The following is a 72089-nucleotide window of genomic DNA, read 5'->3' as shown; positions in this document are numbered from 1 at the left end:
TCTTGACTTATTAATTAGGTTATTTTGGTTTGGGAGTAACTTACCTGCGGGGCAAGAGGGGTGGTAAGCTTCAATGGTCCCTGCTCCTCCGGCTTGGTCTGTGCTGTGTGCTTGTACCCCCGTGAGGTGGGCCCCATCGTTGCTGATCTAGAAACCTTAGCGGTTACACCTTACTAATGTGATCCTTTGTAACGGTCTCGTAGTGCGCTTGCTAGTCATCTCACCTAAGGAAGTGTGATGAACCACTAGCGTAGCTCACGACTTGTGGGTAAAGTTGTGCAACCTCTCGAGAGTGTAAAACAGGTATACTAGCCGTGCTCACGGTTATGAACGGCCCAGATCCTCTGTCTGATTAGTGGGGTTTATCTTTTGGTGGATTGGCTTGGTCTTCAGTAGACTCATGATTAATTTTGATTAATAATTATGTAACTTGGGTTATGGCAATTCATCCACTTGTAGTAAATAGCCTTAACAAAATTTGCCAAGATTAAAAGCTAATGCAGTTGAGTCAGCTAACCCTAGAGCCTCATAATTCTTGTTATACTTGTTGAGTACAAGCTACGTACTCACACTTGCCTCCTCTACTCTTCTGTTCTCTTTGGGATATCTTCGACTGCTGCTCAGTACCAGGCAATATGGAGGACTACATCAGCGGACTCGATGATTTCTAGGCGTTGTCTCCCAGCCGACGTCCCTGTGGCGCCCTATTCTTCATATATTTATTTTACGCTTCCGCATTCCTTGAACTGATTCTTGATTCAGTTGTAATAAAGATATTCATTTATAATTTATACGCTCTTATTTCGAGATACGTGTTGTGATATCTTGATGATTCTGTTGTATATATGCGTGACTTGATCCTTGCGCATATATGATTGCTCGGTTTATGTTCTTATAAATCGGGTGTGACAACGGGCTCACATGAGGAGCTATATCGACTACCCCCAGGGTCGTTGCACCCGAGGTAGTGTCTACTACCTAGCCTATGAACATGGATGGCAATCCGGAAATCATCAGGCAATAATAAGTATAGACATCATTGACTGATATATTACAAGGAGAAGTGTACTTGTCTTTACAATATCTCAATCCTGTATTACACTCTCTACTATTTTTTCAGCTACAGGCTGGGCTTCTAGGAGGTACTCACTGAACTGCTCTTCAGAGCAGTCCACAGCTGCACCCTGTGTGAGTACCTCTAGTCGAGCCTATGGCCAAAAGGACTTCACAAGACCTAGGGTGTGGCTAACACGTGTGGTGGGGGCTTCGGCGATGAAGCTGATGATTTTCTGCGGAGCTCCGAGGAGTCGCTCCAGCAGGGATCGCCCGTCTGCTTCGCCGCCTTCCTGCGGATCCATCATGTCAACAAGCTGTTGGGCAACCACCTTTAGGTCCTCCAACTCCTTCTAGCGCTGCTCCTTTTCTTCGCTCAGCATCTTGATCTGCTGAAGGCAGTCGACGAACTGTTGTTCAGTATCGGCGATCACCTTCTGCAGCCTCTCGACATCATCTGTACGGCGATACAACATATTCTTTATGTTAGTAAGCAACTCTTCTTTATATGTTAAGAGTTTCCTAAGCTCTGCGGTGAAGACAGTTTTCAGAACTCAAGACAAACTGCTAAGAGAAAGTACTCGAGTGAGGAAAGTGCTTGCCTTGGTGCGCCTTTTCCTACTCTTTAAGCTGTTCTTGGAGCTCAGAGTTGGACTTCTCAATATTGTGGAAATCGTTCTTGACAAGCCATGTTTCTCGTGTCCGCTCTTGCTTCAGCTTGTCAAGCTCTCTCTGAAGATATATGTTTTTTCGGTGTTCTTCTGATATGCATTGATCCTTTGCTTGGAGTTCCCGGAGGCCACTCTCGACTAGCTTGTAGTCTCCGTCATCGATTCTACATGGTATGCAATGATTTAAGTGAGATGGTGCTTGAGTTAAAGATTTTATTTCATGATAAAGTTGCAATCCAATAAATTAATGAACATAAACTCATGTAACAAGGGGGTGGGATTCATAACTACCATCCATACTTAGGTTATGTCATTTTAATGGAATTACTTTGAAGTAATTCGACCAGTTTGATTTTTATTTTGAAAACTATAAAGATTCTGACCTTGAATTTTTGTGAATAAGTTTATTTTCAATAAATAAGCTTATGGTGAATTTTTCATAATTTTCTGGAAACAGAAACTAAAACATTTGAATTTGAATTCAAACTTTAAGTTTAAATTCAAATCCTGAGTTAACAGAACTTTAAATTCTTGAAAATTTAATTATAAACCAATTATCATCAAATTAGGTTATGGTAAAAAGTTTTAAACATAGAAGCCTTAGGAACATGCTTAATTAAATTCAAATAATTTCAAATTTGATTTGCAAAAGTTTAAAAGAATTTAAACTACAGAGAAATACTAAGCTTGAAATTTTTACATAAGCTCACTCATGACCTAAAGAAACTACATACCAAAAATCACAAGAAAATAAGCTAGTATGCAAAAGTTATGCATAAGATACCCTTTTACCTTAAGTTTATTTAAAATCAAAAAGCATTTAGTCTCAAACCAAACTTTATTAACAAAAGTTGTAGAGCTTGACTTCTAGTTTCCAACAGAACCGGTTTGACCATTTTTGGAGTTTCCTACAATTTCCTATCGATTCCACATGAAATATCAAAGAAGTTTACACTTGGGCCCTCGGTTACTTGCACAGAGACCCCTAGAACAGAAAAAGAAATCACAGATACGCCCTTGCCGGCTCTCGACGGCGACCGGCGGCTCTGTCCACGGCGTTCTGCGAGCTGGGATGCCGGAGGGTGGTGGGGAAGTAGTCGAGGAGCTTCTACAGATTGGTGTGGTGCTGTTGGTGCCTTTGGCGGGGGTGGAACGACTCTGTGTCAGCAGGTCGATAGGAGGCCGAGCGGCGGCGGAGCTGGGAGCTCACCGGCGCTGTGGGGGATGTCGCTCGGGTGCAAGAAAACGGAATTTGGTGGGTCGATGAGCTGCAAGGAGTCACGGTGGTGCTCTAGGAGCACTGGATCAGGGTCCGGGGGCGGTGTAGGCAGCTGACGACGGTGGCCAGGAGGCGCGGCGGAGGTACGATGAGAGATGGTGGTCAGAGCAAGCGAAAACGAGCGAAATGTGTGTGTGCAAATGCAAGAGCGAGTGTGATAGGAGCTCTAGGAGGTGTTCGGGGTCTGGGATAAGATGTGGTCGTGCGGGAGCCAGAGCTGACCACCGGCGGCGTGCATGGCGGCCACGGGCGAGGTTCGGGCAGAGGCGGAGGTGGCGTGGCGCGCAGAGAAGAAGGTAGCGAGGAGAGCTACGGAGGCGGGCTGCCGGAAAGCGACACGTGGGGTCACCGGAAAGCGGGAGGTGGCGCTGGATTGCAACGACGGCGAGCAGCGGCGAGGGGCGGCTCGGGCAGATAGCCAGACGGCGTGGCACGGCGGGGAGAGGCCAGCGCGGGGTCGGGAAGGCGGCGGCGAGGCAGGGGAGGACGCGTGGAAGGGCGCAGAGCAGCGCGGGGGTGGCGGGGGCGCTGCACATGGCCGGCAGGAGCAGCACGGCGCGTCGGGCAGAGGAGCAGAGGAGGGAGAGAGAGAGGTACACGAAAGAGGACCGGGTTGTAATTTTCAGAAAGGACAGGGACCCCAGTGTAATGCCTTGATAACTTTCAAACTAGAGCTCAAATGGAAATGGACCCAAAATCAAAAGTGTAGGATTTATCAAAATCTACAACTTTGCTTTAAGGTTCATTTGCAGAAGAGCTAAGAATTTGGAATTAATATAAAACTTAGCAAAGTTTCTAAACTTTACATAAATCCTATTTAAAAACTACACTACATTTACATCCTAGGTGTAGTTTCACCTATATTTACGATTTAAATGCAAGTTTTTAAGTTTTGCAAAACGACCCTTGTGCATTTAAAATTTACCTTCCATACTTACCCCTTTAACACTAAAGGACCTTTATTAATTTATAATTATATAAACAACCCTTTTTCCTTATCATTTGAATTCTTAAACATACTTTCTCCACATTTTGCACACAATTCCACACTAAAATCTAGTGTGTGACAATACTAATTACCTGAGTGTCACAATATCTATCTTGTGCATTAAGTGATAGGAGTTGTTATGAAACCCAGGAACCTATGTAATGTGTCCGAGTCCTTATCGAATAGATGCTCTGCTAATAGGACCGGCAGAAGTCAAGTGATTACTTGTCACTCGCGCGATATAGGAGTTGATTGTTTACCATTTTGAAATCACTATAAGGATCACAGACGGGGTTATGTGCAGTACCAGGATTTGGAATGGTACCCCATCTGTGTTGATCAATTTGATAAGGCCGCAGTGTGTGGTAATGGTGGTCAAGTGTTTGAGAGTACTAGCCACATACCATAAATATGGTACGCGGTAAGCCTAGTACTTGATTGGCCCGGCAAGTGGACATCTCCCACCACTCGATTTTTTTTTGTTTTATGTTCACACGCACCGATGTGTGGGAGTACGTTCTACATAGTAGATAGGAGTACGGTCATACAGTCACGCTGTAGACGTACATCCTGCACATTGGATGTGCGTATGGTCCTGCAGTCACTTGTGGTGGTTTTGATCCACGACCCGAAATATGAGGGGAATGGTTGCCCGGAAAGGAAAGTTTCCGAGCATGTGAGTTAGGATCTCTTGCAAGGCTATGAAATTCAATTTAGGAATCGTCCGTTTCTCGCGGTGATTGAGACTGCTTGATACTTCTGCCATATAGAGTAACAAAAGTAACAGTTGATGGAACAATATTGATTTATGCTTTAATATCTACCTTGCTTGTCTAGTATAAATGCTCACTTAGAATGGTTAATTAAACTAGAACCTAAAAGCTAAAATATGGAAATAAGGACATACTCTTTGTTGCTTTTCAGCAAAAGAAACCTAGAGCTTTTCAACCTCTCATAGTCTAGTTATGGGCTAAGTATACCCAATTGACGGGTAAGCCTTGCTGAGTATTAGTATACTCAGCCTTGCTAGTAATGTGGTTTTGAGGTATGTCATTCGAGGACTCAGTTGCGAGTTCCCCATGGCCCTGCACTTTACCGCCTGGCTGGTTCGTGGAATGGGATCCGTCCCTAGCCGACAATGACCCTTTGGAATGATACTATGCTTTGGGCTAAGTGTGGTGCCTGATTTTGCGACGAGTAGTCGTGTTTTCTTTCCGCTGCCGTCTCTAAATAATGTTTGTTAAAACTTGAAGTTTTCAAACAATGCTTGTATAAGTTTGTTTTAGTTAGGTTTAAAGTACTGGTGTGTAATAACTATTTGGACCTATGTTGTAAAAAAATGTGACGGTGATTGTATCTCTGGACTTGCCTTCGTGCGAGGTACGCTTGACGATCCGGAATTCGGTGGTTTCATCGGGACGTTACCCGACAGACCATTGGATTGTTCCGTTTAAAGTGCGTTGAGATCATGTCGCCTGTATAGCGATGGTCTGTGCACTTGAACCAGAATAATTCAAGTGGATTCTGCCACAGTCCAATCTAAGGCAGACTGCTCCTGGACTCCGAGGTGGACTCGAAGTTGAGTTGTATTGGGCCTCCAAGTGTCTTGGACGTCACTTGTCCAACTCCAAGCTCCTCTCCACGCATCCCCTAATCCTCTCCTTTGTTCCTAATCAAAATATAATCATTAGGTAGTAATTTATTCTTAAGATCATAAAAGAAAGTGCTTAGGAACTAGCTCACATGTAAATTCAATTGTCTCGCGCGAGCTCTAGTGATTGGACCTTGAATGTTTAGCGGAGTGTTGTGTGCATCTGAAGGAGTGATGTCCTCATCATCCTCCCCCTCTTGAATTGAAGTCGTTCTCGACTCAAGCGCATCTTCTTCCCCTAAGTAAGGTCTCAAATCTGAAATGTTAAAGCTAGGACGAACCGCGAACTCGGGAGGCAACTCAAGTTTATATGCATTATCATTAATCTTCTCAATTATTTTGAAAGGACCATCAGCTCTAGGCGTTAACTTTGACTTTCTCAAATCTGGAAAATGATCCTTTCTCAAGGGCAACCACACTAAATCACCTTGTTCAAGTTTAACTTCTTGTTTACCTTTACTACCAGCTACTCTATATTTTTTAGTCATCTTTTCGATGTTGTGCTAAGTTGTTTCATGCATTTTCAAAATAAAATCAGCATGTCCTTTAGCATCACTATGAATTCTCTCACTAGTAGCCAAAGATAGAATATCAATAGGAGTACGGGGATTAAAACCATACACTACCTGAAAAGAACTTACCTTTATGGTAGAATGTGTTGCCCAATTGTATGCAAATTCCACATGAGATAAACATTCTTCCCACATCTTTAAATTCTTCTTCAAAATAACCCGCAACATGGACCCAAAGTGCGGTTCACCACCTCTGTTTGACCATTAGTTTGTGGATGACAAGTGGTAGAAAATTATAATTTTGTACCCAACTTGTTCCACAATGTACGCCAAAAGTGACTCAAAAATTTTGCATCACGATTTGAAACAATAGTAGTAGGCATACCATGCAAACATACAATCTCTTTGAAAAAGAGGTCAGCAATATGAGTAGCATCATCACTTTTATGATATGGTATCAAATATGCCATCTTAGAAAATCGATACACTACAACAAAAATACTATCCCTCCCCCTCTTTGTCCTAGGCAATCCCAACACAAAATCCATATAAATATCTGCCCAAAGAATAGAAGGAACAAGAGGCATGTATAAACCATGTGGATTCAACCGAGACTTAACTTTTTGACATGACGTGCAGCGAGCGACGAACTGCTCAACATCTCTCCTCATCTTGGACCAAAAGAAGTGTGAGGCCAAAACATCCTCCGTCTTCTTAGCTCCAAAATACCCCATCAATCCTCCTCCATGCGCTTCCTCCATCAACAAAAGATGAACAGAACCAACTGGAATGCACAAGCGGTTAACTCTAAACACAAATCCATCATTGATCACAAACTTGTTCCATGTATATCCCTCTTTACAATTCAGCAACACATTGTTAAAATTAGGATCAAGCGCATATTGGTCTTTTATTGATTGAAGTCCAAAAATCCTACAATCAAGTTGGGATATCAAAATATATCATCTAGACAAAGCATCGGCAATCACATTATCCTTCCCTTTCTTATGTTTGATGATATAAGGAAAAGATTCGATAAATTCAACCCATTTAGCATGTGTACGGTTCAGATTATTTTGTGAACGAAGATACTTAAGTGATTCATGATCAGAATGTATAACAAATTCTTTAGGCCACAAATAATGACGCCACGTCTCTAAAGAACGTACAAGAGCATACAATTTCTTATCATACGTAGAATAATTCAGAACAGAACCATGCAATTTCTCGCTAAAATATGCAACAGGTTTACCATCTTGCATCAAAACACCACCAATGCCCACTCCACTAGCATCACATGCAAGCTCAAAAGTCTTACCAAAATTTGGAAGTTGCAGCAATGGCGCGTGTGTAAGCTTGTCCTTCAAAGTGGGAAAGGACTCCTTTTGTGCTTTTCTCCAATGAAATACCATACCTTTCTTCATCAACTTGTGCAACAGCGCAACAATGGTGCTAAAATCTTTGACAAAGCGGCGCTAGAAACCTGTAGGACCGAGAAAACTTCTCACCCGTGTGATGGTTTGGGGTAGCGGCCAGCTCTCAATGGCTTTTTTTCTTCTCATCCACCTCAATTCCCTGTGGAGTAACAACATAGCCAATAAAATAAAATCTATCGATGCAAAAGATGCACTTCTCAAGGTTAGCAAACAAACGTGCATGTCTCAAAGTATTAAAAACAGCACGTAAATGATTCATATGTTCAACCAAAAACTTGCTATAAATTAATATATCATCAAAGTAAATCACCACAAATCAACCAATGAAGGCCCTCAAAACCTCATTCATCAAATGCATGAAAGTACTAGGTGCATTAGTTAAACCGAAAGGCATTACTAACCACTCATACAACCCGAATTTGGTTTTAAAAGCTGTTTTCCATTCATTTCCAAGTTTCATCCTTATTTGGTGGTAACCACTACGCAAGTCAATCTTTGTGAAAATTATAGAGCCACATAATTCATCAAGCATGTCGTCTAGCCTAGGAATAGGATGACGATATCGAATAGTAATATTATTGATGGCTTTGCAAACAACACACATACGCCAAGTACTATTTTTCTTAGGAACCAAAGGCACAAGAACAGCACAAGGACTAAGGCTCTCAAGTACATACCCACGGTCCAAAAGATCTTGGACTTGTCTCTAAATTTCCTTAATCTCCTCGGGGTTGGTTCTGTAAGCAGCACGGTTTGGCAAAGTGGCTTCCGGAATCAAATCAATTTGATGCTCTATCCCTCTCATAGGTGGTAGCCCTGGAGCTGCAAAATGTTAGTGACAGCAGGAGACAAAGAGCTAGCAAAATCATGAAGTAAAAAAAAGGCTCATTTGCATATCAAAGCATAGCATACATCTTCATCAGAAATTTTAGCAAGGTCACATTTTGTTGCAAGCATAACTCCCCCTTTAATTTAATTCCCTCAGCCTTCGAATTAGGTGGTGACTTCTCCTTTTTAGGTGGGAAAATAGAATTAGCAACTTGCTAGTTTTCAGATTTAATATTGTTTGAACTAGTAGCTCTTTCCTTATCAGCTTGTACAATTTCAGCAGGGGTCAACGGAACCAAAGTAATTTTTTTCCCTTATGCATAAAAGTGTATTTATTACTCCTACCATGGTGTGTAGCATCATTATCATGTTCCCAAGGATGCCCCAATAAAAGTGAACAAGCTTGCATAGGTACCACATCCCAATCAACAAAATAAGCATAGGCACCAATGGAAAAAGAAACTCTGCAAGTTTTCGCTACCTTAGCTTTTCCAGAATCATTAAACCACTGAATATGGTATGGATATGGATGCGGTCGTGTGGTCAAGCAAAGCTTGATGACCTAATCTGAACTCACCAAGTTGTTGTAGCTTCCTCTATCAATAATCACACGTGCACGATGGTTCTTGATGACGAAGAAAATTTGGAACAAGTTGTGGCGTTGTAGCCTTTCAGGCTGCTGAATTTGCGTGCTGAGCACACACTGAACAATGATGTTCATGTAGCCCAAAGTATCTCCACCACCAAGGACATGGTCCTCGGCATTATTGGCAGCAACATCATCATCATCTTCTTCTTCTTCTTCTACATCGGAGATGCTGATATAAGCTCCATCTTCTATCACCACATATACCCGCTGACTTGGTCAATCCTTCTTCACATGGCCAATCCCATGGTAGCGATGGCACTGAATGCCGGAAGTGAGTCCCGTCGAGGCAACGGATGAGGAACTTTGGGCAGGAACCTGCAAAGAATTTTTACCTGAATCTGCAGCACGTGTGGAAGGCTTGTCTGGTGCAGCAAGAACGCCACTTGTGGTAGGTTGTTTGACTGCTGATGTGGGCGTCCGAAAACTAGAGGGCTTGACTGGTCCCGAATGCACCAGCGTACATGGCGCAAAGGATGTCCGGACGCTGGTACATGGCGTACATGGCGTTCATGGCACCTTCCCTTTCCTTTCTCCCGCATGGGCCACGCCGGCCCACTCACCTCTCCCTCTCTCTTCCCCTCGGGCCCCCTCCCTCCTTTCCCCTCCCCGCGTGGGCCGCGCACGGCCCAGCAGCCAGCCAGCACCCCGCGCGCCCTCCCCTCTTTTCCTCTCGCTGCGACCCGGGCCCGCATGTCGGCGCCATCCCCCTCCCCGCCCTCGCGCCCGCTCTCCCTCCGTCTCTCTCTGCCTCTTCGGTCCCACGCGTCAGTGTCCCCCCCTCTTCCCCTTTCTTCCCCGGCGCAACGGCCCCGAGATCGCCGGCCAGGCGGCCGACCGCCCCGCGTCCGCCCCGACCCGCACATCAAGGCCTAACCCCGCCTTATTTAGAGCTGCGCCTGCGCCTAGGGTTTTCCCTAGCCGCCACCGTACCCCCGCACGCCTCCAACCCTAGCTACCGAACGCGCCGCCGCCGCCGAGCCACGGGCCGCCGCCGCGCCGTCTCCTCGCCGCCCTCTGCCGTCGCTCGAGCACCGTGGGGTTACCCCGGTGGGGTAAGGATGCTCATCCTCCTCGTTTCTCCCTCGGTCTTGCTTTTCCGGAGCCGCGCGGGCTCACCGGAGCTCCCGAGCCGCCCGCCACCGCCGCCCGGCCGCTACGGCCAATTTGGCCGTCCCCGAACCCCCTAGGTTTATTCACCGTGTTTCCCTCTCTCTGCCCGTGCCAGCCGTACCCCGAATCGAGGCCGGAAGCGTCCAATCACGTGGCCTCCGGTGAGCTCCCGTCGCCCTCCGCCGCGCCCAACGCCCGCCGCCGCCGGGGCCCGGCCGAAGATCCCTCAGCCGCCCGATCCACACCTAACGGTCTGGATTAGATCCAGACCGGTACCCAACCCGAGCCGCTCGATTTGGGACCGACGATCTGGATTAGATCCAGATCGGCAAAAGATCTCAACCGCTAGATTCCAATCCAACGGCTCTAATCAGAGCATACCATTTCAGCCTGACCTTTTTGCTAAAGAGCCCTCGGGTTTTCCTGGAATCAACCCGCACTCCTGCGTAGTTCAAAGATATTTGCGGTCAAGTCCTGTTTTATTTGTTTAGGCCCCTGAGTTCTTCAGGAATAGAACCCGCCGTCCATGCCCTGAGTTTTTGCGGGTTAGACCCTAGATCTCGCCTTTAATTACATTTAGGTCCCTGGTTTTTGCGCAGAACCCCTTAGAACTTCCTGTTTTCTTACAGAAAGACCCCTGGACCTTGTTTTTGCCCTAGATTTCACGTCTTAGCTCCGTTTTAGTTGATTCTTGCACTCACGCGATCGTTGTAACGCGTAGAATAGTTCTAGCATAGTTTTTTGTGCTGTTTCTGTGTAATGTTGTACTGTTTCTTATATTTTGTCCTCGTTTGCATGTATGTGTATGTGCTGGACCATGTTTTGGCGTTGCGATCGTGAGTAGACGTGGAGCCTTTGGACCAGTACCAGGAGCCGCCATTTTCTGAGCAGTTCGAGCAGCAGCAGGAGAGTTTCGAGGAAGGCAAGTATAACATAAACCTCCTATCACTTTTTTTAATACAATTTCATACTACATATTAATTCTGTATGCCTATAAGGATTTTCCTAGCCACTTTTATCCTTTATATAAATTCCTTGGGTTGCATTTTGGTTAGTTGTGCTAGGTGCTGCGCTCTCACACATGTTGGTCCTTTTTAATTAATTTGGCTAATGGTATTATGCAACTTAATTCTGAGAGTGGCCCTCTGTGCTGTGTGCTTGAGTGGCTCACGTCTCCTTAAAAGATGTTTTTAATAGAAACATGGTTTAGGGGGCCAGCACGGTGCTTAGTGCTTGGTTGGCCACTCTCCATAAGGACCGGTTCATAAAGAGACAACCTAGGACAACCGCGCAACCACAAGACTGGAATGGGACGGTCTTGACTTACTAATTAGGTCGTGTTGGTTCGGGAGTAACTTACCTGCGTGGGCAAGAGGGGTGGTAGGCTTCAATGGTCCCTGCTCCTCCGGCTTGATCTGTGCTGTGTGCTTGTACCCCCGGAGGTGGGCCCCATCGTCACTGATCCAGAATCCTTAGCGGTTACACCTTACCAATATGATCCTTTGTAATGGTCTCGTAGTGTGCTTGCTAGCCATCTCACCTAAGGAAGTGTGATGAACAACTAGCGTAGCTCACGACTTGTGGGTAAAGTTGTGCAACCTCTCGAGAGTGTAAAACTGATATATCAGTTGTGCTCACAGTCATGAGCGGCCCAGATCCTCCATCTGATTAGTGGGGTTATCTTGGTGGTTTGGATGGTTCTTAGTAGTTCTTAATTAATATTGACTAATTTTCTTATGTAATTCGGGTATTGGTAATTCATCCACTTGTAGTAAATAGTTTTAATAAAAATCTGCCAAGACTAAAAGCTAATGCAGTTGAGTCAGCCAACCTTAGAGCCTCATAGTTTGTGTTATACTTGTTGAGTACGAGTTTGTACTCACCCTTGCCTCTCTACTCTTCTGTTCTCTTGGATATCTTCGACTGCTGCTCAGTGTTCGGCAACGTGGAGGACTACATCAGTGGCTTCGATGACTTCTAGGCGTTTGTCTCCCAGTCGACATCCCCGTGGCGCCCTACTCATCATGTACTTTATTCTACGCTTCCGCAACTCCTGAACCGATTCTTGATTCGGTTGTAATAAAACAATTCATTTACGATTTATGTTATCGTTACTCGTGATATGCGTTGTGATATCTTGATGATTCTGCTGTATATATGCGTGACTTGATCCTGGCGCATATATGATTGCTCGATTTATATTCTTTATAAATCGGGTGTGACAGAATTGGTATCAGAGCCATATCGACTGTAGGACGAAGCCTAGATATATCTGGATGAGTATAGGACTTCTTTCCCCTTTGCATTGCTTCCGCAAATCTTCAAACACCATTTCCTACTTCTATTCCTTGAGTCTTAAGCCCTTGATTCGCTGTCCCTCTTCTATCCTTTCTGAGAAATAGCTGGAGTTTTCCGTAGATGTTGGCCTGAGTCGTCTAATCCTATAAGCTATAAGTTTAGGTTATCCCTATGAAAATACGCTAGAACGAGTGTGTTAGTCGAGTAGTGTGATAAACTCGACTAAGTTGTGAATATTGAATGTTGTTATTGTGCAAATGTTTGATTTGGATTTTTGGTTGATTGCATAGTCTAGTAGTTAAACTTGTTCATGCAAATCGACCCTAACACCATTTGAACTAAGTAATAAAATTGAGTTAGAACGTTGGGGGTAAAACCTATATTCCTTTCTCTCTGTCATATCCTTCCGAAGTTTCATTTCCGCAGCCGCATAATATCTCGTTCTCATAAAATTTCGTTTGTTGCAATCAGATGGTGAACACCAGGCGCACCGGTTCCGGTTTTGACCAGCAGGAGCAGAACAACCAGAGTACAGGTCAGCCGTTGTCAATGCCGCCACCACTGACCCCGAAGCAGTTCTTCCAGCTCCAGATGCAGATGATGGCGACCATGAACAACACCGTTCAGGCTCTGCAGCAGATCCACGCTCAGCCACCGCCTCCTCCGCCGCCCCAGCCCCGTGACCGGCGTGCGGATTTCCTGAGAGGTCATCCTCCAACTTTCTCTCACGCCACGGACCCACTCTAGGCAGACGACTGGCTTCGTTCGGTGGAGCGCCAGTTGGTTGTTGCGCAGTGCGACGACTGGGAGCGGGTTCTGTACGCAGCAGGGCAGCTGCAAGGCTCAGCTCTTGATTGGTGGGAGTCCTACCCGGCTCATGACTGCGACTCTCTCACCTGGATCCAGTTTTGTGAGCGCTTCAGGAGCCACCATATTCCTGAGGGGATTATGAAGATGAAGCAGAAGGAGTTCCGTGCCCTTAAGAAGGTAATTTGAATGGAATTCCCTGCAACTTCTTTTGAACTTCGATCTATCCTTGACCTCTTTCGTAAGCCTGGCATATTGAGCAATCTCTGTCCTTGTTATCTGTGTTGTCATTTCAGGGATCTATGACGGTGACGGAGTACCGTGACCGTTTCCTTCAGCTTGCCCGTTACGCCCCCGCCGACGTCGCCCGTGATAGCGACAAGCAGGAGTATTTCAAGGAGGGATTGGATGATCACATCGAGTATGCGCTGCTGAACCACCGCTTCGACAATTTCAACCATCTGGTTGATGCTGCCCTCAACACTGAGCGTAAGCCGCCGGGAGATTGAGGATAAGAAGAGGAAGATGGCTCCATCCTCGTCGGGCAGCAACACTCATCCCCGATATCAGCATCCACAGCAGCAGCAGCAGAGGCCGCCCCAGCAGTACCAGCAGCGGCAGCAGTATCCTCCCCGTCCTCAGCAGCAGGCAGGACAGGGTCAGAGGCTTCCAGTGCCTCCGGCTCCACCAGCTCTGAGGCAGGGAGTGCCCGCTCCTCCTGGGCAGCAGGCCGCTGCACTTCCGCGGGTGTGCTTCCACTGCGGCGAGCCGGGACACTACGCCAACGTCTGTCCTCGGAAGGCGCAGTCGGGACAGCAGGGGCGTGCAGCACCACCCAAGGCCCCAGCCCAGGGCAGGGTGAACCACGTGACGGCCGAGTCAACGGCCGAGGCTCCTAACGTGGTTATTGGTACGTTTATGGTCAACACCCATCCTGCTACAGTGCTTTTTGATACTGGTGCTACGCATTCTTTCATCACCCAGTCTTTTGTTGAGCATCATGGTATTCCTACTAGCACATTAAAGAGGTGCATGTTAGTATCATCACCGGGAGGGCAGTTGAGGTCTCATGTCTTTTGTCCCAGAGTCAGTGTGGCCATAAGGGGGGTAGATTTCAGTGCAAATCTGATGGTGCTAGACACCAAGGGTATTGATGTGATCTTGGGGATGGAGACTCTTGCTAAGTGGGGAGTCCGGATAGATTGTGCTCAGAGGACTGTTCTTCGATCAGCACCGGATGGTCAGGAGGTCACTGTCGGTGCTACAGAGCCTTCTGGATTTCTTCATCAGATGGAGGCTAGACCCACGGATGGTATTCGCGTGGTGTCTGAATTCCCGGATGTCTTTCCGGATGATTTGCCAGGTATGCCGCCTGATCGCGACATTGAGTTTTTTATTGATCTCTTGCCTGGCACAGCTCCTATTGCTAAGCGGCCCTATCATATGGCACCTGTTGAGCATGAGGAAGTCAAGAAGACCATCGACAAGTTACTAGCCAAGGGCTATATCCATCGCAGTTTCTCTCCTTGGGCTTTTCCTGTATTGCTTGTAGAGAAGAAGGACGGCGCGAAGAGAATGTGCATCGATTATTGGGATCTGAATGCAGTCACCATCAAGAACAAGCATCCATTGCCCCGTATTGAGGATCTTTTCGATTAGCTTCAGGGTGCTTGTGTGTTCTCGAAGATTGATCTGCGTTCGGGTTATCACCAGCTGAAGATTCGTTCTGAGGATATTCCGAAGACGGCATTCACCTGCAAGTATGGGCTATACGAGTATACGGTCATGTCCTTTGGCTTGACCAATGCTCCGGCTTTCTTCATGCATCTGATGAACAAGGTTTTCATGGATTATCTGGACACCTTTGTGGTGATATTCATTGATGATATCCTGATATATTCCAAGTCAAAAGCAGAGCATGAGAAGCATCTGAGGCTTGTGTTGCAGAGGCTCAGAGAGTACAAGCTGTATGCCAAGCTCAGCAAGTGCGAATTCTGGATCGACAAGGTTCCATTCCTCGGTCATGTAATTTCCAAGGGAGGAATTGCTGTGGACCCCGGAAAGGTGAAGGATGTGCTTGACTGGGTGGTACCGCAGACAGTGAAGGAAGTCCGTTCTTTTCTGGGCTTAGCAGGATATTATCGGAGGTTCATTGAGAATTTCACTAAGATTGCGAAGCCTTTGACTTCCTTGCTAGAGAAGGGTGTTGATTTCTCTTGGACTGATGAGCGTCAGAAAGCCTTCAAGGAGCTGAAGAAAAGGTTGACTACGGCGCCAGTCCTTACTCTGCCAGACCAGAGCAAGAGGTTCACAGTGTATTGTGATGCTTCAAGGGATGGTCTTGGTTGCGTCCTGATGCAGGAAGGCAGAGTGATAGCTTATGCTTCGCGGCAGTTGCGCCGGCACAAGCTAAATTACCCCACTCATGATCTGGAGTTAGCCGCAGTTGTGCATGCTCTGAAGATATGGAGGCATTACTTGTTTGGGCAGAGGTGTGATATTTACACCGATCACAAGAGCCTCAAGTACATTTTCACGCAGAGTGAGCTGAACATGCGGCAGAGAAGATAGCTAGAGTTAGTCAAGGATTATGACCTGGAGGTTCACTATCATCCGGGCAAGGCTAATGTTGTAGTAGATGCTCTGAGCAGGAAGAGCTATGTTAACATGTCCGCGGCTTTTCAGATGCCTCAGGAGTTATGTGAGGAGTTTGAGCAGCTGAGTCTGGGTTTCTTGCATCATATCTCGAGTGAAGCATTCGAGGCAGAACCCACTCTAGAGACAGAGATCAGGCAGCATCAGAAGGATGATAAGAAGCTGCAGGAGATTTGTGAGTTGCTCAAGATTGGCAAGGCACCTCATTTCCGAGAGGATGATCAGGGTACCTTGTGGTACAAGGGACGTATATCTGTGCCAGATGTGAAGGATCTCAGGAAGTTGATTCTGAGTGAGGCTCATGATACATCATATTCTATTCATCCAGGCAGCACGAAGATGTATTATGACCTCAAGGAACGATTCTGGTGGTATGGAATGAAGCGTTCCGTTGCGGAGTATGTGGCTATCTGTGACACTTGTCAGCGTGTCAAGGCAGAGCATCAGAGACCAGCAGGTCTATTGCAGCCGTTGAAGATTCCAGAGTGGAAATGGGAGGAGATCACTATGGATTTCATCGTTGGCTTGCCTCGTACTCAGAAAGGGTACAACTCCATATGGGTAGTAGTGGATCGGTTGACGAAGGTTGCCCACTTCATTCCGGTGAACACTACTTACTCCGACGCTAGACTCGCAGAGTTGTACATTTCCAGGATTGTCTGTCTGCATGGTGTTTTGAAGAAGATTATATCTGACCGAGGATCTCAGTTCACTTCACAGTTCTGGGAGCAGTTGCATGATTTGTTGGATACGAAGCTGCGCTTCAGTACCGCTTATCATCCTCAGACAGATGGGCAGACAGAGAGAACCAACCAAGTGTTGGAGGATATGCTTCGAGCCTGCGCTATCCAGTATGGTACCAGCTAGGATAAATGCCTGCCGTATGCAGAGTTTTCGTACAATAACAGTTATCAAGCCAGTCTGAAGAAATCTCCTTTCGAGGCCCTATATGGTCAGAAGTGCAGGACTCCGTTGTATTGGGATCAGATTGGCGAGAGGCAGGTATTGGGTCCAGATATTGTTGAAGAGGCAGAGAAGTTGGTACAGCAGGTGCGAGAGAACCTGAGGGTCACACAGACTCGTCAGAAGAGCTACGCGGATGTTCATCACCGGGATTTGAACTTTGCAGTGGGTGATCATGTGTACCTGAAGGTCTCGCCGATGAGAGGAATCCGCAGGTTTAATGTGACGGGGAAGCTAGCCCCTCGATACATTGGTCCGTTCAAGGTGTTGGAACGGAAAGGTGAGGTGGCATATCGTTTGGAGTTACCTCCCAACCTCTCAGGAGTGCACGATGTGTTCCACGTGTCTCAGCTGAAGAAGTGCTTGAGGGTGCCAGAAGAGCAAGCACCATTAGAAGGGTTGGATGTACAGGAAGATCTGACTTACACCGAGCATCCGGTGAAGGTTCTGGAGACGTCCGAGAGAGTTACCAAGAACAACAAAATCAAGATGTGCCGCGTTCAGTGGAGTCATCACACGGAGGATGAGGCTACTTGGGAACGAGAAGATGAGCTAAGGAAGACATACCCCGATCTCTTTGCTAGCTAGCCTATCCGAATCTCGGGACGAGATTCCTGTAGGGGGGTAGGTTTGTAACACCCTAATGTAATTTTCCCAAATTTTAAGGAATTTATTTGGGCTTAAATAAAATTTCCAGGGTTTTCTCTAATTTATCTTGCATTTAAAGTAATTTTATAACACAAGGAAATAAAATTTACTATAAGATCAACTTGCTTGTGCATTCATGCCGGCGCATTATTTTATTTGTGTTGGGTGTATAGGGTTTGAATTCAAATAGAATTGTTTGAATAGTTTGAGTGTGGAAAAGAAATAGAAAAGAAGGAAAGGAAAGAAAAGAGAAAGGGCAGCCCAAAACTCCTTGGCCTAGCCCAGCTCTCTCCTTCCCTTTCCTTTCTCCCGCATGGGCCACGCCGGCCCACTCACCTCTCCCTCTCTCTTCCCCTCGGGCCCCCCTCCCTACTTTCCCCTCCCCGCGTGGGCCGCGCACGGCCCAGCAGCCAGCCAGCACCCCGCGCGCCCTCCCCTCTTTTCCTCTCACTGCGACCCGGGCCCGCATGTCGGCGCCATCCCCCTCCCCGCCCGCGCGCCCGCTCTCCCTCCGTCTCTCTCTGCCTCTTCGGTCCCACGCGTCAGCGTCCCCCCCTCTTCCCCTTTCTTCCCCAGCGCAACGGCCCCGAGATCGCCGGCCAGGCGCCCGACCGCCCCGCGTCCGCCCCGACCCGCACGTCAAGGCCTAACCCCGCCCTATTTAGAGCTACGCCTGCGCCTAGGGTTTTCCCTAGCCGCCGCCGTACCCCCGCACGCCTCCAACCCTAGCTACCGGACGCGCTGCCGCCGCCGAGCCACGGGCCGCCGCCGCGCCGTCTCCTCGCCGCCCTCTGCCGTCGCTCGAGCACCGTGGGGTTACCCCGGTGGGGTAAGGATGCTCATCCTCCTCGTTTCTCCCTCGGTCTCGCTTTTCCGGAGCCGCGCGGGCTCACCGGAGCTCCCGAGCCGCCCGCCACCGCCGCCCGGCCGCTACGGCTAATTTGGCCATCCCCGAACCCCCTAGGTTTATTCCCCGTGTTTCCCTCTCTCTGCCCGTGCCAGCCGTACCCCGAATCAAGGCCGGAAGCATCCAATCGCGTAGCCTCCGGCGAGCTCCCGTCGCCCTCCGCCGCGCCCAACGCCCGCCGCCGCCGGGGCCCGGCCGGAGATCCCTCAGCCGCCCGATCCAAACCTAACGGTCTGGATTAGATCCAGACCGGTACCCAACCCGAGCCTCTCGATCTGGAACCGACGATCTGGATCTAATCCAGATCGGCATCAGATCTCAACCGCCAGATTCCAATCCAACGGCTCTAATCAGAGCATACCGTTTCAGCCTGACCTTTTTGCTAAAGAGCGCTCGGGTTTTCCTGGAATCAACCCGCACTCCTGTGTAGTTCAAAGATATTTGCGGTCAAGTCCTATTTTATTCGTTTAGACCCCTGAGTTCTTCAGGAATAGAACCCGCCGTCCATGCCCTGAGTTTTTGCGGGTTAGACCCCAGATCTAGCCTTTAATTATGTTTAGGTCCCTGGTTTTTGCGCAGAACCCCTTAGAACTTCCTATTTTCTTACAGAAAGACCCCTGGACCTTGTTTTTGCCCTAGATTTCACGTCTTAGCTCCGTTTTAGTCGATTCTTGCACTCACGCGATCGTTGTAATGCGTAGAATAGTTCTAGCATAGTTTTGTGTGCTGTTTCTATGTAATGTTGTACTGTTTCTTATATTTTGTCCTCGTTTGCATGTATGTGTATGTGCTGGACCATGTTTTGGCGTTGCGATCGTGAGTAGACGCGGAGCCTTTGGACCAGTACCAGGAGCTGCCATTTTCTGAGCAGTTTGAGCAGCAGCAGGAGAGTTTCGAGGAAGGCAAGTATAACATAAACCTCCTATCACTTTTTTAATACAATTTCATACTGCATATTAATTTTGTATGCCTATAAGGATTTTCCTAGCCACTTTTATCCTTTATATAAATTCCTTGGGTTGCATTTTGGTTAGTTGTGCTAGGTGCTGCGCTCTCACACATGTTGGTCCTTTTTAATTAATTTGGCTAATGGTCTTATGCAACTTAATTCTGAGAGTGGCCCTCTGTGCTATGTGCTTGAGTGGCTCACGTCTCCTTAAAAGATGTTTTTAATAGAAACATGGTTTAGGGGGCCAGCACGGTGCTTAGTGCTTGGTTGGCCACTCTCCATAAGGACCGGTTCATAGAGCGACAACCTGGGGCAACCGCGTAACCACAAGACTGGAATGGGACGGTCTTGACTTACTAATTAGGTCGTGTTGGTTCGGGAGTAACTTACATGCGTGGGCAAGAGGGGTGGTAGGCTTCAATAGTCCCTGCTCCTCCGGCTTGGTCTGTGCTGTGTGCTTGTACCCCCGGAGGTGGGCCCCATCGTCGCTGATCCAGAATCCTTAGCGGTTACACCTTACCAATATTATCCTTTGTAACAGTCTCGTAGTGTGCTTGCTAGCCATCTCACCTAAGGAAGTGTGATGAACAACTAGCGTAGCTCATGACTTGTGGGTAAAGTTGTGCAACCTCTCGAGAGTGTAAAACTGATATATCAGCTGTGCTCACAGTCATGAGTGGCCTAGATCCTCCATCTGATTAGTGGGGTTATCTTGGTGGTTCGGATGGTTCTTAGTAGTTCTTAATTAATATTGACTAATTTTCTTATGTAATTTGGGTATTGGTAATTCATCCACTTGTTTTAATAAAAATCTGCCAAGACAAAAAGCTAATGCAGTTGAGTCAGCCAACCTTAGAGCCTCATAGTTTGTGTTATACTTGTTGAGTACGAGTTTGTACTCACCCTTGCCTCTCTACTCTTCTGTTCTCTTGGATATCTTCGACTGCTGCTCAGTGTTCGGCAACGTGGAGGACTACATCAGTGGCTTCGATGACTTCTAGGCGTTTGTCTCCCAGTCGACATCCCCGTGGCGCCCTACTCATCATGTACTTTATTCTACGCTTCCGCAACTCCTGAACCGATTCTTGATTCGGTTGTAATAAAACAATTCATTTACGATTTATGTTATCGTTACTCATGATATGCGTTGTGATATCTTGATGATTCTGCTGTATATATGCGTGACTTGATCCTGGCACATATATGATTGCTCGATTTATGTTCTTTATAAATCGGGTGTGAAACCTCCACTATGCTACAACGCATCAAACCTTTTTGAAGCTCTGTTATCGCCATAATTTGACTAGGCCAAGGGATGGGCCGAGAGCAACATGGGCTGAAGGAAATCATCGTAATGGTCTGCGAATCGGCTTCTGTGCAAATATGTCAAGGGCCAGGATGGCCGTGTATCTAGTAAGGATAATTTAAATATAGTAAGTTAGAGATTGTATCGTAATCAGCTAGGGTTAGTTAGAAAAGATCAAGTCTCCGGAATATAAATATGTATCGTGAGATTCAATAAATCAATCAATCATTCACAACAAACTCTCGGCACATCACCACCCCTTCCCCAAGGGCATTCTCCAGGTAATCGACATGCTACTCTGATCATGTTTTGCATGATTGGAGCAGCGTTGCGTTTATCTGTTTATCTTCGTGTTTCTCATACTGAAGAGTTTTTGATGGCGAGTAACACTGGTTATCTTAAACGATTATGATACTGCATTGGTTTTGAATAGTAAATCCATGTTCTGCTTGCTGTTCGTAATCATTTAGCTGCTCTTGTACATGATCTCAGGTGCAAGGGTAGCGCCTTGCTCTGTTACTGCTTAGTAGATCTAATCTGTTATGATAGTTCTTTGTGTTACAAGGAATTGGTTTAACATCCATATGATTAGGCCCTTCAAACGGGTTAAATGTTTCGGCTACATGTTTGGTGCCTTATGGTAACCTAATGAGGGATTGTTCCGGGAATCGACTTGTTAGTTGGTTTTTAGGCCTCTCTTTGGGTTAGCGTATTGTTATCTTTCATGTTCGTTAGGCTTAACCACACGTAGGATGCTCCGGTCATACGGTGAAAGCTTTTACCGTCGCAGATTGGATTAGCTTGGCAATTACAGAGCATGCTTTTATCTTTTCTATCGAATTCGTACGAAACGTTCACTTTTTAGTAGATCCGATCGGTTAAACGTGGCAATCGGCTCCTTGTAGCCGATTCTGAATGGTACCCGAAGGTCTAACTTGGTACGAAGACAGGTCCGACCTATTACAGTGACTCCGTCGGCTTCTTTAGCTGATCTCGGGATCATTGTAAGAGCCGATCGCGGCTCGGACTAATGTTTGATATGGCTGTGCATGCAGGAAAATAGCTGACACCTTCCTGATCAGGTATAGGTCAGGTGGCATGCCTAGCACTTCACCAAGCTGGGGCGTGTGCCGGACTTTTGGGCTGTTGACCGAGGGACCAGAACCCACCAGCAATCCCGGAAGCCTCCCGGCTCCTCGTGTTGCCTGTCGCTGCTCGCCGGTGGGTTTTGACCGACAACATATTCTAGCACGCCCGGTGGGACCTCATCGACTACTTCATCGACTTCACCGATTACATCGACTACTGCGTCAACTACATTGACTACTCCTGTGATTACTTCGACGGCATCGACTACAACCGACTGCATCATCTTCTTTGGCTTCATCGACTTCTGTTGTCAAGATGCCGGACGAGAAGCCGATTACTTTTGAGTTGTCCGATGAGCACAAGCAGAGGTATAATAAAATAAAAGCTGCTTTTGAAGCCGATCTCATCGGCTCGTTTGAAAGAACTCATCACCACAACATCAGATGGAAGGAATTTTCATCTGAAGGGGCACTCGACGAAGTGGATCTGTCTACTCCTACGGAAGAATGTATGCGAGCTCTCCGCCAGGAAGTCAACTACATGGTGGCTCACTCATTACATCGACATTCCGAGAGTTTGGTGAACACCCTCGAGCGCGTTGCGGTGTGCGTGGTGCAGGAAATTATGAAACACCAGTACTCTCCAACAGGACCTGCTTTAGGGAGTCACAAAGGGGAGTTGCCTTCTCAATCCAGACCACCAGTGCCTTACGCATTTGCCACCCCAGAGCAACAGAATTCTCCAGCATATGTCATATACAAGGTGGGAGGTGACCTTGTTGATCACCAATTCTTCAGTGAACCACCCAAGGAGGTACCGCATGGATATGTTTGTGCGTATATACCAGATGGTGGTAACCCGGCGCAACCCACGTCGAGAGCAACTGGAGGAACATCTGCAGTCGATGCCGACAAACAGGCATGGCTGGCTACTTATGCAACAGGGCCGAGTCATGAAGGTACGCACTCGACCCCAGGAGTTCATACAGTGGATCAAATTAGTGCCATTTTGAGAGATCAGTTTGGCATTCTCCCAAGAAGGCGAGCGATCGGCTACACCAAGCCATATCCAAGTGACTACGACCTGATTCCTCTGCCACCCAAGTATCAGCTACCTGAGTTCACCAAGTTCAGCGGAGCAGAAGGATCTAGCTCCATAGAGCATGTGAGCCGATATCTGGCGCAGCTGGGGATGATTTCGGTGTCGGATCCATTGCGAGTGAGGTTTCTCTCGCAGTCTCTCACAGGGCCGACTTTTGGATGGTACACGTCATTGGGTCCTGATTTTATCCGCACTTGGAAGCAGCTAGAGGAATAGTTCCATATACAATATCATTTAGAAGCTGCAGAAGCTGGGATTGCTGATTTGGCACAGGTCCGCCAGAAGCGGGGAGAAACAGTGGCAGAGTACATCTAGCATTTTAGGAAAGTCAAGAATCGATGCTACTCGATTCGAATTTTAGAGAAGGAGGCAGTTGAATTGGCATCTTTGGGATTGGTAAAACCAGTCAGAGATCTGGTTTGCCAGCTGGAGTTCAACTCTTTGGCACATCTGGTACAAAAGATGACAGTATACGAGCAGCGTCACCCAGAATTATACCAAGACAAGTTCAAACGTCAAGTAATAATGGTTGACGCTGAAGACTCCGAAGACTTTGAGGATGACCAAGAGATCGCAGTCGTGGAGTGGGCACAGGGGGCAAAGCCCGTGCCCTGCAAGTGGGTGAAACAACAGGGTCCTTTAAAAGGATTTGATTTTGATGTGAGCAAAGTCGAACAGATATTCGACTTACTCCTGAAGGAGAAGCAGTTGAAGTTCCCTGAGGGTTTCAAGATCCCAACAGCCTAGGAGCTCCAGGGGAGGTCATACTGCAAGTGGCATAACTCTTTCACCCACGGTACCGGTGACTGCAAGGAACTCCGGCGACAGATACAATCGGCTATTGAGCAAGGCCGATTAATTTTGGGACAGTACGCCATGAAGGTCGATACTCAACCGTTCCCGAACGTAAATATGGTGGAAGGGTACGACCGACCAATGCATCAACAGTTGGATTTTACGCTCGGTATTAACATGGCAGGGCATGCATCACGTCAGCATACAAGGAGGCAAGAGGCCGATTCCCTCGATCGGCCCCAAAAAGAAGAAAAAGACTATATCACCGAAGAACAAGTCAGGCACGTCAGGAATCAACGACCGATTTCCTCTCATCTTCTGAGAAAATACCAGTATCAGTATCAACAGCGTCTCCAATGCGAGACTGAAGAAGAAGAGTACGAGCGACACACTGGGAAACACCTCAGGAAGCGAGAGGATACACGAGATCATTGGCATTGCCCGTTCTTCAAATACTATTGGGATTCTGGCATGAAGAGACTACCTACCCTTGAGGATTGCCCAGAATGCAATTCTCAGGAGCAAGATACAAGAAGCGCCTTAGTTTTTCAGCTTTTGGGACCAGGGCAGCCCTGTCATGGACAAGCTGAGTCAACCCGCGCGGGGGGAAGTTCAGAAGATGAGGAAGACAAGTATCACCGACCACGCTGGTGCCCTGATGGGCTCAACCGGTCCCAGAAGCGGAGGGTGCAGCGGCTGCGCAGCCTAGAGGAAGCCGAGGCCTAATACTTAGAAACACTAAGGAAGGTGCGGCCGGATTTGGCGGAGAAAGTTCACCACCGCCAAAAAGCAGAGGCCAGTTCTTCCAAGAAGGTATGGCGACCCAAGAAGTCGAAAGCCGATGTGAAGACATCGGATGACGCGCACATGGTATTTGTTCTTCCTGCAGAGTTTCATGCACCAGGCTATGAGGAGGTGCCCGTAGCTCAGCTTGATTTGGGGCCACGGCCAGTCATATTTGAGAAGCCACGAGAGAAGAATTACAGGCACCTGAAGGCTTTATATTTCAAGGGGTACATAAACGGTCAGCCTATCAGCAAGATGCTAGTCGATACAGGAGCAGCGGTTAATATAATGCCGTATTCAGTGCTGCGCAAGTTGGGGCATTCTGTTGGGGACTTGATCAAAACCAACATCACGCTAAGTGACTTCAACGGACAAACTTCAGAGGCGCAAGGAGTCCTCAGCGTGGATTTGACGGTAGGAGGTAAAACCGTCCCTACATCATTTTTTGTGGTCAACAGCAAGGGCTCGTACACCGTTCTGCTTGGGAGAGATTGGATCCATGCCAACTGCTGTATCCCTTCTATGATGCACCAGTGTCTGATTCAATGGGACGGAGATGAAGTAGAAGTAGTCCACGTAGATGATTCTGTTGAAGTTTCACATGCCGCCATGAGTGTCTGGGACGCGGAGGACTAGGAGCCAATCTCAGGGATTAGCTTGGAGGGCTACGACCGCGTGGAAGCTACAAAAAACGGGGTGAGACTAGTCTTATCCACTGGCCTTATAGAGTAGTCAATGGGGTGCCAAAGTTAGTTTGCACCAAAGAAACATGAGAGGCCGATCCCTGCGATCGGCCCCAAAAAATAATAATCGAGTTGTTTTTGTCATCCATGTTATATTATTATACAGTTCATAAAGAGGCCCGCTCGAGCAGCCGGCCATGTGTTGATTGTAAAGTGGTACAAGTTAATGAAAAGAACAAGTCGGCCGATCCCTGCAAAATCGGCCGAATCCTTTTACATCATATTCATCGTTTGTTTGCAGTGTCGACTTGATGGATGAAGGGAAACTAGGATACAGGTTTACATCTGCTGACGAGCTGGAAGAAGTCGATATTGGTCCTGGGGATAAGCCACGGCCAACATTTATTAGCAAGAAGTTAAATCCAGAGTTGCGAGAGGCAATAATAGTACTGCTGAAAGAATATATGGACTGTTTTGCCTAGGATTACACAGAGATGCCCGGGTTGGATAGAAGTATTATTGAACATCAACTCCCTCTAAAGCTAGGATTTCGGCCGTTCCAGCAACGAGCACGACAAATGAAGGCTAAAGTACTCGAAGAGGTTAAGAAAGAAGTCGAAAAGATGATAGTAGCAGGCTTCATCAGGCCATGCAGGTATGCTGAATGGATTTCCAGTATTGTGCCTGTACATTAGAAGGACGGCCGGTGGCGGGTCTGCGTAGATGTCACACCCGATTTATAAGAACATAAATCAAGCAATCATATATGCGCCAGGATCAAGTCACGCATATATACAACAGATTATCAAGATATCACAACACATGTCAGGTATAACATTAATATAAATCGTAAATGAATCAATAAATGAATTATTTTATTACAACCGAATCAAGAATCGGTTCAAGAGTTGCGGAAGCGTAAAAGGAATACATGAAGAGCTGGGCGCCACAGGGACGTCGACTGGGAGACAAACGCCTAGAAGTCGTCGAAGCCGCTGACGTAATCCTCCACGTTGCCGGGCACTGAGCAGCAGTCGAAGATATCCAAAAATAGAACAGAAGAGTAGAGAGGCAAGTGTGAGTACAAACTCGTACTCAACAAGTATAACACGAGCATGAGGCTCTAAGGTTAGCTGACTCAACTGCATTAGCTTTTAATCTTGGCAAATTTTATTAAAGCTAATTACTACAAGTGGATGATTTACCATAACCCAAATTGCATAAGGAATTAATCAGTATTAATTAAGAACTACTGAGAACCATCCAAACCAAAACCACCCGGGGAATCGCCCTCGTCAAAGGTTGATAACCCCACTAATCAGACGGAGGATCTGGGCCGCTCATGACTGTGAGCACAGCTGATATATCAGTTTTACACTCTCGAGAGGTTGCACAACTTTACCCACAAGTCGTGAGCTACGCTAGTTGTTCATCACACTTCCATAGGTGAGATGGCTAGCAAGCACACTACGAGACCGTTACAAAGGACACGTTGGTAAGGTGTAACCGCTAAGGATTCTGGATCAGCGACGATGGGGCCCACCTCCGGGGGTACAAGACACACAGCACAGACCAAGCCGGAGGAGCAGGGACCATTGAAGCTTACAACCCCTCTTGCCCACGCAGGTAAGTTACTCCCGAACCAAAATGACCTAATTAGTAAGTCAAGACCGTCCCATTCCAGTCTTGTGGTTGCGCGGTTGTCCCAGGTTGTCGCTCTATGAACCGGTCCTTATGGAGAGTGGCCAACCAAGCACTAAGCACCGTGCTGGCCCCCTAAACCATGTTTCTACAAAAGCATATTTTTAAGGACGCACAAACCACTCAAGCACACAGCACAGAGGGTCGGCTCCAGAATTAAGTTGCATAAGACCATTAATCAAATTAATTAAAAAGGACCAAGATATGTTGTAGCGCAGCAACCTAGCACAACTACCAAAATGCAACCCATAGGATATATATAAAGGATATAAAGGTGGCTAGGAAATCCTTATAGGCATACAGAATTAAAATGCAGTATGAAATTGTATTTAAAAGTGATAGGAGGTTCATGTTATACTTGCCTTCCTCGTACTCTCCCGGCTGCTGCTCGAACTGCTCGGAAGACAGCTGCTCCTGGTACTGATCCAAAGGCTCGACGTCTACTCACGATCGTAACAGCAATACATGGGCCACACATGCACACACATGCAAACAATAGCAAAACATAAGAAACAGTACATCAACACAATGGAACAGCACATAAAACCGGCCTAGAACGATTCTACGCGTTACGACGATCGTGTGGACATAAAGAGCGCTTAAAACGGAGCTTAAACGCAAAATCTAGGGCTAAAACAAGGTCCAGGGACTAAACTGTAAGAAAAACAGAACTTCCAAGGGGTTCTGGACAAAAACCAGGAACCTAAACGTAATTAAAGGCTAAACGCAGGGGCTAACACGTGAAAATACAGGGCTTGGACTGCGGGTTCAAATTCCATAAAGATCAAGGGCTTCGGTGCAAGAAATAGGGCTAAACTGCAATTGTTATTGAACTGTAGTGGACTGCGGGTTGATTCTTGAAAAGCGCAGGGGCTCTTTAACAAAATGGCCAGGCTGAAGCGGTACATGCTAATCTGGACCACTGGATCTAACTTCTACGGCCCAGATCAGATCTATTTCGCGAAGGGGTATGTGCGCATCGTGGCCGCTGGATCTAGATCTAACGGTTTACACGCGATTCAGTTCGGACGGTCCGATCTAACTGCCGTTTACGGACGGTCCGATCTGACTGCCGTTTACGGACGGTCCGATCTGTCCGAGGGGGTCCGGTCCACTGGATCCTGATCGGAGGGCTGGGACTAGACTCACACGGCGAAGGGGTATCTGCGGATCTGGACGCTTGGATCTCGATCGAAGGGTGCTGGTCCAAGAGGTAAGCGAGATCTAATCCTACACCTCCACTACAGATCGAGCGGCTGAGGGCTTTCCGGCCGGCTCTAGTGGCGGCGGCTACTGGGCACGGCGGAGGGCGGCCGAGGCTCGCCGGAGGACACGCTGTCGGGCGTTTCCGGCCACTATTCGGGGTACGGCTGGCACTGGGAGAAAGAGAGGACGACGGCGAACCCATCTAGGCGGTCAAGGAAGCGGTTTAGGGTTTGGGTTGGGGTTCCCCACGGCAGGGGCGGCTCGGTTTCACGGTGACAAGCGGAACATGCTCACGCGGAGGGAGAGAAGAAGGGAGATAAGCACGGCGCGACCCTTACCACGTCTGGAAACCGCGACGACTGCTGGCGGTGGAGAAGTGGCGATGCCGGAATGTAATTGCGACGGTGCGGCTCGGTCAACGACAGCGCAGCCCTCGGATTGAGCGGCGGAGCGGCAACGCGGGGCTTGGGGGAAAAACTGGGGAAGGCACAGGCGGCCGAGGGGAAACGTGAAGAAGTGGTCGCGGCTAAGAAGGGGGCGGTCCTCGGCGTACGGTCAATCGGGCAACGGAACTCCGCCCTTCCCGGAGTCGTTGCGGCTTGATTCAATCCAGGCACTGCGGCTTCTAGAAGCAAGGGGAAGCTCGGGTGCTGGCCAGGGCGCGGGCTCGGGTACGGCGCAAGGGCTCGGGGCGCGCAGCAGAGCGAGGCCACGGGCAGCGACAGGGAGGCCGGCCGGCGGGGAAGGGAAACAGAGGAGGAGTTGAGCTGGGGGAATGACCGAGAAAGAAGGAATAACTGAGGAAAGAACGAGAATGACTGAGAAAAGAAGGAATGACTGAGAGAAAGGAAGGAATGACTGAGAAAAGAGAGACTACAGGAATGACTGACTCACTTTCCTGTTTCCACTCAAATCTATTGGAATTCAGTTCGAATTTGAACTCAACTTGTATGCACTCAACCAAATAAAACTTATGCACCAGCATGAATGCACAAACATGTTGACCTTACAATAAATTTTATTTCCCGTGTTATAAATTTCTTTTAAATGCAGGATAAATTAGAAAAACCTTGAAAATTTTATTTGAGCCAAAATAAATTCCTTAAAATTTGGGAAAATTACATTAGGGTGTTACAGTAGACTTCAGAGACCTCAACAGAGCAACACCAAAGGATGAGTACCCGATGCCAGTTGCAGAAACGTTGATCAATGCGGCTGCTGGTTATAAGATGTTGAGTTTCATGGATGGCAATGCTGGTTATAATCAAATTTGTATGGCTCTAGAGGATATCCACAAGACCGCATTCAGAGTGCCAGGTGCAGTGGGATTATTCGAGTATGTGGTCATGAATTTTGGGTTGAAAAATACCGGTGCTACATACCAACGGGCCATGAATTATATGTTTCACGACTTGATCGGTAAGCTGGTGGAGATTTACATTGATGACGTGGTGATAAAATCTGCATCGGCTGAGGGGCATTTAGGAGATCTACGGAGAGTTCTGGAACGAACTAGGAAGTTCGGGCTTAGAATGAATCCTAAGAAGTGTGCCTTTGGTGTATCGGCCGGTCAGTTCCTGGGTTTTCTGGTTCATGAACGGGGAATTGAGATTGGCCTAAAAAGTCAAGAAGCCGTAAAAACGATGGTGCCACCTACTACAAAGAAGGAGCTCCAACAACTCATTGGTAAGATAAACTTTGTTAGGAGATTCATTTCCAATCTGTCAGGAAGAATCGAGCCATTCATGGAGTTAGTGAAAATTAATGCCAATGATACGTTCCGCTGGGGGGCAGAGCAACAATAGGCGTTTGAAGACATCAAAGAATATTTATCCAAGCCGCCTGTGTTAGTCCCACCCCAGCAGGGTAAGCCATTTTATGTTTATCTGTCAGTGGGTGACACTTCCATTGCTTCGGTCATCGTACAAGTGCAGGATGGCAAGGAGAGAGTTGTTTTTTATCTCAGCAGGAGGATGCTAGATGCAGAGACAAGGTACCCTAAAATTGAGAAACTATGCCTTTGTCTATTCTTTACCTGTACGAAGCTCCGCCACATCCTGCTTTCTGCCGAGACAATTGTCATCTGCAAATCAGATGTTATCAAGCATATGTTGTCGGTCCCGGTGTTGAAAGGCTGACTCGGTAAATGGATGTTTGCTCTGTTAGAATTTGATATCCGGTACCAGCCTGCGAAAGCAGTCAAAGGGCAGGCGCTGGCTGACCTCGTTGCAGAAAGGACCAGCTCAGACATAGCGGCGCTTTCCATCCGCGCATGGGCAATGTATTTTGATGGATCGGTCTGTAGAGATGGTTCTAGCATAGGTATCTTGCTTGTCTCGCCTCGGGGGGCAACATATTCCTTTTCAATCAGATTGCCAACACCTTGCACCAATAATCTAGCCGAGTATGAAGCGGTGCACAAAGGTATGGAGTTACTTCTCGAAGCTGGAGCAGAAGCAGTAGAAGTTTTTGGGGATTCAAAACTGGACATCTCTCAGCTCACGGAGACATACCGATGTGAGAGCGAGTTGTTGTTTCCCTTGTGGAGACAATACCAGGAGTAAATGGCCCAGTTCAGATATATAAATTTCTACTGGATACCAAGGGTACAAAATTCTGAGGCCAATGATCTTGCCTAGATGGCTTCCGGTTACAAGGACACGGCGGATGGAGCTGATTTTCCAATAAACCTGCTGGATCAGGGGGATTGGAGAGCCCGTATCTTCAATTACTTGAAGGATCCAGCTCGGGGGGCACCTAAGAAGATGCGTTACACAGCCATGAGGCACGTCCTGATAGGGGACGACTTGTTCTACAGGACTCTGGAAGGGCTACTACTTAAGTGCTTGGGGCCGATTGAGTCCAATCGGTTTTTACATGAAGTCCATGAAGGTACGTGTGGTACTCATCAATCAGCCCATAAAATGAAGTGGTTGATCAGGCGCTCGGGATATTATTGGCCTGATATGCTGGAAGATTGCTTCAAGTATTATAAAGGATGCAAGGCCTATCAGAGGTTTGGAAAGATACAAATAGTACCAGCGTCAGCAATGAACCCTATCATCAAACCTTGGCCGTTCAGGGGCTGGGGCATGGACATGATCGGTAAGATTAATCCTCCAAGTAAAGGCCATCAGTTTATTTTGGCCATCACAGATTATTTCACCAAATGGGTAGAGGCTGTGCCTATGAAGTCAGTAACATCGAGGGACATCATCAATTTCGTCAAAGAACACGTTATTCATAGGTTTGGGATCCCTCAGACCATTACAACAGATGGAGGGCAGTGTTTATATCTGATGAATTCAAAAAGTTCGCTGCCGACATGGGAATCAAATTAATCAGGTCATCTCCATACTACGCTCAAGCAAACGGACAAGCCGAAGCGTCTAATCAGAGCCTGATCAAGTTGATCAAAAGGAAGATTGATGAACATCCACGGTGTTGGCATGAAGTATTATCAGAAGCGTTATGGGCTTATCATGTTTCATGCCATGGGGCAACAAGAACTTCACCATATCATTTAGTATATGGGCAGGAGGCCATATTGCCATGGGAAATTACGGCCGGTTCAAGACGGATAGAATTTCAGAATGAGTTGACTGCTGAAGAATATGTAGCACTAATGAGCGACAATGTGGAAGATATTACAGAACTCAGGCTTTGGTCGCTGGAAAAGATCAAGGAAAATAAGGCTAAGGTAGCCCGCGCTTACAACAAAAGGTTAAACCGAAGGAATTCCATGTTGGGGATTTAGTGTGGGAAGCGGTGTTACCATTGGGGACTAAGGATGCGGCATATGGTAAATGATCTCCAAATTGGCACGGGCCTTATAGAGTTGATCAAGCTCTGCCAGGGAATGCATACATGCTTGAAGAATTGGATGGAGTAAAATTTCCGGTAGCCGTCAATGGCCAACATCTCAAGAAATATTTCCCGAGCATGTGGGAAGACGAGTGATGAAGCCGGTGTAATGCATCAGGCTATGGATCAACCCAATCAGGGTATTTTTGAGGGAAGCCGATGTGATACATCGGGCTACAAGTGGATATAGTCGAGTACTTTGCGGCACCTCAAGTTGGTCTGATCGGGTACCTCGTGGTATATCAGGCTACAAGTCAGCATCTATCGGGTACTTTAGAAGCCGATGCAATGTATCAAGCTATAAGGTGGAATGTGATGAACAAGCCATATCTGTAAAGATAGAACGGTGCAGGTCCGCGCCTGGAACTAGAGATTGAATAGCCGATGTCAAGCCATCGACTTTAGAAGCAATAATCAGGCACTACAAGTCCCGGACTTCAATAACAAGCAAAGAAGTCGATTGCAGGTATCTTACCAAGGTCGGCAATAATGGATTCTGTAGCGCGACTTAAATCAGGAAGTGTTGGACAAATCGCATTGGCACATGGCCAGATACGGATGGATTCTGGCAGAATACTCTTGTTATTGGTGAGATTATTTGAAGGGTACTCAAGTTCTTGAGATTCAGTATAAGAAAAGCCTAGGATTGGATCGGGCAATTCAAGTTGAAAGGCCGATGTGATGCCATCAGACTTTAGGAGATTGGATTTACGGATACTTGCTTGCTGAAATAGAAGGATTCATTTACAAGAAATTATTACAAAAGAAGCCGATCTACCGGCTCTGCGCACAATGGCGGAAGATCCTATGAATTACCACCAGTGGGTCCCTAAAGACTTGTGGCGCTTGTAAGGTGGGGACGCGCTGGAGTCGTCATTGCTGTCGCCATCGTCGTCGCCGGTGTTGCTGCTATTCCCGCCATCGCTGCTACGACTGGCATCGTCGCTGGCATCCCCGTCGTCCTCTGAAGTCGATGAACCACCGCACAGGAACCCTCCTGTTGTCAAGTCGTCGTCGTTGGAAGTGTCTTGGGCATCTTCTTCCGAGGAAGAGAAGAAGTCGTCATCCCAGGAGTCATCATCGCCTTCGTCCAGACCCCCATGAAGGAGAATCTGGAGGTCCTCATCATCGGTCAAGGACTCATCATCCTCTGACCAAGTGCTGAAGTCCCACTCCTCTGCGTCCCAATGCAGAGGAGCGAGAGCTTCGTACGAAGCTATTGGATCGAACTCCGGCGTTGCTTCTCTGGAGGTTTTGGAGTCAAGAGAGGGGATGGAAATTATGGAAGAAGGGGAAGAGGAATTGGACGAGGCAGAGGAAGAGGAAGCCATTGTCGGGGGATGCTGAATATGCTGGTGCGGTTAATGTGCGGAGGAAGAAGATGGATAGAAGTAAATCCGCTGATGCTGGTTTATAAAGGTAGAGATTGAAGGCGAAGCGGTGCTATCGCGATTCCTGAAGGAGAAGTCGAAGGGTCGCGCCCGATGGCATTGAGAGGCAGCGTGTGCCTATAGGCCCTGGAAGCCGAGGGGTCGCATCCGATGGCATTGGGAGCGGCATGTACAAATCTTAGAAGTCGAAGAGGCGATAGTTTTGGAATTATCATTGCCAAAACCAGAGGGGCATGTGTTATCGCCATAATTTGACTGGGCCAAGGGATGGGCCGAGAGCAACATGGGCTGAAGGAAATCATCGTAATGGTCTGCGAATCAGCTTCTGTGCTAATATGTCAAGGGCCAGGATGGCCGTATATCTAGTAAGGATAATTTAAATATAGTAAGTTAGAGATTGTATCATAATCAGCTAGGGTTAGTTAGAAAAGATCAAGTCTCCATACTATAAATATGTATCGTGAGATTCAATAAATCAATCAATCATTCACAACAAACTCTCAGCGCATCGCCACCCCTTCCCCAAGGTCATTCTCCAGGTATTTGACATGCTGCTCTGATCATGTTCTGCATGATCGGAGCAGCATTGCGTTTATCTATTTATCTTCGTGTTTCTCGTACTGAAGCATTTTTGATGGCGAGTAACACTGGTTATCTTAAACGATTATGATACTGCATTGGTTTTGAATAGTAAATCCATGTTCTGCTTGCTGTTCGTAATCGTTTAGCTGCTCTTGTACGTGATCTCAGGTGCAAGGGCAGCGCCTTGCTCTGTTATTGCTTAGTAGATCTAATCTGTTATGGTAGTTCTTTGTGTTACAAGGAATTGGTTTAACATCCGTATGATTAGGCCCTTCAAACGGGTTAAATGTTCCGGCTGCATGTTTGGTGCCTTATGGTAACCTAATGAGGGATTGTTCCGGGAATCAACTTGTTAGTTGGTTTTTAGGCCTCTCTTTGGGTTAGCGTATTGTTATCTTTCATGTTCGTTAGGCTTAACCACGCGTAGGATGCTCCGGTCATACGGTGAAAGCTTTTACCATCGCAGATTGGATTAGCTTGGCAACTACAGAGCATGCTTTTATCTTTTCTATCGGATTCGTACAAAATGTTCAATTTTAGTAGATCCGATCTGTTAAACGTGGCAATCGGCTCCTTGTAGCCGATTCTGAAAGGTACCCGAAGGTCTAACATGGTACGAAGATAGGTCCGACCTATTACAGTGACTCCGTCGGCTTCTTTAACTGATCTCGGGGTCGTTGTAAGAGCCGATCACGGCTCGGACTAATGTTTGATATGGCTGTGCATGCAAGAAAATAGCTAACACCTTCCTGATCAGGTATAGGTCAGGTGGCACGCCTAGCACTTCACCAAGCCGGGGCGTGTGCCGGACTTCTGGGCCGTTGACCGAGGGACCGGAACCCACCAGCAGTCCCGGTAGCCTCCCGGCTCCTCGTGTTGCCTGTCGCTGCTCGCCGGTGGGTTTTGACCGACAACAAGCTCACCATAGTAGTCCTGCACAGATTTATCTCCCTATTCTAAGCGCATCAATTTGTTATGCAGGTCTCTAGTATAAGATGGCGGAACAAATCTATCACGCATAGCAACCTTAAGTTCCTCCCATGTACTAGGTGAAGTACCCTCTGCAGCTAAACCAGTCCACCAAATGATTGCAAAGTCTTTAAATTCAGTAGTGGCTTGTCTAACTCTATGTTGCTTAGCAACAAGGTGGGCACTAAATTTTTGGTCTACTGTCATCTCCCAATCAAGGTATCCCTCAGCATCATAATGTCCCAAAAAAGAAGGTATGGTAAATTTAATCTTAGCATAAGGATCATCGGGAACACGATTACGATTAACAGTACTGCCCATACCTGTGGTGTTATTGCAAAGATGACGTCATGGCCGCGCTTGTCATGTAGCTACGTGATCTATATTACTATGGGCATCATACATCTCGTCCTCGGGGTGTCCGGTGTCTTCATAGGTCGGTTGATGAGTTTCCAGCGCAGCAACCCTGTTGCCTAGCATGGATACCCTCCTGTCCAACCTCTCAATGATGTCACCTAACTTGAGTTCAATGAACGCATCAGTGACGGCCTTGACGATCCTCTCCTTCATATCTTTCTGAGCATTGTCTACAACAGACTGTAGTTGCTCTTGGCTGACACACTCGTTGAAATCCTTAGGAGTGTCATTTCCATCATCACCTGGCATTGTAGACACAAGAACAACAATAAAAAGTAATGTTATCCCTAATAATCTACTATGCAGGGGTAGTGGTTCCTCTTAATCAACACAACAAAAAGGAAAATACCTTACCAAGCTCTTACAAGGTTCTTACCAGCAAGACAAAGGATACCTGAGAAATGTAGCCCATGATTGCAAGGGTCAAAAATCCAGAAGTAGTATGTGGACCTATTGGAAGGCCAAGTATATGAGTAGGACACAATTCAATAACAGATAGCAATGTTGAATGAATGTCCAAATTGCTTGTCGTTAGTTGCTAGTGTACTCATATCCTAAAAACAGTAGTGTCAACAAGTAAGGAGCAAGAAAGAAACAAGGAAGATCTGCAACGACACTATATCAGCAAGTAACTAGCAGCGCACACGATATCGGCAAGTGTATCTACTCAATGTGCCTCCTATTTTGTCTTTTAGCATTAGTAGAAATTAATTTTTTTGTTTTATTTTTTTGATATTTTTTCTTAACCAGGAGCACGAGAATAGGAACACAACAAAGTATCAGCTCAATCTGACGTAAGATGTGATCTGTATAAAATCACGAGCTTTCTTTAAAATGGGTGCCGGAACTTCTAAGAAAAACTGACAATCTTCTGATTTTTTTAGAACTTCTAAAATTGCCAAACCTGGCAAAGCCGGGGAATCATATGTGAAAATTTTCACAAGAAAAATTTGAAAAAAAAGAACGCCTCAATCGGAGTTCCGAGCGAAAAGTTATGACTATTTTAAGGAGGACCCTTCGTATTAGGTTTTTGTTAAGGTCGAAACTAGATCGGATAGATGAATATGGTGGCAGCAACAAAAACATGAACTAGGACACAAACTCAACACTACGGATTCTGAAACAGAATTATACAAAGGCTAAACAAGGTCTGGGACCGGGAAAACCTAACGAGTAAAATTTTTTTGGCTTTTCTGTGGACTCTAGGATGAAAGCAAAACACACGAACTAAGTTAAGGACGAACCTAACGGTGAACCAGAAGATCTGATACCAACTGATGTGAACTAGGGTTCCCGATCTTTCGAAAGGTTCTGTTAACTCTCGATTTGGTGGAGTCGCGACATAATTCGATCCGGCTTCTGAACAACACGTTACGAACCACGCAATCGTAGCACCACGTCTCCTCAGGTTATCAACCGGTGTTGCATGGCTGATCTCGCCTACAAGGCTAATCCTTTCCTGCGAATCGAAGAACACAAGCAAGAACAAGAAAGAATACAACCAAAATTGCAAATGTATGGTTAACTCATGAAGTTGGGGTCTCACAAATCGATGAACGGCAAAACTGTTCTTGACAGATTAATGTAAGCTAAATCCAAAACCTAACATGGGCAACTCTACTAATATAAAGTGGACGTGCAAGACCTCTGGACACACCCCTAATGGACTCCAATACGATTCACGGGCCAACAACCCAAAAGACAGCGACGCAGCACCGAGACAGATTCTAGATGTCCACTTGATTCGAAGATTCCTGTTGACTCAGGCATCATTTGGTCATAGACTCGGTGTCATTGGAAGTTCTATGAAAATATCTTTCCAACCATATGTGGAGCGTCAAAATTGGACTCCGTATGTGGTCTGGACTCCGAGGTGGACTCAAAGTTGAGTTCTATTGGGCCTCCAAGTGTCTTGGACGTCCCTTGCTTGCCTTGTCCAACTCCAAGCTCCTCTCCATGCATCCCAAGGTCCTATCCTTCATTCCTAATCAAAATATAATCATTAGGAAGTAATCTATTCTCAAGATCATAAAAGAAAGTGCTTAGGAAGGAGCTCAGATGTAAATTCAATTGTCTCGCGCGAGGTCTAGTGATTGGACCTTGAATGTTCAGCGAGTGTTGCATGCATCCAAAGGAGTGATGTCCTCGTCACCCTTCATGTACACGGTCGTCACCGCCGCTGCCACTGCGGCGACCTGCAGCACCAGAAGAATGCAGCTGGGTGTCTCGATCAGCCGGATGCCGAGGATCACTGCCAGCGTGTGCTCTCAGAAGTAGACCTGGCACGTTGACGAGACGGGGAGGAAGCGGGCTGCTGTGGTGCTGGCGATGAAGCCAGCGCTACAGACACCGGAGAACACACCGAAGGCCGCCCGATGTCCACCCCTGCCGCGCGCATCAGGTGGAGGAGGTGCGCTGCGAACGCCCGCTTCCCCGCGCGTGCCTGCTCGGCGCAGGTGGTGAACAGCTCTGCCGTGGGCGCGCCGCCGGGGCCATTCGGCTTGAACGGGTGGTGGCGCCCGTTGCGCGGCTGGTGGCGAGGCCGAGCTTCTCCTTGAGGCCGTCCACCTTGGCCTTCTTGGACTGAAAAGGGCGCTGGAGGGCGACGAGCGCGTCCTCATACGGCGCGACGGCCTAGCGGAGCGACGGCGCGGAGGGATTGGGGCGCTGTTGTCGGTCAAAGCCCACCGGCGAGCATTGACAAGCAACACGAGGAGCCGGGAGGCCTCCGGGACTGCTGGTGGGCCCCGGTGCCTCGGTCAACGGCCCAGTAATCCGGCACACGCCCTGGCTTGGAATCGCTAGGCGTGCCACCTGACCCTGCACCTGATCAGGAAGGTGTGATGTATTAAATTCCTGTATGCATAGACACGTGTAAAGGTTAGTCCGAGCCGTGATCGGCTCATCACCTCCTCCCCGGTATCGGCTATGAAGAGCCGATTGCATCAATACCGGATCGGATCTATAAATAGGCAACAGATGTACTTAAAGGCAATATAAACCCTGCTTCACAAATATTAATTTAATCCAATCTACGATAACTAAACCCTCATTGCATGATCAAAACATCTTACACATGATTGAGCCTAACAAATACCAATAGCATCAGAACAACTAGCCTAATCAGAGGCCTAAAAACCAGCCGAAGAGCCGATTCCCGGAACAATCTCTTTTCAAGCTACAATCCGACACTAATCATACTGCCGGAACTTTCAACTCGTTTGCAAGGCCTAATCATGCATATATCAAGCTAAATTTCTGATAAACAGAAACTAATCACAACAGATTGGATCTACTAATAAAGATAAAGCAAGACGTGACCATTGCACCCGAGATCGGACACGATGACCACCAAACACTCATGAGCAACAAACAAAGTACGATCGGGATACGAAGAAAATAACGTTACTCTATGCGTGCTAAGATAACTAGTGCTACTCGCCATCTACAAAGCTTCAGAACGAGGAACACATAAAGCAAACGGGCACAAGTGACGCTACCCCGATCATGCAGAGCGTGATCGGGACCGCATGGCACTTACCCGAGAAAACCCTAGAACAGGGGAGGCGATGCGCCAAGAGTTGTTGATGAATGATTTTGTTTCTTGTTTATTCATGGTACATATTTATAGTCCGTAGACTTGTCTTTCCTAACCAACCCTAACCAAACACGACACGAATCTTAACTACCTATATCTATACGGCCTCTCTGGCCCCAAAACATCCGCACAAGGTCCAATTCGCAAGCCCATTATAGTTATCCTCTAAGCCCATCTTGCTTCATGGCCCACTTCCGGCCCGTCCAGATTATGGCGATAACACATGCCCCCCTGGTTTCGGCAATAATAATTCCGAAATCAATCCTTTTTTAAATCACCTCGACCCTTCGACTTCCAACCCGTACAGTCATGCCTCTTCAGCTTCTGGAGGATGTGACCGCTCTGCTTCAGTCTCCTTCGGAACCGTTAGGATGCCGATTCACTTCACTTCTACCTTTGCCTTTATAAACTTACCCCCGGCATCTTCCTTAGTCACCCTCTTCTCACAGCCATTGTCAATCGCATCTGAACCATCCTTTCTTCCTTTTGCAATGGCTTCCTCTTCCTCTGCCTCTTCTGTTATTTCTTTTGAATCTGAATCTTCTCGAAAGCCCACTCCAGAATATGATCCGATAGCTGCTTATGAGATCCTTGCCCCCCTGCATTGGGATGTAGAGGAATGGGACTTCCAATCTCAGTCAAAGGATGACGAATCCCTAACTGATGATGAGGATCTCACACTCCTTCTTGGAGCCGAGCTGGAGGAGGACGACAAAGACGATGCATCTTGGGGAGAAGAACTCTCCTCCTCGGAAGAAAGAGCCGATTCCTTTTCCACCGAAGAAGATTCAGTAGCAGGTGACTTCCTTTTTGACAGGTCATCGGACGAAGCTTCCGACAGCATCGCAGAAGCCGAAGACGATGGTGGCTTCACCAGTAACAGCAGCGGGAGCGACGACAGCAGCAACAGCAGCAGCGATGATAGTGGTGCTAGCGTTGCCCTACCGACCAAGCGTCACAAGACTTCCGGTGCATACTGGTGGTAGGCTATAGCACCACCATTGGATCAGCTCTAGGAGCAATCGGCTCCTCTGTTGTACTCGCTTCCTTGTTGTAAATAAAATCTTGTTTCCGCATCAATGAGTTTTTGTGCACAACGACCTGCTCAAGAGCCGATGGCAACGCATCAGCCTCAGAATATACTGATCCGGATCCGAAATAACCTTCCAATCCGTTTTACCCTCCGCCGGTGTCAGACCCGGGGCCACCGGGCTGGGCACATAATGTAGTTTAAAGAGATTAAGTCCGTCTTATCTCTTATTCATTTTGTTTATCTCTTGTTTATCCCGTTTAAATAGGAGATAGAGCTAACCAACATGGAGGGGATCTACTCGAGATATGTTCTGGTATGATTCCTCAGCGGAGGTTGGTTAGCATCTTTATAACTCTGGCCTCTCGGGTATATAAGGGAGGTCAGGGACCCCTCTCAAAACAGAAGATCACTAGGTCATTCTACACCAAAGGCAATACAAACCCCCATACAGGACGTAGGGTGTTACACATCTTGCGGCCCGAACCTGTCTGTGGCAGAACCAACCTGAATTATACCGACTCAAGTACGCGAGTCCTCACTGAAGGGCTACCTCGTACTTCAAACGGTATAAAACCATTGGTCTGTCGGGTAACGTCCCGATAAACCACCGAACTTAGGATCCAACAAGGTACCTCACACGAAGGTGAGTCCAGAGATACAATGCCAAAATATCTTACACCACAGGCAGTTACATTACAAAAATGTACAAAGCATCATTAGCTCCCACAGAGGAGAGATTATTACAAGACAGGTTTTAGTTTTCAGTCAAAGCAGCGGAATTTGAAAAGCGTAGCCATTATACACGTCGTCATTACAGATATTATGCTAGCCTTGGCATAATATCACTCGGCGGGATCGGTGTTGGCCGGGGACGGATCCCATTCCACGAACCAACCATCAGGCAAAGGGTAGGGCCACGGTGTAATGAAGGCTGGCTCATCAGAAGGATTACCTGGAGTAAAACAACAAAAGCAAGGCTGAGTATACTAATACTCAGTAAGACTTACCTGGAATTGGGTATACCTTAGCCCATAACTAGACTCATGATGGCTTTTAGCTTTGGGTAAAGTTTTCAGCTGAAAAGCAGCAAAGAGTAGATCCTTAATTGCAATTTTTAACTTTCAGATTCTAGTTGATTGACCATTCTAGGTAAGCACCTATAACTATTCAAACATGGTAGAATCTTTACTCAAACATCATCTTTGATATTCATATAATTGCTCTTGTTACTCTATGTGGTAAAGGGAATAAGCAGTCTCATACATCGTGAGAGGCGGACGATTCTGAATCGAGATTCAACCCTTGCAAGGTAAACCTAACACACACGCTTGGAACACCACAGGGTCGTTCCGAAGCAACCGTTTACCTTTCATTCCGACTCGTGGATCAGATCCACCACAAGCGACTGCAGGTCATACGCACTTCCAAAGTACAGGACGTACGTCTGTAGCGCGACTACAAAACCCGTACTCCTGGTTGCCCAGCAACACATATGCCTACACGTCGAACAAAGTAACCAAAAGAAGCAAATACATGTGGTGGGGGGTATGTCCACTCCTCGGGCCGATCGGTTACTAGGCTTACCGCTTACCATATTTCACGGTATGTGGCTAGTACTTTCAAACGCTTAACCACCGCTACCACACACTGCGACCTTACCAAATTCATCAAAACAGACGGGGTACCATCTTGACCATGATACCTCATAAAATTCCCGTCCGTCATCCTTATAGTGATAACAGGAATGTAAACATCACAATTCCTATATCGCGCGAGTGACAGGAAATCACTCGACTTCTACCGGTCCTATAAGCAGAGCAGCTATCCAGACTCAATTCTAGTGTTCAATACATTGGTTCCTGAAATAATGCAACTATGGTTTCCAAATAACTCCTAAGAACCTAATGCATAAAGATATACACAAATAGTATAAGTTGCAGTGTAATAAAGTAGGGTTATGTCCGGGGCTTGCCTTCGCTGGTGGGGCTGGGGTTAGTCAAATTATTTTCTTCCGAACCTTGGTTCGGGGCTTCAGAGAAATCCGCGACGAGATTCCCGGAGTCTTCAGAATAACCTCCTTCTTGATTCGGAATCAGCTGATAGTCCCCGTCAGCGAGAGTGGTCGAGTCTACATGATATGCAAGTTGAAGTTTAATGGATGTATCCATTTTCATTTCAATTTCCGATAAAGTTGCGATCCAAATAAAAGAAAACTATATTACAATAAATAACCAAACTACTCTCTACTGGGCAGTCATTTATCGAGTATTAACTAAACTAACTAGTCTCGTTAGGCAACAGGGTGGTTACCCTAAACATCCGATTAACTATAATAAGTAGTATATCAGTTTACTATAAGCAACACTAAATACACTTAACAAACTCTATTTATTTTATTAGCTAAACATTGTAATTAATCTTAGGTTATTACTTAATTATGGCTAACTTAGATTAATTAACCAAATCTTGAATTAAGAAAAATAATTAGTACTTATGAAAATTATCATAGGTGGGTTTTATTGAAATTTTACTCTAAAGGAACTAAGCCACAAAATTAAACAAGATTATAATTGGAATTTTCAAGATATAATTATAATTGGAGTTTTACACTAAAACTAGAGTTCAGAATTTAAGAACATCATGAATTACTCAAGATTAATAGTCCAGAAAAGTTTCATAATTTTTCATGCATAACAATTATTATTTATGAATTACCTTTTAATTTAAGTTTGAAATTTATAACTCAAGTTATATTAGGTTTCTGTTTCTCAAATTTTTATCTTAAATTACTCCTGTTGTAACAAAGCTAAGATAAATTTTTCAGCCCTAAATATGAATGAACACATTTGGAATTAAATTAAGTAACTTTTATCAACATATAACAAAAAGTACTCGAAACCTAAGCAAATGAACAGTAAAGTACTCGAACTTTTTACACAGAGCTATACATAGCACCTACAATCTATGATCCAAATTTCAGCTTTAACACATGCATACAACATGAGATACAATTAAAACACTTATTTTCTAATATTTAATCTACATCAGAAAATATACACCCACAGCTCAAACTTCCTAAACAAAAGTAGTCGAATTTGACTTAAGGATTCCAACAAAATTTAGTTTGCATTTTTATGATTTTTCCTCGAATAGATACAGAATTTCTAAGTTGACAGCCTAATTTACACAAAAGGTCCTTCGGTTACTATTCCTTTGAGTCTAAGGCTATGCACTTAACCCCCTGGTTTTCTTTTCCTTCTAACCCGAGGTCCTTGGCTCTGAACCAGAACAGAGCAAGGCGGGGACGGCCGTGTTCCGGCAACGGTGATCACCGGCGGTGAGGTCCAAGGGCAGGGAAGGATGTAGGAGCTTACAACAGTTCTGTTGAGCTACTTGTCGAGGGCGGGTGAAGCGTCCCCTCATCCGAGAAGACTTAAATGTGATATACAAATCAGTCCCAGGAGGCTGATACACATTTATTACATCAGATGGTACATTACCGTACAAACCTCCGAGGAGGCGGGCACTCGATATAGACGATAACTAGTAATAAAATAGCTATGGTAATACACCAAAGCGTGACCCACGCGGGATCCAACTCGGGCTCAGAGTAACACGCTAGCAGAAGCATCTTGCGGAGGGCCAACACCACAGGCAGAGTTGGGCGCGGACACAACCCTTATTCGTCGTTTCCGATCACGTAGTCCGGGTCTTCCTCTGAGAAAACCACATATATATATATAGGGTGAGTACAAAGGTACTCAACAAGTCCAACCACACCCGCGGAGGGGGTGATAACAGAGATCATGCAGGTTATATCAAGGGTGGGGTTAGGGTTTATTTGCGATAAAGCAAGATTTTACACATGCAAGGGTTTATTTAATAAAAGCACTTTCTCAAAACATTTTTATAGTAATCGAATCTTAAGTAGTGTTGATCCTGCACGAAGGATCCAAGTTTTAGTGTCATCGGACTCGGCGTCCACAGTAGCTTACTGCGCAACTGCCGAGTACTTTCAAAACAACCTATGCCACAAAACCAATCATCCCGAAACATCTATTGAAGTGACCATGCCGTAACGCGCCCAATACCGTGGACACGGCTATTCGAATAGATTTTTACACTCTGCAGAGGTTGTACACTTTACCCACAAGTAGGGTACCGCGCTACGAACACCTTAATGTCGCGGCGGATCCTAACAAAGCCATTACCCACCTTAGCGGAATCTAACTAGCCAACACGGGAGTTACCATGGGGTTAATGACCCATCAATGAAGTCATAACCGGAATATCACTCACACAGATCGTATCCCTTCTCCATGGTCTCCCGTTACTCACCCGCTCTCCTTTTTGGCTAGTAGAACAACTAGTGGGGTTTATGCTAAGCCGTTGCCCACACAACGGTCGAGTGGTTGTACGATAAATGAGTTAGGCAAGATGACACCCAAGTTCATCCTTATACTGACCAGACGGACATCTCCCGACCATGCTCAACCACAAAGGTACAAGCACACTAGTGGCATTTCACACAGAAAACGCCATCCATCTCACCAGATTAAGCCTTTCTTTTATTTCCCCAAAATCCCGTTTTAGCTTTTAAAACACTCGTACCCTTACTTTTGGTAAAGCACTTGTGGTCGTGGTTCAAAATATAATAAAGGGAATAACAGGTATTAGGCATCTCTAGCAGTAGTTAGCGTCTAGCGGAGCAATCCTAGGTCATCAAGGAGTAGTCGTAGCAATCAAAGGGTGGCTATCCAACCATGTCTTGCAATAAAACGATGCATTTTATAAAATAGGCCAACAGGTTGTATTTATAAATCTAGGATAAATATGCATCAAAGGATGGGATTGGACTTGCCATTCACAAAGCCTTCCGGGAAGTCCTGATCAAGGTACTGTCCTTCAGGTTCTGGCTCATGGCACTGGTTCTCGGACTCTTGCTCGTAGTACTGCTCGTCGACGGGCTCTCCCTCGGTCACCTCGTGATCTACGGCGCACATTCAATAAAGAAAAGAGGTAAAGGTTTTATCTACAAGCCCGAATCGGAAATAACTTAAGAAACAATGGTAGAAAGAATATTTTCGGGGGATTTCTTGATGGCACGGCTGTCATTATGCTAGAAATGCCGTGGTAAAGTTTCAGGGCAAACGGGGGATTTTTGGCGCATAAAATAATAGGCCGAACGGGGTTTTAGGGAAGGGGTAAGGGTCTAAGGACCTATTTGTAATTACTGTTGGGAGGGGAGGGCTTGATTGGAATTTCCGGGAATACCTAGGGTACTCTAAAAAGGGTCAGGGACTTATTCATAATTATCTTGTGTAGTGGAGGGGTTCATTTCCTAAATGGAATGAGCAGGGGGTTTTATTTGTAAAGAGGGGGTAAAAGGGGGGTGGGCTCTTAAGGGAATAGGCAAAAGGGGCAGGGGGCTCAGGGCAAATGTGCCCTTCTTCCTCCTCCCGTCACCAGAAACAGGGGAGGGGATGGGGGCCGGCGGCGCCACCAATCCCGGCGGCCCTGGGGCACGGCGGCGGCCGGGGCAGGGGCAAAACGGAGAGGGAAGCGAGGGGGTTCTATTCCTCTACTCACCACGGGCCGGGGTGGCGCGAGGCGGCCTGCCCACGGAGGCCAGGGGCGGCGGGCGGAGGGCTGGGCGGCGGCGGCAGTGCAGGGCCGGGGAGGGGGCTAGGGCTGCGGGGAGGGTTGTGGCGGTGGCTGGGCACGGCGGGGTGTACTTATAGGCCGGCGAGGGGGGGGGAGGAGAGGATGGCGCGGTGGAGGCCGGTGAGTTCGTGGGCGGCCAGTAATGGCGGTGGGGGCGGCGGTGGCGCTCGGTCGCCGCTGTGCAGGGGTGGGCGGTGGCGTGTAGCGGGGAGGGGCGACCTGGGGGCGCACGGCGCAGGGAGGAGGCGGCCCGTGGCGAGGTGACGCGCGGCGGCCGGCACTGCTCGGCGCCGTGGCAGGCAGGGGCAGCGCGAGCGCCAAGACGGCACGGCGTGCGCAGAGGAGGGGTCGGGTTAGGCCGTTCCTGTGGCGTCGTCAATGGAGAGAGAGGGGTGGCTGGGCGCTCGGCGTCGAGCTCTGCTCGGCGTCGGGCTGTGTGTGCAGGGGAGCAGGAAGCAGAAACAGAGAAAGGAGAAAGGAGAAAGGAAGGGAAAAGGGAAAGGGGAAAAGAAAGGAGGGGGGGGGGGAAACGTCGGCGGATTTTGCGGCGGCGGTCGCGAGCGTGAGGTCGAGCACGCGGGGGGAGGGGAATGCGTCGGCGGGATTCGCGGTGACGGTCGCGGGTGCGGGGTTGAGCACGCGGCACGTCGCGGGGGTCGGGGAAAAGAAAAAGGATGGCGGTCGAGTTCGGGTGTCAGGCGGCGAAAGGTCGAGAGATGTGTCGGGCGATTAGGGGTTCGGACGGTAAGGGTTTAGGATCGATCCGAGCTTGTCGAGAGAATATTTTCTAGCGAGCGACTTGTGCTGTAATTTAGATAAGGTAAAAACGCGGGTGTTACAAACCTACCCCACTTAAAATGAATCTCGTCCTCGAGATTCGGCTGGTTCCTAAATAGATGGGGAAACTCTTTCTTAAGGGCATCTTCGCGTTCCCATGTGGCTTCTTCTACTCCATGTCTGCTCCACTGAACTCTGCAAATCCGTACTTCGGAGTTTCTTGTTCTTTTTATGACCGTGTCCAAAATCTTGATAGGCACCTCCTGGTACTGAAGATCTGTTTGTAAAACTATCTCTTCTTCCGGCACCCGTTCCCTCTCGGGCACCCTCAGGCATCTTCTCAGTTGGGATACATGGAATACTGGGTGTATGTCAGACATCCCTTCCGGTAGTTCTAGACGGTATGCTACAGCTCCAATTCTCTTCAGTATTTGGTACGGTCCAATGTACCGAGGGGCTAGTTTCCCGTGTACTTGAAATCTCCGAGTCCCTCGAATAGGTGAAACCTTGAGATATACGAAGTCTCCTGGATTGAAGCTTACTTCTCGTCTCTTCTTGTCTGAGTAACTCTTCTGTCGGGATTGGGCGGCCTTTAGTTTCTCTCTAATTTCGGCCACTCTTTCTTCCGCTTCTTTTATGAATGCGGGTCCAACCAGGGCACGCTCCCCAACCTCTGACCACATCAAGGGGGTCCTGCACTTTCTCCCATAGAGAGCCTCGAATGGTGACATACCCAAGCTTGCTTGATAACCGTTGTTGTACGAAAACTCAGCGTACGGTAAGCTTTGTTCCCAGTCCTTGCCATAAGTAAGGACACATGCTCTCAGCATATCCTCCATAATCTGGTTCACCCTTTCCGTTTGACCGTCGGTCTGCGGGTGATAAGCCGAACTGAAGTCCAACTTGGTGCCCATGGCCTTATGCAAGCTTTTCCAAAATCTAGAGGTGAATTGGGTTCCTCTATCAGAAACAATTCTGCTAGGTACGCCATGCAGCTTTACTATGTTATCCACATAGAGCCGTGCTAGCTTTTCTCCACCATAATTGGTCCGTACAGGTAGGAAGTGAGCGACTTTTGTGAGCCGGTCCACTATCACCCATATGGAGTCATGTCCTTTCTGTGTCTTGGGTAAACCCACTACAAAATCCATTCCTATCTCATCCCATTTCCAAACCGGGATGGGCAAGGGTTGCAGCAATCCTGCTGGTCTCTGATGTTCAGCCTTGATCCTTTGACAATTATCACAATGGGCGACGAATCTTGCAATATCCGCTTTCATTCCACTCCACCAATACTTTTGCCTTATATCTACATACATCTTGGTGGATCCTGGGTGGATGGAATATGCTGAGTTGTGGGCCTCATCCATAATAGTCTGTCGGAACTCTCCTTCCTTAGGTACGCAAATTCTATCCTTGTACCATAAGGTTCCTTTGTCATCCACTCTGAAATCCGGTGCCTTATTTTCTCCCGTATGCATGCGGATTCTCATCAAGTCCTTATCCGAACCTTGGGCCTTTCTGATCTGATCCTCCAAAGTAGGTTGAACACTCAACTTGTGTCTGGAACCCTGGGGGACGATGTGCACATTTAATTGTGCCATCTCTTCTTGAAGGTGGGTATTCTTAGGTCCATAAGGTTTTCGGCTTAAGGCATCCGCCACCACGTTTGCTTTGCCAGGATGGTAATGAATTACCACATCATAATCCTTAACCAGTTCTAACCACCTTTTTTGCCTTAAGTTTAATTCTGGCTGGGTGAAGATGTATTTTAAGCTCTTATGGTATGTGTAGACCTCACACCTATTCCCAATCAGATAGTGTCTCCAAATCTTGAGGGCATGTACTACGGCTGCCAATTCCAAATCATGGGTCGGGTAATTTTGCTCATGAGGCTTGAGTTGTCGGGAAGCGTATGCCACTACCTTCCCTCCTTGCATAAGGACACATCCTAATCCCTGACGGGATGCATCACAATAAATGACAAAGTCCCGTTGGATGTCTGGCAAGGTTAGTACCGGGGCGGTTGTCAGTCTTCTCTTTAACTCCTGGAAGCTTCTCTCACACGACTCGGTCCAGGTGAACTTCTTCTCTTTTTTGAGTAGCTCTGTCATGGGTTGGGCTATCTTGGAGAATCCTTCAATAAATCTCCGGTAATATCCGGCTAAACCGAGGAAGCTCCTGATTTCACTAACATTGGTTGGTTGCTGCCAATTGGAGACCGCTTTGACTTTTTCGGGGTCCACTGCTACTCCTTCCGCGGTCAAGATGTGACCAAGAAATGCTACTTTCTCAAGCCAAAATTCACACTTGCTGAACTTGGCGTAGAGCTTGTGCACTCTCAACTTTTACAGAACCACTCGTAGGTGCTGCTCATGTTCATCGACACTCTTGGAGTAAATAAGTATGTCGTCAATGAAAACTACGACAAACTTATCTAACTCTTCCATAAACACCTTATTCATGAGATTCATGAAATAAGCAGGTGCATTGGTGAGTCCGAAGGACATCACGGTAAACTCATATTGCCCATAGCGGGTGACGAAAGCCGTCTGTGGAATATCACTTTCCTTAATCTTGAGCTGGTGATATCCCGACCTCAGGTCTATCTTGGAGAAATACTTGGCTCCCTTCAACTGATCAAAGAGGTCATCAATCCTAGGAAGGGGGTATTTGTTCTTGATGGTGACTTCATTCAGTGCGCGGTAATCCACGCACATCCTCATGCTTCCGTCCTTCTTCTTGACAAACAAGACTGGAGCTCCCCATGGTGATGAGCTCGGCCTAATGAACCCACTTTGTTGTAACTCTTCCAGTTGTTTCTTTAGTTCTGCCAATTCAGAGGCTGCCATCCTATAGGGTCTCTTAGCTATAGGAGAGGTTCCAGGGACAAGGTCAATGACAAACTCTATATCCCTATCTGGCGGCATCCCCGGGAGTTCTTCCGGAAAAACGTCTGAGTATTCATTTATTACTGGAACTTCTTCCAAAAGTTTAGCTTCCATGCTAAAAACCATTGGATCCGGTCCACTTCCCCGAGTATGGCAGGTTACTTGCACTCCTTCTGAGTTGGTTAGGTGTACCACCTTGTCAGCACAACTTATAAGGCCATTGTGCAGGCTTAACCAATCCATTCCAAGGATCACATCTATGCCTTTAGACTTAAGTACTACTAGGTCTGCTAGGAACTCTACCCCACTTAAGATGATCCTTACCCTAGAACAACCCAGCCGGCACTTAGTGTCACCTCCGGGCGTTCGGGTTAATAGGGGTGTCTTAAGTAGCCCTGTAGGTATATTGTGTTTTTCCACAAAACTTGAGGATACGAATGAATGCGATGCTCCGGAATCAAACAATATTGTTGCCAAAACTGAGCTGACTAGGAACTCACCGAGCACTACGCCCTGAGCATCCTGAGCCTCCTGGGTGTTGATGTGGTTGATGCGGGCTCGTCCGAAGGACTGCTGGGGCGGTCCCATCTGCTGGTTGTTGTTGCCGGTATTGTTATTGCGGATGGGTACACGATTGGCTCCTGATAAGGCTGGCCTTGGTCCATTCACTGAGTTGGAGAGGGCTGGTGCCGCCGGCTTGTTATTGGCATATGGGCAATTGGCAATGAAGTGTCCTGTCTCACGGCAGTTGTAGCATGCTCGGGGATTGCTGCTGGCAGTAACTTGGCTTGTATTACTCTGTGGGACCTTCATGGTGCTCTGGCTCTTGAACTGTCTTTGCTGGGTGTTGGGGGCTTGAGAGCCAGTGGCTTGTGGCTGGGTCCTATACTGCATAGGGGCTTGGGACTTGGTCACTGGAGGGCCAAAGTGCCTTGGTTTCTGGAAACGGTCCTGCTGACGAGCTTTGGCTTCTAGGAACTTACGCTTATTGTCTCTCTTTTCCTCTGTCATGGCTCTTTCAGTGATGATAGCCATATTCATCAGTGTGTTGAAGTCTGGGTAGATGCATGGGGAAAGCAGCTTCTTAAGTTCGGTATTTAAACCCTTTCTGAACATATCCTGCTTCTTTTCATCCTTGTCTACTTCCTCCGGTGCATAGCGGGCTAGTTCTATGAACTGGTATGTGTACTCTTCAACCGACTTGTTGCCTTGCTGCAGCTCACAGAACTCATCTGCCTTGCGCTTCATGGTGTGTAACACCCTAATGTAATTTTCCCTAATTTTCATGAATTTATTTGGGCTTAAATAAATTTTCCAGGCTTTTCTTTAATTTTTGTGGCATTTAAAGTAATTTTATAATGCAAGTAATTAAAATTTATCATAGGATTAAATTGTTTGTGCATTCATGCTGGTGCATTATTTTATTTGTGTTGAGTGTATAGGTTTGAATTCAAATTGTATTTGAATTCAAGTAGAATTGTTTGAATTAGTGGGGTATAGAAAAAGAAAAGAAAAGAAGAAAGGATAAAAGAAAAGCAGCCCAACCCTCTCTCAGCCCGGCCCACTCTCCCTTCCCCCTCTCTTCTCTCGGGCCCTCTTTCTCCTCTCCTCCTTCCGCGTGGGCCACCGTCGGCCCGGTTCCTCCTTGGCCCGCGGACTCTTTTCTCTCTCTCCCCTCGGGCTTCCCCTTTTCCCTCCGCACGTGGGCCGCGCACGGCCCAGCACGCGCCAGCCCCGTTCCCCTCCGCCTCCCGACCCGAGCGCCCTCCCCTCTCTCTCCCGCTGCCGCGCCGGCCCCACCGGTCATCCCCTTCCCCCTCCCTTCTTCCTCCCCGGCGCAACGGCCCCCGAAAACGCCGGCGATCTCCGCCGCCTCGGGCCCGCTCGCCAGGGCGCCGTAGCCGCACTACAAAGCCCCGCGCCCCCTAGGGTTTTCCCCTTAGCCGCCTCAGTGCTCCGCCGCCCCGAAACCCTAACTCGCGCGCTCGCCGCCGCCGCGCGCCCCGGGCCGCCGCCGTCCCGCCTCCTCGCCGGCCGCCGCCGTCGTTCAAGCCTCGGGAGCTCATCCCGGTGGGGTAAGGAAGCCTCCCGACCCATCCTTTCCCCCGGTCTCGCCCTACCGCCGCCGCGCGCGCTCGCCGGAGCACCCGAGCCGCACGCCGCCGTCGCCCTGCCGCTACGGCCACCGCCTCCGCCCCCTTTGGCCCCAATTGGCTTCCCCGTGCCCTTCTCCCACTCCCCGACCGGATCTCGTTGTCTTTTGGCCACGGAACCAACCGTTCGCGCGTCGCCGGTGAGCCTCCGCCGCGGCCTCCTCTTCTCCGGCGAGAGATCGCCGCCCTCTTCCGCCCCTTTGCTCCTGGCCGTTTGATCCGAGGCGGACGATCAAGATTAGATCGGAGGCCGGCGTGCCACAACGGTTAGATCTCGATCCAGCGGCTAATATCGTAAGATACCGGTTCGCGGGTGTATCCAACCTGAGCCGTCCATCGTCAATCCGACGCATCGGATTAGATCCCGACCGTGGCGAGATCTCAGCCGTCCATTTCAAATCCGGTGGATCGCGCGAGTTGTAAACCTAGATCCGTTCCCGACCGTCCGATCTCGATCCAAAGGCTGAGATCATCCCGTACCCCTTCGCGTATGGATTCTAATCTGGGCCGTGCAGATCTGATCCGAGGGCCCAGATTAAATCATACCCTTTCAGCCGGCCTTTTTGTTAAGAAGCCCCTGCCTTTTTGAGGATTCAACCCTGTTATCGCCATATTCTGGACGGGCCAGAAGTGGGCCGTGGAGCAAGATGGGCTTGAGAGACGGTTATGATAAGCTTGCAGATCGGGTTCCGTACGGGCATTTGGGGCCAGCAAGGCCGTGTAAATTCAGGCTTAGGCAGTTAGGATTCGTATCATGTTTGGTTAGGGTTAGTTAAGGAGAACAAGTCTACGGACTATAAATATGTACCATTAATAAACGAGAGCGAGATTCAATTCTTCAACAACTCATGGCGCATCGCCTCCCCTGTTCCAGGGTTTTTCCATCGGGTAAGTGCCATGTAGCCCCCTGATCACGCTTCGCGTGATCGGGGGCGCATTGCTCTTGCTTGTTTACTTCATGTGTTGCTCGTTCTGAAGCCTTGTAGATGGCGAGTAGCATTAGTTATCATAGCGTGCGTAGAGCAATGTTATTTTCGTATTAAGATCTTGCCCTGTCCATTGTTCTCGCGTGCTCCGCGATTATTGTGCCTAACCATGGATGCGATGATCGCGCCTTGCTTTGTCTATGTAGGTAGATCCAATCTGTTATGGCTAGTTTCTAGCAATTAGAGATTTAGCTCAATATGTGCATGATTAGGCCCTGCAAACGAGTTGAAAGTTCCGGCAGTATGTTAGTATCGGATCTTAGCCTGCGTAGAGGGTTTCTTAGGAATCGGCTCTTTAGCTGTTTTTAGGGTCTCTGTTCGGGTTGTTCGTTCTGATGCTTTGCGTATTCGTTAGGCTCAGTCACGTGTAGGACGTTCCGATCGTGCAGTGAGGGCTTAGCTGTCGTGGATTGGATTAGATTTATATCTTTAAAGCAAGTTTTATTTCATCATTATATGCATGTACTATCTGATCTGAAGATCCGATCCGGTATTGCTGCAATCGGCTCTCTACAGCCGATGCCGGGGAGGAGTGATGAGCCGATTACGGCTCGGACTAATCTTTACGAGTGTCTGTGCTTACAGGAATTTCACAAATCACACCTTCCTGATCAGGTACAGGATCAGGTGGCACGCCTAGCAATTCCAAGCCAGGGTGTGCGCCAGATCGCTGGGCCGTTGACCGAGGGACCGGGGCCCACCAGCCGTCCCGGAAGCCTCCCGGCTCCTCGTGTTGCCTGTCGCTGCTCGCCGGTGGGTTTCGATCGACAACACATTCTGGCACGCCCAGTGGGACCTTCTTCATCGACTTCGTCATCGGCGTTTGGACCTTCTTCATCGACTTCGTCAACGGCGTTTGCACCTTCTTCATTGACTTCGTCATCGGCGTTTGCACCTTCTTCATCGACTTCGTCATCGGCGTTTGCATTTGCTTCATCGACTTCGTCATCACCGTCGACTCTGTCAGTAGTGGTCGGCAAGATGTCAAGGGACGATCCAATCACTTATGAGGAGCTCTCTGCTGAGCACAAGCAGAGGTACGATGAAATCAAGGCCCAATTCGAAGCCGATTTAATCGGCTCTTTTGAGAGGACTCGCAGCCATGGTATCAGATGGAAAGGATTTTCACCTGAAGGAGCTCTTGATGGAGTTGATTTATCTGTTTCATCTGAAGACCGTACTAGAGCGCTGCGTCAGGAAGTGAATTATGCAGTGGCTCATTCTTTGCACCGACATTCTGAAAGTTTGGTCAATGCTTTTGAGCGTGTGGCTCTGCGAGTGGTCCAGGAAATTATGAAACATCAACATTCTCCAACCGGGCCCACCTTGGAGAGTCATAAAGGAGAACTTCCGTTCCAAACTAGACCTCCATTACCTTACGCACTTGCATCTGCAGAATCTCATGGCGCTCCAGCTTATGTAGTTTACAAAGAAGGTGGTGATCCCATCGACCACCAGTTTTTTAGCGAGCCACCCAAGGAGATTCCACACGGTTATGTATGTGCGTATATACCGGACAGTAGTAATCCGGTACATCCCGTACAGAAGACGATTGGAGGGGTTTCTGGAGTTGATGCAGACAAACAAGCGTGGCTAGCAACTTATGCTACCGGGCCAAGTCACGACAGTATGCACTCGGCCCCTGGGTCACAGACGGCAGAACAAATCAGTGCTATCCTGCGAGATCAGTTCGGCATATTACCAAGGAGGAAAGCGATCGGCTATACTAAGCCGTATCCAGGAGATTATGATTTGATTCCATTGCCACCCAAGTATCGGCTCCCCGAGTTCACCAAATTCAGTGGGGCAGAAGGATCCAGCTCTATCGAGCATGTGAGCCGATATATAGCTCAGCTGGGTATGATTTCTGTATCAGATCCGTTGCGAGTAAGGTTTTTCTCGCAGTCGCTCACAGGACCAGCCTTTGGATGGTATACGTCATTGGGTCCTGACTCCATCCGCACCTGGAAGCAACTGGAAGAACAATTTCATATTCAGTATCATTCAGAAGCCGCGGAAGCAGGAATCGCCGACCTGGCGCAGCTCCGACAGAAGCGTGGAGAGACTGTAGCGGAGTTCATTCGACGCTTCAGAGAGATGAAGAACAGGTGCTATTCAACGCGGATCTCAGAAAAAGAAGCTGTCGAATTAGCATCGGTGGGATTATTAAAGCCGATCAGGGATCTGGCTTTTCAACTGGAATTTACTTCTTTGGCGCATCTGGTCCAGAAACTATCGACGTATGAGCAGCGTCATCCTGAGTTATACCAAGATAAATTTAAGCGTCAGGTGGCGATAGCTGACACGGAGGAAGCCGATGACTCTGAAGAAGAGGTGGAGGTATCGGTTGCTGAGTGGGCTCGTGGTGCAAATCCTGTGCCTTGTAAGTGGTTGAAGCAAACTAGTCCGGCAAAAGGGTTTGACTTTGATGTGAGTAAGGTCGAACAGATTTTCGACTTATTACTGAAAGAAAAACAGTTGAAATTTCCAGAGGGACACAAACTTCCCATGGCACAGGAGTTAAAGGGGAGATCGTACTGTAAATGGCATGACTCCTTTACCCACGGCACGAATGACTGCAAGGAACTTCGTCGGCAAATACAATCGGCTATCGAACAGGGCCGATTGATCTTGGGGAAGACCGCCATGAAGATAGACACTCAGCCTTTTCCTGGTGTAAACATGGTAGAGCAAAATGACCGGTCTGCAAGACGACAACTGGACTTCGCACTCGGCATCAACATGGCAGGGATGGCATCGCGACGCCGGGCCGACAAAAATGAGGCTGATTCCAGCAATCGGCCCCAAAAAGAGGAAAAAGAATACGTTACTGAGGAGCGAGTAAGGTATGTAAGGAATCAACGTCCAACCTCTTCTGACCTTCTCAGGAAATATGAGTACCAGTACCGGCAGCGCCTCCAACGGGAATCTGAAGACGAGGAATATGAGCATCGCACTGGGAAACGTTTGAAGAAGCATGAGGATGCTCGTAATCATTGGCACTGTCCGTTCTTCAGGTACTGTTGGGATTCCGGTATGAGCCGATTACCTACTATTAGGGATTGCCCAGAATGTGCACCTATGAAGATGGAGGCAAGGGAATCGGTTTTCGGGCGATTGGGATATAGGCCAGCTCATCAAGAGCAGGTCCGGTCACCACGAAGGGAGGAAGAAGAGGAGGATTGAACCGTTCACAAAAACGTCGGGTACAGAGGCTACTGAGTCTGGAGGAGGCCGAGGCCAGGTACATTGAGACATTGAGAAAAGCGCGACCGGATCTGGCGGAGCAAGTTCATCGCGAGCAAGAAAAGAAGCCGCGCACCTCAAGGAAGGAGTGGCGGCCTAAGTCGACAAGAGCCGATAAGCAGGTATCGGCTGATACACACATGGTTTTTGTGCTTCCTGCAGAATTCCATGCTCGGACCTACGAGGAGCCATCCGTAGCCCAGCTTGATTTGGGACCACGACCGGTAATATTCGAGAAGCCACAAGCCAAGAATTACAAGCACTTGAAGGCGTTATATCTCAAAGGGTATATCAATGGTCAGCCCATTAATAAAATGCTGGTGGACACGGGAGCGGCAGTCAACATCATGCCATATTCAGTTCTGCGCCGATTGGGGCGATCCACTGGAGATTTGATCAAGACTAATGTCACGTTAAGTGATTTCAACGGGCAAACTTCAGAAGCGCAGGGCGTCCTCAGTGTGGATCTCACCATCGGGAGTAAGACCGTCCCGACTTCCTTCTTCGTCGTTAACAGCAAAAGCACCTACAATATCTTACTCGGCAGGGATTGGATCCATACCAACTGTTGTATCCCTTCAACAATGCATCAATGCTTGATCCAGTGGGATGGAGACGAAGTGGAAGTAGTCCAGGCAGATGACTCAATCGAGATTTCGCACGCTGCCATGAGCATCTGGGATGCGGAAGACCAAGAGCCAATTTCAGGGATAAGCTTAGAAGGGTGCGACCGCATCGAGGCTACAAAAAACGGAGTAAGGCTGGTCTTATCCACTGGCCTTACAGAGTAAAAAGGTTGCATGAGGAAAGTCGCAGTGATGTACCCATTGAGGCCGATTCGCGCAATCGGCCCCCAAAAAATGAGCTTTTGGTGACAGTTGTTTTACGTAGCTATTTTGAGATGGCCAGCTTGGACGGCCGGCCTGTTCCTTTTCTTAAAGACTTGGAAAGCAATAAACTATGTGTATCGGCCGATATTAATGATCGGCTGGAGATCGTTTTGTTATCTTCTTTTCCTGTCTGCAGCATCGATCTAACGGAGGACGGGAAGTTAGGATATGGCTTCACATCGGCTGATGAACTTGAAGAAATCGATATTGGTCCCGGGGATAAGCCGCGGCCAACGTTCATTAGTAAGAAACTGCATCCGTCATTGCGAGAGCCGATGATAACTCTGTTGAAGGAATATGCCGATTGCTTTGCCTGGGATTATACAGAGATGCCTGGGCTCGATAGGAGCATAGTGGAACATCGGCTCCCTCTCAAAAGTGGATTTCGGCCGTTCCAACAGCGGATACGCCAGATGAAAGCCGATGTCTTGGTCGAAGTCAAAAAGGAAATAGAGAAAATGATAGAAGCCAGATTTATCAGGGCTTGCAGGTATGCGGAGTGGATTTCAAGTGTCGTACCCGTGCAAAAGAAAGATGGCCGGTGGCGGGTTTGCGTGGATTTCAGAGATCTTAATAGGGCCGCTCCGAAGGATGAATATCCGATGCCTGTGGCGGAAATATTAATCAATGCGGCTGCCGGCCACAAGATTTTGAGCTTTATGGATGGTAATGCTGGGTACAATCAGATTTTCATGGCTCCCGAAGATATACACAAAACAGCGTTCAGAGTACCCGGAGCGGTGGGACTGTTCGAGTACGTGGTTATGACCTTCGGATTGAAAAATGCTGGTGCAACGTATCAGCGTGCCATGAACCACATCTTCCATGACCTAATCGGCAATCTGGTAGAAATCTACATCGATGATGTCGTGGTCAAGTCAGCATCGGTCGAAGGGCACCTAGATGATCTGCGGCAAGTTTTGGAACGAACCAGAAGATTCGGGCTCAGGATGAATTCAAAAAAATGCACTTTTGGCGTCACAGCTGGACAGTTTTTGGGTTTCCTGGTTCATGAAAGAGGGATAGAGATCGGCCTGAAAAGTCAGGAGGCAGTGCGTAAAGGCATGGAATTGCTTCTGGAAGCCAGAGCCGAAGCCGTAGAGGTCTTCGGAGACTCCAAATTGGTAATTTCCCAACTCACCGAGGACTACAGGTGTGAAAGTGAGTTATTATTTCCATTGTGGGTGCAATGCCAGGAACTGATGGCCCAGTTCAGGTATATAAATTTTTATTGGATACCCAGAGCTCAGAATGCAGAGGCCAATGATCTCGCGCAGCTGGCTTCAGGATACAAAGCCGATGGGCCCAGACATCAGGTGTACTTCCTGGACCAGGGGGATTGGAGAGCCGATATCTTCAACTACTTGAAGGATTCGGCTCGGGGGGCACCCAGGAAGATACGGTATAAAGCCATGAGGTACGTCCTGATAGGAGATGATATGTTTTATAGGACCTTGGAGGGGCTGTTGCTTAAATGCCTAGGGCCGATCGAGTCTAATCGGCTCCTGCATGAAGTCCATGAAGGAACGTGCGGAACTCATCAGTCAGCCCACAAGATGAAGTGGCTAATCAGGCGATCAGGATACTACTGGCCCACCATGCTCGAAGATTGTTTTAAGTATTATAAAGGATGTCAAGCATGCCAGAGATTCGGAAAAATCCAGATGGTGCCAGCGTCCGTAATGAATCCCATTGTTAAACCGTGGCCGTTTAGAGGCTGGGGCATGGATATGATCGGCAAAATTAATCCTCCATCTAGTAAGGGTCATCAGTTCATTTTAGCTATCACAGATTATTTTACCAAATGGGTGGAAGCTGTCCCGATGAAGTCAGTAGCATCCAAAGATGTGATCCATTTCGTCAAGGAACATGTTATTCACAGATTTGGGATCCCACAGACTATAACAACAGACGGTGGCTCGGTTTTCATTTCAGAAGAATTCAAGAAGTTTGCTACCGATATGGGCATCAAGCTGATTAGGTCATCTCCTTATTACGCCCAGGCGAATGGGCAAGCTGAAGCATCCAATCAGAGCCTTATCAAATTGATTAAGAGGAAGATCGATGAATACCCCAGGCGCTGGCACGAAGTCTTATCAGAAGCATTATGGGCATATCGTATATCTTGCCATGGGGCAACAAAAACTTCCCCTTATCATTTGGTCTATGGACAGGAAGCCGTGTTACCGTGGGAGGTTACAGCCGGGTCCAGGCGCATAGAGTTCTAGAATGATTTATCCGCTGAAGAGTATACTACTCTGATGAGTGATAATGTGGAGGACCTCACGGAACTCAGGTTATGGTCACTAGAAAAGATTAAGGAGAATAAGGCTAAAGTAGCCCGTGCATATAATAAAAAGGTCAAGCCAAAGGAATTCCAGGTAGGAGATTTGGTTTGGGAAGCAGTATTACCGTTGGGAACCAAGGACGCAACATATGGCAAGTGGTCCCCAAACTGGCACGGACCGTACAGAGTCGATCAGGTCCTACCCGGGAACGCGTACATGCTCGAAGAGTTGGACGGCGTCAAGTTTCCGGTGGCAGTCAACGGCCAACATCTAAAGAAATATTTCCCAAGTATGTGGGCTGACGAACAGTAAAGTGATGGCACCCATCAGGCAAGAAGCCGATGCAAACAGCAGGATAAGAAGGGAGGCAAAGGTCGAGTCGACGACCTTAGCATTAGTAGGATAGGAAATGGGAAAAGGGCCGATGAACGATGATCGGCCCGTACAATAATAGAAAGGATCAGAACAGCCGATGCGTTGCCATCGACTTTAGAAATTTTTGCTGATGGCAATCGAAACATCACAAATTATCAAACAGCTGATGCACCACCATCGACTTTAGGTTCATTACATGGAAACACAGTGGGTCTACTACATACAGATACAAAGGTTATCCTAAACAGGGCTACTGAAGGAAGGCGTCTATAGCAGCGATAGCATCAAGACGGAGGCGGTCGACCTCAGCGAGTACTGCCTCATCATCTTCGTCCGCCCCCGGCACCACTTGTTTGCTCAAGTTGCTCAGCTCGGTCAAGTCCGCCTTCAGCTCGGAAGTCAAAACTTCTGCTTCCTGCTTGGAACCTGCAATGAGATCTTTCTCCTCCTGGATGCGCTGCTTTGTGGCCCGGACTTTGGCTTCAAGATCTTCCAGTTCTTTCTCCAAGAGGCAAAGCCGATGGGCAGAGGCAGACGTGTCAACCTTCGCGTCAAGTGCAGCCTTCTTCTTGTTGATCGACTGACACATCTCAGCGATGATGGTCCTTAAGAGTGATTGGGAACGCCGAGTCTCGATTCTACGGCGAGCTTCCGCCACCTTCGCTTGGAAGGAAGAAAGGTGTCCGGCCGGCAGGAGCTTGGCCTGGAGACTCACCGGGAGCTGGGAACTGATCTCATCAAGGATCTGTTTAACTGCACTAGAGTCTTGAATCAGCGCGGAGATTGGACCCAACAGAAGCTCCCTCACGCGGAGGAGCCGATCGACAGCGCTGGTCAGGCCCGAGGAAGAGTCAGCGGCTTCCAGTATGGTCGATCCAATCGTGGCAGGATCAAACGCAAGGAGTTCTGAAAGGTCTAGGTTCTGGAAAAAAAGATGGTAAGCAAGGCATTGCAGGAGAAGACCGAAGCAATTGCAAAGGAAAAGGGAAAGACATACCTGCCCTGAAAAGGAAGTAGCGATGGCCAACGAAGGGGCGATCGGCTCCCGGGGGTGCACCCGTTCCGAAGGACGAACAGTAGCAGCAGAGGCCGCCTGAACCGCGCCCTCGGGAGGAAAGGCAACAGCCGACCGGGCAACAGTCGGCTCTGCGAGAGGGATGGCCGATGAGATAGCAATCGGCTTCGCGGGACGTACCTCTCGTGCAGGGGAATCGGCGGTGGCCGAAGCAGTAGAGGGCCCTTCCAAACAGGGGCCAGCAGGGGATGAAGACCCGATCGGCGCCTGCGGGCTCGGGGAGGTAACCGGGACAACGGCCGACGCAGAAGGATTCTCCAAGGATGTTGCGCCTGGATCACGGAGAGTAATCAGGGCCATAATAGGCGCATTCACGTCCTCAGGCGCCCCTGAAGATGAACCTTTCTGGCATGGGGGCTCCTCCTCACTGGAGACTTCTACAACGGCAGGCTACAAGAGAAGAGAGCGCCGTTAAAAGAGACATGAACAAAGACCCGATTGCAAAGCGAGAGAAAGGGCCAAACCTGGGCGACGACTGGAGATGGTGGAACAGGAGAAGACGGTGTAACTTCCTTCCGGACCTTTCTGACAAGAGTCTTCCTCGTCTTAGCGCAAGCTCGGGGGGCAACGGCCTCTGAGAGTCGTTTCCGCTTGGGAGTCAATTTAACAGCGCTCGGCTGAATCTGCATCACGCTTTTTGATGGAGGAGGCGCATTCTTGCCGAAGAGGACCACAGGAGCAACCGCCAGAAAGCAAAAAGGCGATCCATCGTCGTTCATCGGCTCTGGGCCGTCTTCTCGCTGCAGAAATAGGAAAAGGATTCAAGAGGAGTCCAGTAAGAGTTAAGAGAAGAGATGTCAATTAAAGACAATACCTCTCCGGCAGGGATATCGTACTCAGGATGGATCTGCCGCAGCATTGGGCCCAGAGCTCTCCGGAAGACGTGAGTTTTCCACATCGACCACCATCCCTCGAAGCCGACGACCGAAGAAGTGAAGGAAAGATTGGCAGGAACAGACAAGGGGAGGTCGGTGAACAGGCTGTAGCACCTTTGGGTGGTCAAGGCGTCAGGAAGGTCCACCCTGCTTGATGTCAATGAATGGAGAAGGAAGTGGGGAGGCACCTGCGCAAGGCCAAACTGCCGGGCTGCTACGACCGGCTGATAAAACTCGTAACCAGGCTTGAGAATCCGGTTAGAGGTGCTCATGCCAACTGGGAGAAGACAGGGTCGGACCATGATGGAATAAAGGCGCCTGGTGTCTGCATCAAAGGCAATATCGGCTAACCGGAAGGTAGCCGGGTTCTCGAAGAGCTCAGAATCGGTATAGGGAAAGAAGTTTGGGTTGTCAAGGCCTTTATAGAAGATCTTGAACCAACGGGAAGCATCTAAAGGATCCAGTTTTCCACCAGGAAGACTGTACAAGGCTTGCCCAAAGCTAGTGCACCTAATCTGTCTCCCACTCAGATCAGGGAAGGAGTTGCCGACTAAGGAAGGAAAATGAGGGTCGGAACTCTGAAAATAAAGACGGGCCCACAACTGGATGAACCACCATGGTCCACCGGTTCTGATTTTCTTCTGAGAAAGAAGGCTGGAGGTCATCAAATGGAGGTATCTGTAAAGTTCCCCGAGAAAGAGTTTACCAAGGCCAACAGAATGACCCCTGGCCAGCTCATAAGCCAAGGAGAGGTAGTTCCTGGTTGGGGCAAGAGAAGGGCCACAGAAGAGGAAATGTTCAAGCCACAAGTTCAGAAAAGCTGTGTGCTCCTTCTCCGATACAGGGCCCTTGTTCTTCTGGTGCTGGCTCAGGTATGTGCTCCAGTTAGTGCACTCGGTTTTGGAAGACAGTTTATAAGGGACAACGGGAAGGCTGTAAGCAGAAGGGCAGGCTGATGATATGTCCAAACCGGTGATCATCATAACGTCCAGCAGCGTTGGTGCTAATGGGCTGTGCTCGAAGAGAAAGCAATTCAGGGCATCAGACCAGAAATAGCCGATGGTCTTCAAAAGGTTCTCATCTTTCTCAAGGGGAGAGAGGGACAGAGACAGGGCATCGGCTATCCCGATGGACTCCCATAAGGGCTGGTAAGCGCTCGCTACTCTGTTGTACCAAACCATCCAGTTTTCAGGGGGATTCGGCCAAGCGCGGAGGCTGTCCGACCAAGATTCAAGGTCTATATCCTGACTTACAAAGGGGATTCGATTGGCTTCACAAGAAATCAAATCTATGGGTTTCTCGTAGGAACGAGGCCCAAGGCAGAAAGAATTGGGGGAAGAAGGGTGCGGCAAGAAAATATCGGAAGCCTGAAAAAATCCCAAGAAAAACGAGATTGCCGAAAGGGAAATTAATCAACCGCGCAGTAAAACTTACAGACGCTGTGTTAAAATTAATAAGGGGTCGGAGTTCACCTTCAGACCAAAGGCGTCGGCGGCGGTGCGCGAAGACTCCGCCATCGGGAGTCTTGGATCGAGATCCTGGAAGGCGGATCTAGGTTTGGCGGCGCAAGATCGGATGTGTGTCTCAAGGACCGGGGAGAATCTTGCAGTTAGGGTTTGTGAGCAAAGGGGATCGGAGTTGATCTGAAATCCAGAATCCGTGGAGATTTGTGTCAGGTGAAAGGCCAGCGGAAGGGTAAAGTAAATTGAAGGGTCATTTCAGATCCGGACCGGTATATCCTGAAGCCGATGCGTTGCCATCGGCTCTTGAAACAGATCATTGTGCGTAAGAATAATTGCCAATGAAAAAGAAAGTTTCATTCACAACGAGGCGGTGATTACAAAAGAGGAGCTAACCGCTCCTAAAGATGGCCTAATGGGGATACTGCAGTCTACCACCAGTACACGCCGAAGGTCTTGCGGCGCTTGGGCGACGGAACATTGCTTGGGCCACTGTCGCCGGTGTCCCCGTTGCTGTTGCCATCGTCGTCCCCGCTGTCGTCACTGGTGAAGCTATCGTCGCCTTCGGCTCCTGTACCGCTGTCGGAAGTGCCGTCCGATGACCTGCCAAGAAGGAAGGTACCTGCCATCGGATCTTCTTCAGAGGAGAAGGAATCGGCTCTTTCCTCCGAGGAAGAAAGGTCCTCCCCCCAAGATGTGTCGTCTTCATCCTCCTCCAGCTCGGCTCCGAGGAGGAGTGCGAGATCCTCGCCATCAGTCAGGGATTCATCATCCTCCGACTGGTAACGGAAGTCCCACTCCTCTTCGTCCCAATGCAGGGGAGCACGGGCTTCGTAGGCGGCAATCGGATCATACTCCGGAGTTGGCTCTCGGGAGGACTCGGATTCATAAGAAATAACGGAGGAGGCAGAAGAGGAAGAAGCCATGGTAAAAGAAGAGGAAGGGAGTAACTGGTGATGGCTGCGAGAGGAAGATGACTGGGAAGTCATCATAGGGGAGTTTATAAAGATAAATCAAGGGGTGGAGTGAATCGGCATTGTGACGGTTCCCGAGGAAAGTGGTACAGAGCGGTCGTATCGGTTGGAAGTCGAAAAGGCGCAGACCGGAAGCCGAAGGGTCGAGGTAATTTTAAAATGATTTCGGAATTACCATCGCCGAAACCAGGGGGGCATGTGTTATCGCCATATTCTAGACGGGCCAGAAGTGGGCCGTGGAGCAAGATGGGCTTGAGAGACGGTTATGATAAGCTTGCAGATCGGGTTCCGTACGGGCATTTGGGGCCAGCAAGGCCGTGTAAATTCAGGCTTAGGCAGTTAGGATTCGTATCATGTTTGGTTAGGGTTAGTTAAGGAGAACAAGTCTACGGACTATAAATATGTACCATTAATAAACGAGAGCGAGATTCAATTCTTCAACAACTCACGGCGCATCGCCTCCCCTGTTCCAGGGTTTTTCCATCGGGTAAGTGCCATGTAGCCCCCTGATCACGCTTCGCGTGATCGGGGGCGCATTGCTCTTGCTTGTTTACTTCATGTGTTGCTCGTTCTGAAGCCTTGTAGATGGCGAGTAGCATTAGTTATCATAGCGTGCGTAGAGCAATGTTATTTTCGTATTAAGATCTTGCCCTGTCCATTGTTCTCGCGTGCTCCGCGATTATTGTGCCTAACCATGGATGCGATGATCGCGCCTTGCTTTGTCTATGTAGGTAGATCCAATCTGTTATGGCTAGTTTCTAGCAATTAGAGATTTAGCTCAATATGTGCATGATTAGGCCCTGCAAACGAGTTGAAAGTTCCGGCAGTATGTTAGTATCGGATCTTAGCCTGCGTAGAGGGTTTCTTAGGAATCGGCTCTTTAGCTGTTTTTAGGGTCTCTGTTCGGGTTGTTCGTTCTGATGCTTTGCGTATTCGTTAGGCTCAGTCACGTGTAGGACGTTCCGATCGTGCAGTGAGGGCTTAGCTGTCGTGGATTGGATTAGATTTATATCTTTAAAGCAAGTTTTATTTCATCATTATATGCATGTACTATCTGATCTGAAGATCCGATCCGGTATTGCTGCAATCGGCTCTCTACAGCCGATGCCGGGGAGGAGTGATGAGCCGATTACGGCTCGGACTAATCTTTACGAGTGTCTGTGCTTACAGGAATTTCACAAATCACACCTTCCTGATCAGGTACAGGATCAGGTGGCACGCCTAGCAATTCCAAGCCAGGGTGTGCGCCAGATCGCTGGGCCGTTGACCGAGGGACCGGGGCCCACCAGCCGTCCCGGAAGCCTCCCGGCTCCTCGTGTTGCCTGTCGCTGCTCGCCGGTGGGTTTCGATCGACAACACATTCTGGCACGCCCAGTGGGACCTTCTTCATCGACTTCGTCATCGGCGTTTGGACCTTCTTCATCGACTTCGTCAACGGCGTTTGCACCTTCTTCATTGACTTCGTCATCGGCGTTTGCACCTTCTTCATCGACTTCGTCATCGGCGTTTGCATTTGCTTCATCGACTTCGTCATCACCGTCGACTCTGTCAGTAGTGGTCGGCAAGATGTCAAGGGACGATCCAATCACTTATGAGGAGCTCTCTGCTGAGCACAAGCAGAGGTACGATGAAATCAAGGCCCAATTCGAAGCCGATTTAATCGGCTCTTTTGAGAGGACTCGCAGCCATGGTATCAGATGGAAAGGATTTTCACCTGAAGGAGCTCTTGATGGAGTTGATTTATCTGTTTCATCTGAAGACCGTACTAGAGCGCTGCGTCAGGAAGTGAATTATGCAGTGGCTCATTCTTTGCACCGACATTCTGAAAGTTTGGTCAATGCTTTTGAGCGTGTGGCTCTGCGAGTGGTCCAGGAAATTATGAAACATCAACATTCTCCAACCGGGCCCACCTTGGGGAGTCATAAAGGAGAACTTCCGTTCCAAACTAGACCTCCATTACCTTACGCACTTGCATCTGCAGAATCTCATGGCGCTCCAGCTTATGTAGTTTACAAAGAAGGTGGTGATCCCATCGACCACCAGTTTTTTAGCGAGCCACCCAAGGAGATTCCACACGGTTATGTATGTGCGTATATACCGGACAGTAGTAATCCGGTACATCCCGTACAGAAGACGATTGGAGGGGTTTCTGGAGTTGATGCAGACAAACAAGCGTGGCTAGCAACTTATGCTACCGGGCCGAGTCACGACAGTATGCACTCGGCCCCTGGGTCACAGACGGCAGAACAAATCAGTGCTATCCTGCGAGATCAGTTCGGCATATTACCAAGGAGGAAAGCGATCGGCTATACTAAGCCGTATCCAGGAGATTATGATTTGATTCCATTGCCACCCAAGTATCGGCTCCCCGAGTTCACCAAATTCAGTGGGGCAGAAGGATCCAGCTCTATCGAGCATGTGAGCCGATATATAGCTCAGCTGGGTATGATTTCTGTATCAGATCCGTTGCGAGTAAGGTTTTTCTCGCAGTCGCTCACAGGACCAGCCTTTGGATGGTATACGTCATTGGGTCCTGACTCCATCCGCACCTGGAAGCAACTGGAAGAACAATTTCATATTCAGTATCATTCAGAAGCCGCGGAAGCAGGAATCGCCGACCTGGCGCAGCTCCGACAGAAGCGTGGAGAGACTGTAGCGGAGTTCATTCGACGCTTCAGAGAGATGAAGAACAGGTGCTATTCAACGCGGATCTCAGAAAAAGAAGCTGTCGAATTAGCATTGGTCTGTGCTGTGTGTCTTGTACCCCCGGAGGTGGGCCCCATCGTCGCTGATCCAGAATCCTTAGCGGTTACACCTTACCAACGTGATTCTTTGTAACGGTCTCGTAGTGTGCTTGCTAGCCATCTCACCTAAGGAAGTGTGATGAACGACTAGCGTAGCTCACGACTTGTGGGTAAAGTTGTGCAACCTCTCGAGAGTGTAAAACTGATATATCAGCTGTGCTCACAGTTATGAGCGGCCCAGATCCTCCGTCTGATTAGTGGGGTTATCAACCTTTGACGAGGGCGATTCCCCGGGTGGTTTTGGTTTGGCTGGTTCTCAGTAGTTCTTAATTAATATTGATTAATTTATTATGCAATTGGGTTTATGGTAATTTATCCACTTGTAGTAATTAGCCTTAATAAAATTTGCCAAGATTAAAAGCTAATGCAGTTGAGTCAGCTAACCTTAGAGCCTCATGCTCGTGTTATACTTGTTGAGTACTAGTTTGTACTCACACTTGCCTCTCTACTCTTCTGTTCTATTTCGGATATCTTCGACTGCTGCTCAGTGCCCGGCAACGTGGAGGACTACGTCAGCGGCTTCGACGACTTCTAGGCGTTTGTCTCCCAGTTGACGTCCCTGTGGCGCCCAGCTCTTCATGTATTCCTTTTACGCTTCCGCAACTCATGAACCGATTCTTGATTCGGTTGTAATAAAATAATTCATTTATGATTCATTTACGATTTATATTAATGTTATTCCTGACATGTGTTGTGATATCTTGATAATCTGTTGTATATATGCGTGACTTGATCCTGGTGCATATATGATTGCTCGATTTATGTTCTTATAAATCGGGTGTGACAGATTGGTATCAGAGCCGTGTTGACTGTAGGACGAAGCCTAGGTAGAATTGGTCGAGTTTAGGACTTCTGTTCTCCTGCTTGCCTCCGCAAATCTTCAGCCATCATTTTTTCTGCTTCTATTCCTTGAGTCTTAATCCCTAGCTTTGCTATCTTCCCCGTCTTTTCTGAGATATAGTTTGAGCTTTCCATAGACGTTGGCCTGAATCGGTTAGTCCTGTAATCTATAAGTTAGGTTGTCCCAATAAAAATCCGCTAGAACGAGTGTGTTAGTCGAGTAGTGTGATAAACTCGACTAAGTTGTGAATATTGAATGTTTGTTATTGTGCAAATGTTTGATTTGGATTTTTGGTTGATTGTATAGGCTAGTAGTTAAACTTGTTCATGCAAATTGACCTAACCCCACTTGAACTAAATAATAAAAATTTGATTTAGATCATTGGGGGTAAAACCTGTATTCCTTTCTTTCTGCCATATCCTTCCGAAGTTTCACTTCCGCAGCTGCACGATATCTTATCCTTATAAATTTCGTTTGTTGCAATCAGATGGTGAACACCAGGCGCACCGGTTCCGGTTCTGACCAGCAGGAGCAGAACAACCCGGGTACTGGTCAGCCGCTGCCGATGCCGCCACCACTGACCCCGGAGCAGTTCTTCCAGCTCCAGATGCAGATGATGGCTACCATGAACAACACCGTTCAGGCTCTGCAGCAGATCCATGCTCAGCCACCGCCTCCTCCGCCGCCTCAGCCCCGTGACAGGCGTGCGGACTTCCTGAGAGGTCACCCTCCGACCTTCTCTCACGCCACGGATCCACTCCAGGCGGACGACTGGCTTCGTTCGGTGGAGCGTCAGTTGGTGGTTGCGCAGTGCGACGACCGGGAGCGAGTTCTGTACGCTGCAGGGCAGCTGCGAGGCTCCGCTCTTGACTGGTGGGAGTCCTACCCAGCTCGGGATCGTGAGGCTCTCACGTGGGACCAGTTCCGTGAGCGTTTCAGGAACCATCATATTCCTGAGGGCATTATGAAGATGAAGCAGAAGGAGTTCCGTGCCCTTAAGCAGGTAAAATTGAGTGGAATTCTCTACAATTTCTTTTGAGCTTGATCTATCCTTGATCCCCTTCGTAAGCCTGACGCATTTAGCGATTTCTATCCTTGTTATCTGTGTCCGTTATTTCAGGGATCGATGACGGTGACGGAGTACCATGACCGTTTTCTTCAGCTTGCCCGTTACGCCCCTGCTGACGTCGCTCGTGATAGCGATAAGCAGGAGTACTTCAAGGAGGGACTGGATGATCACATCCAGTATGCGCTGCTGAACCACCGCTTCGACAACTTCAACGAGCTGGTTGATGCGGCCCTCAACACCGAGCGCAAGCGTCGGGAGATTGAGGATAAGAAGAGGAAGATGGCTCCATCCTCTTCGGGCAGCAACACTCGTCCCCGCTATCAGCATCCACAGCAGCAGCAGCAGAGGCCGCCCCAGCAGTACCAGCAGCGGCAGCAGTACCCGCCTCGTCCTCAGCAGCAGCAGCAGGCGGGACAGGGTCAGAGGCTTCCAGCGCCTCCGGCTCCACCAGCTCAGAGGCAGGGAGCGCCCACTCCTCCTCCTGGGCAGCAGACTCCGGCACTTCCTCGAGTGTGCTTCCACTGCGGCGAGCCAGGGCACTACGCCAACGTCTGCCCTCGGAAGGCTCAGGCAGGGCCGCAGGGGCGTGCAGCACAGCCCAAGGTCCCAGCTCAGGGCAGGGTGAACCACGTGACGGCCGAGTCAGCGGCCGAGGCTCCCAACGTGGTTATTGGTACGTTCATGGTTAATGATCATCCTGCTACAGTGCTTTTTGATACTGGTGCTACACATTCTTTCATCACCCAGTCTTTTGTTGAGCATCATGGTATTCCTACTAGCACGTTAAAGAGGTGCATGTTAGTATCTTCACCGGGAGGGCAGTTGAGGTCCCATGTCTTCTGTCCCAGAGTCAGTGTGGCCATAAGGGGGGTAGATTTCAGTGCAAATCTGATGGTGCTAAACACCAAGGGCATTGATGTGATCCTTGGGATGGAGACTCTTGCTAAGTGGGGAGTCCGGATAGATTGTGCCCAGAGGACTGTTCTTCTGTCAGCACCGGATGGTCAGGAGGTCACTGTTGGAGCTACAGAGCCTTCTGGATTTCTTCATCAGTGTAATATCCAGGTAGTTAGACAACTAGATACTAAGTTTGGGTGTATTATATGTAAGCAGGTTATAGTGTATACAAGTTGTACAAAGCAATAAGAGTATATTTGTAAATTATGAGTTTTATAAATTTTTATGTGCAAGTGTGTAAAAATGTTCTTAAGTGTCAAATTTCAGATGGCTATAGAAAAGAAAAGAGCAAAAGTTAAATAAATCTAAGGGGAATAGACTTTATATGAAATTAAGGACCTTTATGTGATTAATACAAAGATATAAGGACTTACATGTGAAATGGTAAAAAGATAAAAGTAAAACTTAGTTTTACCTAAGGACTAAAGTGTAAAAAGAGCTAGTCATGATTACTGCAGAAAAACTTACAAAGAGACCCCAAACATTAGAGCATTTTGTTTAAATTAACACATAAAGTTTATAATTTAAGTTGTGTTCAAAAGTTCAAAATAAAATAGTACCCTTTGAGATTTTGAACTCGAGCTCTAAAGCATTCTTGTAGGATTTAAAATTCTCTACAACTTTGCTTTAGACATTTTTCTCATTAGGATTTTGTATCAATGGGAAATTTTAGTTTACAGAGGAGTCCCTGGACTTTTTGGGATTTACAAATGAGTCCTTCTGACTCCAGTCTGCTTCTTCCTCCTCTGACCACCGCCGCTTCCCTTCTGCTCCGCCCTGCCACCGCCGCTCACCGCCGGCGCAGACCTCCAGAGCTCCACCTCCAGCTGCTACACCCTCCACGCGTCATCTTCCCTCCATTCCGGCCGCTTCCCTCTCCCTTCCTAGCTGCACGCGCGCGCGCCACGACATCCCCGAGCTTCCTCCGGCCGCCACCTCCTCGCTGCCGTGGAACGCTCACCACAGAGCCTTAACCTTCTCCCTCTCGCGCGCAACAGCACCACTTCAACACACACGGCCTATTCTGTTACTTCCAGAGCCCAATTTCGAGCGCCCGAGCTGCGTTCCGCCGCCGCCGTCTTCCTCCGCTCCGGCCGTGCACTGCACGCCCGTGGGCAGCCCACACCGGACCCCCTCCGCCCCAACCAACACCCGCACCAGCTTCCCCGTGTCTTGCTCGTGCTCGACGACCCACTGATCTTCCCCAATTTCCACTGAAGCCTTGTTCCCGACGAGCGCCACCGCCGCCGCTTTCGGCCTCCACCGTGGGCAGCTCGCTCCGGGCACTCTCACGCCACCACGACTCTCTGGCCAGCACTACATCATCACCCTGAAGCTGTACGACCCATCTATTGACCCTCTGGTGCATCACAGTGCCTTCCCGACGCTCGCCGGCGTTCTTCCTCGCCGCCGCCGCATCGGTCTTCGTCGAATTCCCTCGATCCAGCATGATTTCATCCAATTGATGGCACGTACACGTTCTCCACAACTCACTGGTGCTCGTGCGCAGGTTACTTGCCGACATTCACCACCGGAGCTCCGCCGTCGACGGTGACCCCTCCGCCGTCACCTCGGGTTCAAGTCGAACTCCATCTTTCCGGTCATCCCCGCCCTCGACAAGTAGCTCAACAGAACCGTTGTAAGCTCCTGCATCCTTCCCTGCCCTTGGACCTCACCGCCGGTGATCACCGTCGCCGGAACACGGTCGCCTCCACCTTGCTCTGTTCTGGTTCACGGCTAAGGACCTCGGGTTAGAAGGAAAAGAAACCCAGGGGGGTTAAGAGCATAGCCTAAGACTCAGAGAAATAGTAACCAAGGACCTCTTTGTGTAAATCAGGCTGTCAACTTAGAAATTCTGTATCTATTCGAGGAAAAATCATAAAAATGCAAACTAAATTTTGTTGGAATCCTTAAGTCAAATTCGACTACTTTTGTTTAGGAAGTTTGAGCAGTAGGTGTATATTTTCTGATGTAGATTAAATATTAGAAAATAAGTGTTTTAATTGTATCTCATGTTGTAGGCATGTGTTAAAGCTGAAATTTCGATCACAGATTGTAGGTGCTATGTATAGCACTGTGTAAAAAGTTCGAGTACTTTACTGTTCATTTGCTTAGGTTTCGAGTACTTTTTGTTATATGTTGATAAAAGTTACTTAATTTAATTCCAAATGTGTCCCTTCATATTTAGGGCTGAAAAATTTATCTTAGCTTTGTTACAACAGGAGTAATTTAAGATAAAAATTTGAGAAATAGAAACCTAATATAACTTAAGTTATAAATTTCAAACTTAAACTCAAAGGTAATTCATAAATAAAATTGTTATGCATGAAAAATATATTATGGTTCTGTTTTGTATTATTGCAACATATTATTAAGTTTTCAATTAAGAATTAGATGTTAAATAAATTGGATATAATATAATTGATTTATAATGTAATAGTAACTTAAAGTTCATATAAATAATTAGTGAGGTTAATTTATAAAGCTCTTTAATATAAATATTAAGAACCACCCCACTTGTTGCTTCATGCTACTAGTTAGTTAATTAATGTAATTCACCCTGTTGTTTAAATGGATTTAGATAAAACATATAATACTCGATAAATGATTGCCCAGTACAGGGTAACTAAGTTATCTATCGAAATATAACATCCTTTACATGGAATTGCCACTTTATCGTGAAGTGAAATACAAATGTATGCATCCATTAAACTTCATTTTGCATATCATGTAGATTCGACCACTCTCGCCGACGGGGATTATCAGCTGATCCCGGAACAAGAAGAAGTTTATTCTGAAGACCCCAGGAATCTCGTCGCGGATTTCTCTGAAGCCCTGA

General features: G+C 48.0%; 1 protein-coding gene across 1 annotated transcript; it reads right to left on the bottom strand.

Annotated features, from left to right (window-relative positions):
• Positions 1-32747: 32747 nt before the first annotated feature.
• LOC112873056 (probable DNA-directed RNA polymerase subunit delta) lies at positions 32748-35543 on the bottom strand. The gene is made up of 2 exons (XM_025936087.1): positions 35267-35543; positions 32748-33085 (listed from the first exon to the last, which is right to left on the bottom strand). Exons 1-2 carry the CDS (start codon positions 35541-35543, stop codon positions 32748-32750), a joined length of 615 nt encoding a protein of 204 aa, XP_025791872.1.
• Positions 35544-72089: the final 36546 nt, after the last annotated feature.

This window comes from Panicum hallii, chromosome 9 (genome assembly GCF_002211085.1).
Source record: "Panicum hallii strain FIL2 chromosome 9, PHallii_v3.1, whole genome shotgun sequence".
NCBI lineage: Eukaryota > Viridiplantae > Streptophyta > Magnoliopsida > Poales > Poaceae > Panicum > Panicum hallii.
Note: the sequence above shows the minus strand (reverse complement) of the source record. Positions and strands in the feature narration are given on the sequence as shown.

What these genes read in the sequence shown, in the direction of transcription:
- LOC112873056 (XM_025936087.1), bottom strand. Translation starts at nt 35,543, where the DNA reads ATGCCAGGTGATGATGGAAATGACACTCCTAAGGATTTCAACGAGTGT. An exon ending in CGAGATGTATGATGCCCATA is followed by an intron (nt 33,086 to 35,266) that starts GTAATATAGATC and finishes GCACTTGGTCAG; the next exon opens with AGGATGATGAGTCCTTGACC.